This window comes from Orycteropus afer, unplaced genomic scaffold (assembly GCF_000298275.1).
Source record: "Orycteropus afer afer isolate SDZICR_OR568_19922 unplaced genomic scaffold, OryAfe1.0 scaffold00085, whole genome shotgun sequence".
NCBI lineage: Eukaryota > Metazoa > Chordata > Mammalia > Tubulidentata > Orycteropodidae > Orycteropus > Orycteropus afer.
This window is the reverse complement of record NW_006921672.1, coordinates 7,957,984-8,028,631: the sequence shown is the minus strand read 5'-3', so window position 1 is coordinate 8,028,631 and position 70,648 is coordinate 7,957,984. Positions and strand designations below refer to the sequence as shown.

Sequence of the window (70,648 nt, the reverse complement as noted above, 5' to 3'; positions counted from 1 at the left end):
CACAATCCCTGCTATACTTGAGCCCATCATCGCAGCCACCATATCAATCCATCTCCTTGAAGGCCTCCCCCTCTTTCGTCGACCCTCCACCCTACTAAGCATGACATCCTTCTCCAGGGAATGGTCCCTTCTTACAACAAGACCACACATTCCCTAGACAGGGACAAATTTGCAAGGGGACCAACCCCATTTTCCCCCTATGCTATCAATTAGGGTGTGGAAAAAATGTAAAGCATGTGGACTGGAATCTACTTCTCATTAGTAGACAATGTTCTTACTGCAGATTGTCTGACTCAGATCTATGACTCCATGACTCCATGTCTACACTACCTAGTGGTTCCTTTCTCCCTTCAAGATTCTGCTTCAAGCTTGGGGATGCTTTAGCATTCCCCTCTCTGGTCATCAGTAACTCCCAGATTCATGTGATTGGAAAAAGTTAGCATTGGAAGGGATTGTAGATACATGTTGGAGAGGTTCAAAGAGGGGAAAGGAATCTGCACCACAGCCCATGGGAACACACATACTATCAAGGCTTAGGTCACTGAGGAATACCACACACCACCTTCCTTCTGCCTGACCAAAGAACATCAAACAGCTCAAAATTAGAAAAGAATAAATAAATAAGGAAAGGAGTAGAGGCTTCTCAAGAAATTTTCCTGAAATCTGAGAGAATCTCACACTTCTGTCATTCAGATATCGCTTTTCCTCACAGATAAGACGTGTTTTCTTTGTCCCTTCCTTTTGGTTTTGTTTTTCAAAATAGCTGTACTGTAGTACAAAGGAGGCTGAGTTTATGTTTAAGGTGAGTTCCTTACATTCATTGCTTCTGAAGATCTTTTCCTACTAACCAACTCCCAGAGAGTCATTTTGGGGTAACTTTAAGGGCATCGGCCGTGGCTGTCACTTGCTTCCCAATGCACCAGAGCACTTGACTCTATAAATAATTATATTTATGCAATTTGCATGCCATTGAAAATTTCATCTTTGAGGTAAAAAATACAAAAGCTTCTTTGTTTTCTTTCTACTTATGTATTCCTCAAAATCTCACAGCCCTTCCTTCCTCCAGTCTTTCCTGAGGAAGCTCAGGCTCTCAAGAGTTGATTTTAAATTTGGGGCTCTACACTATGTATAGGAGCTCTGGTAGCATAGTGCCTAAGGCACCTGACTGCTAACCAGAAGGCGGTTCAAACCCACCAGCCACTCCTCGGAAGGAAGGTTGGGCAATCCTACTTCTGTAGTGATACTGCCTCGGAAACCCAAGGAGGGGTCGCTATGAGTCGGGGCCGACTCGACTGTACATAACAACATACTCATGTATAAGGAGCTCTGGCGGCACAGTGCCCTAAGGCATTTGACCGCTAACCAGAAGGTTGGCAGTTCAAACCCAACAGCCACTCCATGGAAGGAAGATGAGGCAATTTACTTCTGTAAAGGTTTACTGCCTCAGAAACCCAAAGGGGGTCTCTACGAGTCAGAATACTCTTGGACCTGATGGTCCAAGATTCTGGCCTCTTGGATTCGAGTTCTGGCTGACTGCCATTAACTTGCTATGAGACTGTGGACAAGGCACTTGCTTTCTTTAAGCCTCAGTTTCCTATCCTGTAAACTGAGAGGGTGGATTAAGTGATCTTTATGGTCCCTTTCTAGATCTGGCAATCTATGACACAAGAATCCTTCCATGGGGAAGCAAGGCATTCCTGCTCTCTACACCTTCTCTGGGTCCTGCAGAGAGAGGCTTTTCTCATGCTGGCTTAACTAAAGGGACAAACAAGGGAGTCCCAGTAGGCGGCCTTCTTTTAACTGCCAAACTCCTTCCATTAAGAGGAAGGATCTGTTAAAGGTGATCTAACCCTAACCCTGAAATTTGATAAAGCAGGTAAGAGAATGAAGGCAGGTATGGGAGCAGGAAGGAGGAATGGGAGAGCATGACCCCCCCCCCGACTTTACACTGTTTAAGAGTCTGAGCACCCACTTGGCTTTGCCCTTGGGAGCAGTGGCTGCTTATCCAGTACAAGTGTATGTGGATAGAAGAAAGCAAGGACACATGTAAACATATCCAGAGGATCGACACAAATGTTCAATCAATGCATATACACTCCTGTTCTTTGTAAGAAGCCATGGTGGGAGGGGCCACAATATCCCAGTGTTCCCCCTCCCCAAAGTCAGAAAGGAAGCGACAGTGAGACAGGAGCTACTTGGCTTCCTATAAATTGTTTCGTCCTTCCTCACAGCTGCAATCAGAAGCTAAGGGCTCCCGCAGGCCTTGTTCTGATCTGCTGCAGGCGATGGAGGGTTTTTGAAACGGAGAGGACTTGGCTGCGGCCCCGTTTCAGCTGCCGTTGGGGCTGGCTAATGGGCTCATTCGGGAAGACCCCCGCCTGCCGCACTAAAGAGTCCCCCGCCGACCCCCTCCCCAGTCCCAACCCAATTAATAAATGGGGGCTCCCACTTTATGGCTCTGGGAGCAGGAACCAGAGATACAAATGACCCCCAGGGAGGGACAGAAAAAGGCCTTCCAAGAATCAAGCCAGAGAATTGTGCATCCACAGGCACATGCTGCCACAGGCTAGTCAGAGCCCATTTTCAAAGCATTAAAGGGGAAGAAACTAGCTAGACTTTCTTTCCCAGATTCCAAGTGGGGTAGCGTTCTTTAAGTCTGCAGGCACACCCAGCAATAAACTCTCTCTCGCCTGGCTCTCCAACCAGAAAAGGGCAAGGTGCAGGTCATCTTCTGGACACAGCACAAGCTCCACTATTCTCCAGGGCCAGTGTCCCCTCCCAGACTCTGCAATAGTGAACACAGACAGACACAGCTCATCAACTGGTTAATAAACACTTCCTACTTCTTAAAAACAAAGCAGCTACCTCTTACCAAGCTCTCATCACCAACAATGGTACAAATATGTTCTGGGGTCATCATCTTGAGACTGTCTTTTATTATTCCTCTCACATCCAAACTATGACCACACCTCACACAGTTGCCATTGAGTCGATTTAAACTATGACCAGGCTTTGGTATTCCTATGGACATACCTCCTCCCGATTCCCCTTGTGTAGGCTCTCACCTACTGCATGTCTGGAAAAGAACAATAATATCCCAGCTAGCTTTTCTGCTTCCTTGACCCAGTACAGCTGCCAAGGTCCTCAACATCATTTTCTCTCACCATGTTCTCTCCCTTGTAAATCCAAAGTCCTCAGTCAGGCCAACAAGACTGCTCCTCCAATTTCATTTCCAAATATTCCTTTTCTGGTCTGTCCTAGTCCATTCACAGCCTTCTGCACACAGTACACATAAACTCTCTTCCATGAATGTTCTCTGTTCACCTTCCTTTCTTTTGTCCCATGTCATTTTTCTTCATTATCTTTGAAGAATCTTTTCTGATTAATTCTTTTTCTGATGATTTCTTTGCTTTGGCTCCCCCTATAGTAGGGTACTGTTGTGTTTTATAACCTGCATTAATGTGCTGACTTATACTGATTCTCCACTCCCTACCCAGGTACAAGACTCTCCTCTCACCAAATCCAAAAGCTTCCTAAAAGTAGGATCCTTTCCTGTACTCAGGCCAAGACTCTGCTATATAATATGGGGAACACCTAGTAATATTTCTCTTCCCCAGTGAAGCAGCCCTTATAGTATAACTACTAAGGTATCCAGCAAACAACTACAAGGAACACAATCTCATACTCACTGTCAATTTTCAGACTGCCACCTGGCCCTAAGAGCCCTGACCCTTGGCACTGAATCTTTACAAAATCGCGAAGTTAGTTTCATGATTTCAAAGTGTGTTACAAAAAAACAAAAACAAAGAAAAAGAAAAATCATGGCCATCAAAGGAATTTATCTCCTTGATAGACATTCATTCATAGTATACAAACACCATTTTCTCTGAAGACACCTTATGCTGAGAAGCCCTATTTTGTTACCTACTTCTAAGATCAATTCTGAATTTTCAGATCTTGGCCTACTTTACCCAAGAGCCAATAGCAATCTTGTTCCTTAACAGCCCTGCCTCTAGCCTACCTGTAAGATAAAAATGACCCCCAGGGAGGGAAAGAGTATTGTTGTAGGTCTCCAGGAACAGAGAAGTTATTCATGAGTACACTGTTTGGTGACTTCCTTAGATTAACCTCAGTCTCATATGCTGATTCTTCACTTCCTCTAGTTTGGCCTTGTGTGGTTAGAGAGAGACTAAGGGGTCCACCACTCCCCTTTATCTCCTACATAGTAATCAGGATAATGCAAGGAGTATGCCTAGAGGAATGAGCTTAGCACAGTGCCTACACACAGTAGGTCCCTAATAAATTTTAGTTCTCTGTTTCTTCTTTCTCCCTCCCACGTTTCTCAATCTTTGGGTCTCTTTTTTCACTGACTAAAGAGGACAATGAACTAGACAAACTCTAAGGTCTCTTTGTACTTCTAACATTCTGTAACTCTAATACATATATTCTTATTTGCTTGCTCTTCCATGCACTGCCCTCACTTGAATCTGAAATGAGGGGGAGAAGAATAGTCCCAGTTTTTAGGTTGACCTAGAAAATGTAAAATCACTTTTTGGAGAGTTTTAAAGCTAAAAAAAAAAATAAAATAAAAGTAACTTTTCAGCATGATGTATCCATGCTATTCTCTCTTTATTCTTGAATTATTCTCTTGAACTATGTAGACAGCAGGATTAAGTAAATGTCCTCATGAATTATTTACTTAATATAGTCTAGCTTCTCTAGGGAAAGTCTGTTTCATAGGAGACCTCAGCCTAAGGGTTCTAGGCCCATTCTCTAACTCTAAAAGTAACACTACTGAAAGCAGAGGGAACTCTCTCACAGTGGTGCTTTAATGGGGCCTCCCTGAAATGAATCACAAACCTCTAAAGAAATCATCCTCTGAATTTCACTAGACTAACCATTTGGATGCCTCTTCTTTATAAGCAATTATACCCTAAGTCCTTCTGCAGCCCAGCTACCAGGCTGCTCTGCTCTAGCTCTCCTTTCTTCACCTAATTTCTACCTCCTTCTTATGTTATTTCATTTTATATGAAATTTTTGTTCCCCTAACAAATTGCAAATACTAGCAAAGGGCCAAAGTCTGAAGTTCCTGAATTTCTAAAAGGAACAGGTGTCTAAATTTTCTGTCCTCTAACTTGGTTTCTTTTCTCCAGGGCCCAAAGCATTCAAAATTGCATTAGCCTTGGTGGGGAGGGTTGCCTACAAGCTGATAATCACCAACGGTATCCCTTTAGTATTAGACATTGATGTAGTTCTGAGACACAGGAGACAAATGCCCTCCTAGAGACAGCCCACTAGACAGGTACATGGAGTAGAAGACATCCTCTGAGAGCCAGGCTTTGTCCTTCAGTTAGCTCTGACTACTACACTGTGGTCTTTTTCAGGTCTCCATCCCACCTCCCTTACAGATGGCTTCTTTAGAGCTATCTTTAGTTTACAACCATGCCAGCGCAAGATACTCCAAATGCCATCTACTCCCAGGGCGTAGGGAACCAATGTCTGTATGCACTGACTTCATGGGTATTACCTCTTATTCCAGAGAAGTATGCTGCAGCTGAGGGCTGCATTGTAAAAAAGCTTCATTAATAACTACCTGTCTTTATCTACTACTGTCAATTCTGACTCAGAGTGACCCTACAGGACAGAGCAGAACTGCCACATAGGGTTTCCAAGGCTGTAAATCTTTATGGAAGCAGACTACATCATCTTTCTCCTGAGGAGTGGCTGGCGAGTTCAAACCACTGATTTTCTGGTTAGCAGTTGAGCATTTTAACCACTGTGCCACCAGGGCGCCTAACTACCCATCTAGAGAGTATTAAAGAATAATAACTCTACACCAGCCTCTTTCTTTCAGCCTTGGTTGGACTACTAATTTCAGAAAGAGACATAATGAGAACAAATCAGTGGTCAAAGCTAGATTTGGCTCCCCAGTGATTTGATCACCAGGAAATCAAAGCAGTCCTCATTTACTTTCTCATGGATAGCAGGGTCCCCTTCCCACCATGGTTTACTACTTCCTACAGACACCACCTGCCCCTGAACTTAGAAATGTCACGAGCAAAGGCAAGAGTCTCAGGATATGGGGGAGATGATGAGGTTGGAGGTTGAGAGGAAGACTGGAAGAGGACGCCCTATCTTTCCTAACCTAGAAGAACTTTTTTTTTTTTTTACCTTACACCACATAAATTAAAACCTCCTTCCACAGCTCTTAGTCAAAAGCAAGTATGGCTATTTTGCGTTCTCCACTTCACAAGACTTAAGTTGAGGATCTTAATAGACATTTGTCTCCTGAACTACCTGTCATTACCTTTCAAAACTATGAAGCATCAATAACTCTAAATACCCAGCAGGGTTAAGCAATCAATACCTTTGGTAGGCCTAAATCATAGGGGTTAGGTGGTGAGTGGGGAGAAGAGAAAAAAAGGAGATGAAGAGAAGTAAGTAGCTAGGAGATGGAGAGACAGCTGCATATGGTGAAGAGTGGCAGAGCATACTACTGGTAATTCCTGCAGGTGTCATAACTCTCACTGCCATCGAGTCGGATCCAACTCATAGCGACCCCTTTGGGTTTCTGAGGCAGTTATCACTACGGAAGTAAATTGCCCAATCTTCCTTCCGAGGAGTGGCTGGTGGGTTTGAACCACCAGCCTTCTGGTTAGCAGTCAAATGCCTTAGGCACTACATACTTCCCCCAAAGTCTCAATCCTGGCTTGGAGTAAACTGCCACTTATCCCGAGAGTATTCCCAAGACTTAGGAACACTTGCAGTCCTTATCAATGAGAAACACCACAACTGGACAGTAAAACTAACCAAAGTGTCCAAGAATGCTCACGTTCCCTCTCAGCCCAACATGAAGACTCAGCAGTTCTACCTGTCCCTGGGAATGGCTGAGTATTTCCTTACTTTAGGTACTTCCTTACTTAGGCACTCTGCCTAGCTCTTCAGAATGACAAAGATGTGAACAGAGAAGTCGGTTTACCCCTTTAAAAAAAAAATAAATAAAGCTATGGGTCAATTTTTGGTTAACAATGGAAATCTGATCAGCAACTAGAGTCTTAACTGTTAACATATTTGAGGCATTAACCTTATCATACAGTTAAGAGTGCCTTAAGAACTTGGTTCTTAACAGTAAGGTTTCTAGTCAGAAATGGCTTTGGGTATGATGGAGAAAAAAGTCCAGGTTAGTTAGGTCCTTAGCCTTTAGGCCTATAATTTAAAAGACAGCCATTGTTGTGAATGAAAACATTTGCTAGTAGGTTGAGAGGTTCATATCCTCAAAGCTATGAACTTGTAAGATACATGGGGGAGGGGAGGAGCTACCCCCAAAACACCAAACCTACCGCAGAGTTGATTCTGACTGTTAGCAACCCTACAAGACAAAGTTTAACTACTCCATAGGGTTTCCAAGGCTGTAAATTTTTATGGAAGCAGGCTATCTCATCTTTCTCCTGTGGAGCAGTTGGTGTGCTTGAACTGCTGAACTTTAGAAGCCAAGCACTTAACCACTTCACCACTTGGGCTTCTTGCAATATATAAAGACGACTTAAGAAGAATTCCTTTACTCCGGAGACTAACCAGGAATACATGATTCTGGGAAACAACAATTTTGAGCTCTCTATTCTTCCTGGTAGAGATGATTTAGCCCACAGTAAAGGGAACACCGTACTTAAACTTTGAGGATTCAAAGACAGGCCGGAAACCCTCATCAATCACCAGTTTTTTAATTCAACTTTTTCCTAATTTCTTGTTCGAGTGTACACCTTAACCTTATATGATTGCTTACCTCACTCAAACTCCTTTTTTCCTGTCTCCTGATGGGTTTTATCTGCCTTCTGCCTATTTGTCTTAACTAGCAGGATTGCAGCACAAGGGAAAAGTTAATTCTCAATGTTCTAAGTTATAAAACGGAAGGGAAAAATCTCTTCTCAGGTGGAGATGGAAAAGGTTTTGGATATACAGATTTTACCCTTTAAACAATTCTGACACACTTCCTGGGCTGCCAATGCATCAGAAATCCCCATGCTGACCTTACCCTATCAACACCAAAGGACCAACTGGCCCTTGGAAGGGGGAAAGTTTTGGTTTAAAAGAGTACCTTTTGGGTCCAATCAGCCTTTTACCAATTTCCCTTGATGGCAGTTGAGCTCAAACCCACTTACCTCTCCTCTGTCAGGAGGAGTCAGGGTACATGAAGCTCAACTCTTTTGATGGCCTGACACCATCATCTTTTGTGTTAACATTTTCAAGTAAAAAAAAAAAATCACTTCTTATGGTTTCCCAACCAACCCTTTTTTGTTCTCTAGTTCCTAGTCTAGTGTTTTCAAGCACCTCTTTAAACCCTGAGAACTTTTTTTTTTTTTAGCAGACAGAGAGCCTCTAAGATAAGGAAAAATGCCCTTTATACATGATCAGATCTGCTCAGAGGGTACAAATTAAGAAGTAAATGCAATGGAGCAAAAGTGGTATAATAACAGGAAATATTTAATTTTCCAATCTCCACTTTCCATTTTTATAAACTGAAAGAAAAAATTTAATATATTACAAAATATCTGTACATAGACAAGGTACACCCGATGGGGCAAAAACAAGAGAGAGAAAGAAATACAGTGTCAGGAACCTAAGTCAGGGTGAATGAAGTGGCAACTGACACTTTTCTGATGCAGCATTCTCTCTCAAAACCTGCTGGTAACCATTTTAGCACGGTAACTATATATGCATATTTCTCTCTCTCTCTCACACACACACACACACACACACACACACACAAAGTGGTTGGGTGATGTCTATGGCATAAGCTAACAAAGTCCTACTTACAAGTTTGTGCTAACTGCCTTTTAAACATAGATCTGCTCTCATTTTCAAATCCTTATTGTTTCTATGGGCAGTTGAGGGAAAAAAAACCTAAAGAAACTGGCTCAAGTAAATTTGTTTTCAAAACCACAAAAATGATCCTGGTCAAACTAGTTTTGTCTCCCATTCATGAACAGATCAGATTTCTCATCTGTTCAAAATAATGTATCTAATACACTTAATATAGCCCATGGTAAAATAATTAAACCAAAACCAAACCCACTTTTGAATGGAACTGAGTTTGTAATTTTTCTAATAGTAAAGATGAAATTCTGCCAAACCTTTACTTCCATCATGTTTATAGGTATTACACCTGAAAAATTAAAAATACTTTTTCTTCTCCATATATATGCCAGGATATTTAAGTGAATTTCTTTTTCCTCTTTTAAGAGAGTCAAATCACTAAGCTGTTTTTTTTTTAAGTTTAGACTCTTAAAATGGGGTAGGAGTGAAATGGGAAATCATACACACACACACACACACACACACATATACATGCACTCACCCCTTCCCTAGTGGAGATGGGGGAATGGAGGCTTAAGTATATTATTTAGGATATTTGGCATAATTAAAAATAAGGAGTGGGAGAGGAGAGGGAAAAACATTATTGATGACTGCTGAAAACCAAAATACAATGAAAATATATAGAGAATTTTATTCGTATTTGATGGGAAATCAATTTTTTCACTGAACAGATACTTTGGAAAGTATCCCAGGCTTAGGTTCTTTAATCAAAAAAAAAAAAAAAAAGGGAGAATGGGGCCAAAAGCCTCAAATTCAATTATTCTAAAATATAAAAGGTCCGTGTCTGAGGACCAAGACGTCAACAGACAGACGCTTCAGATGAACTTTAATGCAATTTACCAATAGCATCTCAGTGAGCCTAGCAAATCTGGACATACTAGTACAAAAACCCATCAATGCCAAAACTGTTAGAAGGTTCTCTTTCTAATCAATGTCTGGCCCTGAGGGAAAGGCCAGACCAAAAACCGAAGAATAATAAAGAAATACACACACCAGATATCTACCTATTTTGGTAACATGGGAAAATAGTCTTCAGTAAGTATCTCAAGTTGGTTCTTCTTTCATTTAACTTTTTTTTTTTTATTAGTGCACCTTTCTCTTATAAGTAGTTTTTATTTTTTATATATGAACTTGGCATCGAAACACAAAACTTCACTTGAATGCTGCAAACTATTCTGCAAGATGCTTTTTCCTTGTAAAAGGGGGCTAATCTACATTTCACAAAAGTCTAAGTCTGCAGATAATTTTTATGAGTGTGTATCTGTTTTTAAAACACTTTATATGCTGTTACTCAATATAAATGGAAGCCAGAATGAGAAGCCCCCAAGTTATCCCACCCTGACAGCCTTTCCCTTTTCCATGTCCTATTTATGACAGGGCAAAGTTCTTGCCAGGAAGCAATAATTTACCCTCTTTTACCAAAACCCACAATCTCTCTGAAGAAAAATCCTTTAGAAGACTGGCAGGATATACATGTTGGGATGTGTATATATCAATACTGTTCTTTCTCATGGTCCGCTCTTTAAAAATTATTTTTTAAAAAAGGTATCAGGTATTGATACATCTTCAGAAAAATACCCTAAGTTATATTTCCATGTACTTCAGGATGTATTTTTTTTCTCTTCGACAATATTACAATGACTGTTTGAAAGCTTTTCTTTTGTTTTTACGTAAAAATAGATGTGTAAACAATATACTAACTGCTCTTACTAGCCCTGTAGGTATGGAGGCATCATCTCTAATCTCAGCTCAGCAGCAATGTCCTAGGCTGTTTGCATTTACAAATCAATTTCCCCATCAGAACATGTTTTTTTTTTTTTTTAAACAAAACAAAACAAAAAAACAACTTTTGGAATTGAAGAGTTGCAGAGAACAATGTAGGAATTTGAATTTCCTTTCCTTTATTTCAAAAAAGGTAATGAATAATCCCAGGTTCTTGGGCATCTCACTAATTATTTTTTGCCAAACAAATGCCTCAAAAAATAGAAAGAAATTCTACAAAGATGAGGCAAAAAAGAGAGAGATGGGGTAAAACCTATCTACTTGCCCAAGAATACCCCTTTCTACAACCTGCTTTATGTGCAGGGAGAGGGAACATGCCTTTTGTCAAAGTGAGCAAACTTCAAGGATAATTTATATAGGCAAAAAAGTATGTTTAAGATGCTCAATGGGAGTAAAAAACCAGCAACAAAACAGAGTTTGCATAAAAGCAAAAATGTGTGATGGTAGAGAGGAAGGAAACATTTATTTAAATCAGCTAGGTCACTCTGCTTCCCTTAGAGCAAAAGCCTAAGAGCAGCTCAAACTGTGTGAACACTATTCTCTTTAAAGAAGAGACAAAAACTAAATTGAAATTCAAAAGAAATAAACCATCCAAAACAAAAATAAAAACAAAAACCCAACTTTAAAAACCTAAAGAGAGACTCTCTTGATCGTCACATCTCCAAACTGAAACTGTTCTCTTTCTCTTCTGCTCAAGAAATGCAGGCAATGAATAAACATTTACTTTTCAATTTAATGACCCTGTCCATATTCTCTACTTATATCTACTGGGTAGAGCTGAAGTAAATGTTCTGGCTATATCTCATCCTGGGGGAACTGGTGCCGACTTCATTATTCTGTAAGTCGCCTGCTAGTAGCAAGTGAGCAAGGAATACAATGGACAGCTTTGCGGTAGCCAAATGCAGATAATTACCTTGCTCTGGCAAATGATTTCATTAAAAGTTCAGAGGACAGAATGGAAGGATGGATAGGGAAGGAGTCTTTCAGGACACTGAAGTCTCTGGGTTAGTAAGGAACTCCTCTCCCTCTTCCCCCTCTTGGTGGGACTCTTGCAGGCCCCCGATAGGGTTTTCCATAGGCAGAAGCCTGGGCTGGGGCCCCCCAGTTAAGGCCTGCTCCTGAGCTGCTGGCCCCAGTGGTTCCTGGACCCAGCTCCCCATAGTTTTGCAATTTGGTCTCTGCATGCACCACAGAGTTGCTGCTTCCCTCAGCCTTCAGGAATGGTTGCCCGACCACTGAGTGTAATGCTATGGGGACCCTGGCAAAGCGAAGGTCCTGGTCCCCTGGGAACTGTACTGACCCTGTGCCCTGGTAACTGCTGGACTCCCCAATGTGGCTCACAGAGCCTGAGAAGGTCCTGTTCTTCACCAGGGTCTGGGCCAGGGATTCTGTCAACGTTGGACCAGAGTTGCGTTCATCAGTGTCAGTGGCACTGAACCCTGTTTCAGGCCCATCAGTGTTTCCATAAGTCCTGTTTGGATGGGGTCGGGTGGAGTACTCCATTGGTCTCAAGGCCTGGTGCTCATGTGGCAGTTGGCCAGGAGGCTCTGCTTCAGGCTGGGATAAGAGTTGCAGCAAGGCGGCTGTCACGGCTGGGTTCAACTCCTGGGGGGCGCTGGAAAGATCGCCTTCAACCAGAGGGGGTGGAGGTGGCGGCGGTGGAGGTCCAGGGGGCTCAGGGGGCCTCTTCTCTGGTGGAAGAATGTGAGGAGGACATGCTGTGGAAGGGTTACTTCTTTTAAACACCATCTTAAAAATCACATGTGATTATAAACACAAACACACACACACACTGCCCAACACAAACAAATATCAATACAAGTAACCAAATATAAAGAATAAAATCTTGGGACCAGGAAATCTGCAATTTATAAATTAAAATCAAGTGATTAAAAATCAGTCAGTTGCATTCTGGATCTAACAGCTCGTGTGAAAAGACCATTGTGCTTCAAATTATTGTTTTGATTTTTGTCTGAGATTTCCTCCAACCTTCTTTAAGAAACTGTTCTAATGTGTAGCAATCCCTCATCCCTTACCCCTTTTTGCTGTTGGATAAAAACATTAATAAAAATAAAGTAGAAAGAAGGAAGATGAGAAGGAACAATACATATGCTGTGGTCACATTTCTAGGACATAATTTTGCTATACAACAAGAGACCTTGCATAAATTTAGCTAACACATTTTACAGAAAGTTTAATGGTATAAAGTTAACCTGAAATAGAACTTAAATAATATACAAGAGAGATGAAATAAAGTAAAAACCTTCCATTACTATCATGGATAAATATACACTTGCTCCTTAAAACTTAAGTCCCCTTCCCCCAAAATTACATTCTGAAGAAAGGGATGTTAACCACCATATTGTCATTCAGATTCCTATGTTCCAGTAATAATGAAAACTAAAGTAATTTTCTATTTTGTTTTCCCACCTCCTGCATTTTTCCATGCTATGAAAAAAATCACTATAGCACTTAATGTCATGAAGAATGGACTTTTGATAAAAACCCGCTTATCTTGGAAAGAACAACAAGAACTGGGTAGTTAGAAACATATTGAACTAATACCACACTCTGTCTTTCCAAAGATCTCTGTCTTTCTTGAATCACTCCCTAGATTTTTGTTTTCCACTGCTGGTTAAAGTTGCCTAACACAGCAATTGATAATGAACTCCTACCAAGGCAGGAGAGGAGAGATGTAAAATGGCATGAGTTTGAGGACATACAAAACCATGGTGACTGAAGGACATACAAAAACAGTGCCTTTAGAGAACTGTGAGTTACCCCGCTGAAGAAAATATTCAGTGTTTTAGGAAATCTTCCAAATGACCAATTTTTCTGTTCCCTATGAAAGCATATTTTAAAAAATGTCCATATGTCAATTCTTCATTATCTGAAGTACTGGTGTAAACTTATTATCCAGACAAGCCAAAAACAGTTTCTAGTTATAATTAGATATTGATAGATTTACCTTAATTGTATTTTGCAAAGACAAAGTATGCATTCCCTCAGCATGCAGATGAAAGCACTCTGAAAACACTACAAAATTATAAGGCTGTACATTGTAAGAGTGAGGTCAGGTGCTATATGCAATATACAGGCAGGGTAAACAACCACCCCAGTCTGCCTAGGACTTGGGGGGTTCCCAGGTTGTGGATTTGACGTTTTAAATCTGGGAAATCCCAGAACCAGCTGATCACCCTATATACAATACTCATCTAAGTTACTTGTTGACTGACTGTATTGTTGCGTATGTGTCAGAAGACAAAAAAGGACAAAAACAATTTGCTGAAAGATGATTTATAACTTAGAAAGTAATCATCTTGAAAAAGAAGAGCTAACTGTGCTACAAAAACACCTATAGATTTCAAAACCTTTTGCTGTCAACACTATGTATCTAAGAACATCACAGTACTATTAAGAAAAATATTTTTAAAACGTAAGTTTTTTTCTAGTACCGAGGGCAAACAACTTAACAAATGCAAAACTACAAAAGTGGGAAAATCTAAACTTATATTCTTCCAGCTATACCACTTTTCATATTTAAATTTTGACTTTTATGTAAATAACTCTAATCATGTTTCAATAGAACCAAGTTTAGCTCAAATCACCTTTTCAAGTTCTTTCACATATATAAGATGAAACACTATTCCACAGTAGCAAAGCAGATGGATTGTAAAGAACATTAAAGGCTAACAAAACTTCTTAAAGAAATTAAAAATAAGGATCACATTTTTACAAATCATACTGTTATAAGATTTAAGGTGTTAACAACATTGAATCCTTAATAATGTGTACGAATGGAGGGAGGTTTCAATGAAATGTACAAATAACTTAAAAACTTCATTTGATTCACTGGATAGCAACCATCACCATGTACCTTTGACAAGTACAGAGTAGCTAGACAGTAGCCAAATTAACAGGATTTCACCTTTTCTGACTTATCCAGTCTGCCCTCTGGTGGAAGTGTTATGAACAGGGAAATGGCCCCTAAAGAGGCAGCAGGGAAGACACAGCAGAGACACCAACTGGATAATCCAGTGGTGACAACAATTAGAGTGCCATCTTTATACACTCCTTTGAAAAATAAATCTAACCATTTTAGGCCACAGGCCAGACCTTAATTTTAGTTCAATTTCACCATTTAGCTAATAGCTTGTTGGCGCAATTATTGGGTGAATTTCTTTCAATGACTATGATACTTCATTTGAACCACTTCTTCCAGATATTTTGATTAGGACTGATTTTTTTTTTTTTTTTTTGGGGGGGGGAGCAAGGTGTGGGAGAAACAGAATAACAGAGGAAACTACTCTACATTAGCTTTATCTGTTATTCCATGTTTTGGAATTTATTAAAAACAACTGGAATCAGCATGACAGAGTAGCAAAGTGAATTAAGAAACATGAGTACACAAGTTCTAGTTCTGCCTCTGCTAATAATCAGCAGTGGGATCATATTTAAACAGCCTGAACTGTAGTTTCCCTACCTGTAAAATAAAGGAGTTAATTTTATTTGCTTTCTTCTAATTTTAAAAAGCTGTGCATTGGAAAAACAGCTTATGTGTCTGACCCTTTACCAGTAGAAATAATGCATATTCTTTCTGCACCATCCCATATGAAATGTGAATGCAGGACCCTAAAGTTGAAGGTTAGCGTATCTTGTCAGCCCTTGTGTCTCTTCTCATTCCCCAATTCACGGGGTCTTCATGGACAGTGAAAATTTCCAAGGAGTTGAAAACACTTTCAGATAAGTAAACATTTGCAAATAGACTGTGGATCAGAATTGATTATTTAGACTTCTTTTCCTTCAAATAAACTGCATGCTGTGGTCATGTGAGATCAAAGCATAACATATTCCTTTTTTTCAGACTATTTTTTCTTTATATAATGTTAATTTCCTAATCTAGGATCCATTCAATTGTCTCTTTCAGGAACAAGATTTAAAGACATCATTTTTATATACTACTATTTTTTGGAAAGAAAATATATGATGTTAATTATCTATTTAGAAATATTCTCCAAGAAATTAAGAATGGTATTTTATTAGGGTTTCTTTGACTTCCAGGTAAAACTCTGGTATCCAGTATCCACTACACTAGATGTGAAGAAGTACAATCTGATAATGGTTTGTTTGGAAGCAGGTTTTCAAGTGCTAGTACTAGTTGGCCACCACATATACAGTGCTTCAAGATGCATCATTAATTATGGTTGTGGTTTCCTTGGCTAGAACACAAGGGTTTTATTTACCTACCTCCTAAGAAGTAGAAAAACAATCAGAATATATATAAGGTTCTTTGAGAAACTGTGATAATTAGTAAAAGAGGAAATACATCATTGGTGCTAGGTTCTCCCACAGACTAGGTTACAGGAAAACTGAAACTGAAGCCATTGATGTGAAAAAGAAAATGTTAAAGAGATTTTTAAGAGGATCAACAGCACCTGAGCTCAATGAGATTCATGACCGGTCTGTTTACCTGCTGCCTCCTCCTGTGGCATTGTGAGAGTTCTTCGGGGCCCCTGTAGCCCACTGTTCTTGTCACCGTTGTTTTCCTCCAGGCTGCCTGCTGGCTCCTGGGTTTTCATCAGCTGGCTCAAGAGAACTGCCAACATATTCTGTGTGTCAGCTGGTGTGCTTGAGACTTCAGGGGTAGTCTGTTCTCCTGAAGGCTGGACTACTGGGGCAGGAGGTGCCTCCTTCAAAGACTCCTCTGGGGCCACGGGCTCTGAGTCCTGCTGCTGGGAAGTGGCTTCTGTCAGGACACTGATGGATTGGTTCAGGGCCTCCAGCTGCTGCTGCATCTCTGGGTTAGAGTGGATGTTAAGCAGCTGTGCCATTTGAGGGATGCTAAGGTCAGTTTGGCTCTGTAGCAGATTCAGTAACACTGCCAATTCACTTTGATTCAACTGCTGTGTGATGTCACCAAGGCCTGTGAAGAGACAGTGAAGCTAACATAAGAGTATGAAGCAGGGCAAGGGCCTCTGCCTTCTCAACTGGCAAAAACAACTTTTAACAACCAAAGAATGAAGTTCATTTTGAATGTCTACTTTGTCATGCCTCAGTTTGTCATGACATAGGTTATTATTTCTTCATACTTTAGTTTAAAAACCAAGGAACTAAAACATCTCTGCACTGTATGTAAAGTAGTTTCATTTTATTTATATTCTTCAAATCAGTGATTTTCAACTCTTACTGTACATCAGAAATTCCAGGAGAGATTGAAAAATTCAGATGCCTGAGGTCCCACCCCTAAGGATGTGGCAATTGTTGGGAGGTGACTATTGATTTTTAAAGCTTCCTAGATGATTCTAATATACAGGATTGAAAACCACTATTGTAGGTAGGGTAGGGAAAGTGAGCCAAGAAAAAGAATTATCTATAGCTCAGAAAAACCATTCCACAGGAGAATTATTCTGTTACTTAATTCATTATCAAACACTATGAATGTATACAAATCAAAGAGAAGTCTATGAAACTAACTACATTTAGAAATTGTGACTTACTGTGATTAGATTCTGAGAAGGTTCTGTATCAAATCTAAGTGACATAAACAGGTTCCAAATTATGTGTGTGAGAGGGACATGGGTGAACTAACTGTAAGTTTGGCTTATCTAATTCACTGATTTATACCTCATAAGAAGCAGGACTGTATGCATGAAACTTAGTTTACCTCTCTTCTCCCCATAATGAGGACACTGACCTCTTTACTAATGATTCACTAGATAAAAACTAAAAACATACACATCATATTCTCTCTCTCTCCTTGCATTGACCTTTAAAACCTGCCAAAACGTGCTTAAAAAAGCACAACGGCCCATCCCAGCACTGACCTACTGCATCCCCAGCCCCAGGCTCCACCTTGCCAGGACCAGGCTGAGGTTGTGGTGCTGGGCTGCTGGTCTTCACAGGCTCAGCACTCGTCCCTGAGGTAGTTTCTTTTCGAGAGGCTTTGGATGGAGGTGGCTCTTCCACTATAACACCACTTTGTCGCTGCCGTCGCCTCTTCTTGCTCCACAACTCATGGCAATCCTGCCAGTGGGGGAGGCTGGAAAAAGACAAAGCAAAGGGGAAATGTATATGAGAATGTGGTTGAATGAATGGGGTGAGTGAATGGGGGAAAAAAGGGGATTCAACTGGGTAAGGCAAAGAACAGGGGGAAATGAAAAAAAAAAAAAGATTAAAAAAATCAGAGAAGTTAGTAAATAGACAGTAGCAATATAAAAGGAATCATGGCAGATGGCAATACGAGGAAATGAAAGTCCAAGATTACAGGGAAAAATGAAAATCTTGCTAATACTAGAGATACACTTGCTATAAAAAACTTCCACATTTCAGTCAAATATTTAAATCATACAACTGTCCTTGCTTGGTTTTACAAGAGTAACTGAGAACGGTATTGGTCAAGTTTCAATTGGGAATAAATAGGAGGAAAAAGATGACTGGCCTATTAATATCTACAAAAAGTCTAAGAATAATGGTAGTGATTTAAATCTTAGATCCACATAAGTATATCATGATTAAGCCACCTCTATATAAAATCAATTTGTATTATTTAGCCTGTGAGGACTAAAAACTGGTTCTTACTTCTTTCTACTCAATAATGCAAACAGTCCAAGTAGGTCAAATCATACTTCAATAGAACTGTCAAAATCTTTCTATATCAGGAGTTGCCAAACTTCAAAACAAAACTGATATATTTCAAGCCACAGGCAATGTATCAAAATTCTACTGCAATAAAATTAATCTGGACATTTCTCTGGAGCAGTTCATAGTTACTAACTACTGATGTACAAACATTTTATTGATTTCTTAAAGTCACAGAGTATTTCTAAAGATAAATGCCCTGAAAAATCTGACATAAAGCTGTAACACTGTCACTGATTAAAACGCAAAATCTTGCAGACTTTTTATATGCCAGAATGTGGAATAAAAGTATAGAATCTCTGGCAACCCTTAGAATTCAGGAAAGTCCTAAGATCTTGATGACAGACAGATTCAAATACCATATTGTCTACATCAAAATTTACGACACGTGATCTGACAATTATGAAAACTATTTAAAACTAAGACCGTCCTTACAAGTACGGGGTGTATTGGTCACAAAGACATAAGAGGAGTCAGGCAGGTTTCCCCCCTTTTTTTTGCTCTAGTTAAGGAAAAACTAGAAGGAATACTTTCAAAGAGGTTATACAGGCAATATACTGGGACTACAGGAACAGAAGGAGATAGCTTGAATCGAATTAGAATAAATGTCATAGCTAAATCTATTCCTTGCTAAACAAAAAGAACAAAACAATAAGCCAAATCTCCCTATCAACTATAATGCTCAATGACAACTTTTCATCTGAGATTGACTTGGCCATTTGTGGTTCCTTTAAAAAACCTATTATATTCAGTTTTTGTCTCCTGAGGTCTAGCGGAGTTTTAAGGTTACTTCATGGTCACCAGAACTTACTCTGGAGGAGCCATTTTGCTGAGCTCAACATCTTTAAGGAAGTCACTCTGTAGGGTCTGCTCAGCTGTGCAACGCTTGCTAGGATCTAGTGTCAGCATGTGGTCCAATAAATCAAGTGCTGCTGTAGGAATGCTGTGGAAAGGAACAGAGAAAGGACAAGTTCACAAATAACCTCATAGTCTTCAAACTTGTACCTTATGTCAATAGTTCTATGAATATCCAGTTTCATGTAAAACTGTGGAAAGGGAATTAAGAGTAGGCTAATGCAAGGAAGCAGATTGGCTCCAATATAGGATTTAGGAAATGATACAATACAGGTAGCAAAAATGAACCTAGCAGGTCCATTACCTTTTTGTCTTGAAAAGAGCAAAAAGACTGAGAAAACTCATACACTGTTCAAAACCAAATGATTTTCTATCATCTAAAACTTTCAGAAGAAAAAATTATAAGAAAAAGCTATAATGAAACTCATATCCTGTTAAAAAATATATTTTCCTACAGTGTGTTTCCGTAATAAATAGGGACAACACTAAATGATTCAGTCAGGAAAAAGTCAAGTTCTAACACCAGTTAGATACATAAACCAGATGGACTTTTTTTTTTTTGCCAAACTCACAAAGAAAATTCTTCTCGTAGTCGCCTTCTATATTGCTTCTTTGGTTTCATGGTGTTGAAATAGGGGAGCTTGATAACATCAGGCCACACAGCTGGACAAGGGCTACCACAGAGTCGACTGAAAACAAAGTAAAAAGCAAGAGCAAGGAAGTCAGTGAGTCAGCATAGTGAATTTTGGAGGTTCTAGAAGCAGAAATGATTACTTCTAAGGTCTGAGAATCTTGGCTTCTTATATGCAGAAAAGTAAAATATGACCTCACTGCTTAAGGACAGAAGGAACTGGTTACAGGATAGTGAAGAAAATATACTACCACAAAAATACAAAATGATCCACACATCTGATTTTATAAAACTATTTTCAATCCCGAGAATGCTTTCACTACTAATTTTGTTCTGTTCTGTTAGTGCTAATTTATATAAGAGCTATAAAGGCTGAGTTGGTCCTACAAAACCCCTACAGGGATAATAGGGAGAAGACAGCGGAAGACTGGAATCTTGATAGATAACTGAGTTTACTGCATGTTGTTGTTATGTGCCATCAAGTCAGACCTGACTCACAGCAAACCCTCCTTGGGTTTCTGAGGCAGTATCACTACAGAAGTAGATTGCTTCATCTTCCTTCTGAGGAGTGGCTGATGGGTATGAACCACCAGCCTTCTGGTTAGCAGTCAAGTGCCTTAGGCACTACGCTACCAGAGCTCCCAACTTTACTGCATAACAACCAGTAAGTTACATATCATCTTTAAAAAATGTCTACACTATCTGTTGTAAGGAGCTCTGGTGGCATAGTACCTAAGGCATTTATTTGACTGCTAACCAGAAGGTTGGCGGTTCAAACCCACCAGCCACTCCTCAGAAGGAAGACTGGGCAACCTACTTCCATAGAGATACCCTAGCTAAGAGTCAAATCAACTCGATAGCAGTGAGTTTTTTCTTTAATCCTGTTGTAGCCTTCCCTTTATTCTTAATAGAAGAATAAAAGAAACAAACAAAAAACCCAAACCCAACTTAAGTTTCATCCCAATCCTAGATCCTTTGCCCAAATCCTCTATTATAGGTTCTATTTTATAATTATCTGTTTACATGGTGTATCTCTTACTGAATTCTAAGCTTTTTGAAAGCAGGGACCTATCTTATTCATCTCTGAATCCTAAGTTTAACAGAAAAAGGAATCCTTTACATAGCAGGCTTAATACATGTTTGCTGAATAAACTTATCTTAATTTAACCTAAGATGGAACCACACTCCTGAAAATAGAATGCTTTCATATGAACTAATAAACATATGCAAAGTAAGACAGAAAAATTCTATGGAATATAATTCCTTTATATATATAGCCTGTTCAAAGTATATGGAAATCCTGAAAAGAAGAGAAACTTACTTGGACATATGGAGCATAAAATCTTTTAGCAGAATGAGTAAAAAAAAAAGTGTTAGAAATTAGAGGAAGAGATTACCTATCACACCTGGGCACCCAGAGCATAAGCACAGCTGTACCTGATCAGTTCTAGCTGAGCCAGTTCCAGATTGGCTTGAAAAATAGGCTTCTTTGTGAACAATTCCCCAAGGATGCATCTAGCAAAAATAAAATAGGAAAGTCAGGAGAGAAATCCCTTTAGTCTATTGAAAGGGTGTCTCGACAAACTTTTATAGTATACTGGGCTGCATCTGTACAATATATTATATACTATATGCATACTATATTATAAATTAGCCTCAAAATGCAATGTCTGAGTTTTATAAAAGAAAAGATTTACTGGAGTGAAAACAGATGGTATAACCCCTGAGAACATGGCCTTTAGACACCTGTCAGGCCTGGAATGAACTAATGCCCATGGCTCAACTTTCAGCCAAACATTAGACAGGCCTATAAGGTGAACAATAACACCAGGGAAGTATGCATGCCTTAGAACAATCAACCATATGAAATCAAAAGGGCAACATTTGCCCAGAGATAAAGCTCAGAAGGCAGGAAGGAATATTCCTATATCCCTAGGAGGATATAATCCTAAATCCTGTATCCTTAGAAGCAACAGAAATGGTAAACACAGGGAGGAAGTGGAAAGAGTGCTGTTACGTTGTGAGGACTACAAAGAATGTTACCAATCAAAAAGTGTACGTGAATTGTTGAATGAAAAACCAATTTGCTATGTAAACTTTTACCCAAATCACAATAAAAATAAAAACATTCAAAAATTAAAAAATAAAAAATGACTGTTATAAAAGGTTGAAATCTGCCAGAAGATCAATTTTTTGACTCTATAAGCAGATAAAGAGAGTTAAGAGTCTTTCTTCTCTATCAATTTCATTGCAAATCAAGGAAATAACGACTGAAAAGACCCACATTTCAAAGATGCTCTGTAGTTTCTATTAGTTTTTCACTCATCTGCTCTCTAGAATGTGTATGAGACCACAGCCCTTTGGACACTGTATTCGCAAAGAAAACAGTTTACTGTCGTCAGCTAGGATCAGTTTTAATAGGCTTTTCAAATAAATTATGCTTAAATGCTTTTGCCATTTGAAAAGTCCTGTCAAAAAACCTACATGGACCCTCCATGAAAAACTGCCTCCTTTGCCATGAGACCAGAAAAACTGGATGATGCCTGGCTACTATTACTAAACATTTTGATCAAAGATCCCATAGATAAATCCTGATCAAGAGAGGGAAAATATTTTGATCACTGCCCAGATTATTTCATTCATTTATGTTTGTTTTGTAATGGCCATATTCTAATAATATCATTCCTTCCTGGAATAACTTATCAAGATAACTTCTCACCTGTTTGGCTAGCCCTAGGTACAAATCACATAGAAAAAGTAGGATACCGATTTGATTCTTTAATTTTATGTACCAGTTTTCAAGATAATGAGGTTTCTTAGCACATTCCAAAGATGACCAATGAGAGGTTGTTTTGGCTTATTTTTGATTTTCTTCTTCAGCATTTCAAATCTAGATTTTCTGCAGCCATGGAGGGTGGATGAACTCCTGAAACTACTGCCTTAAGATAATTTTTAAACCTTAAACCAAATATATCCCCTGAAGTCTTCTTAAAACCAAACAGTAATAGTAATAAAGGTCTGCCTTGAGCAATGTGCTCTTTTAAGAACTATTTGTATAGGATCAAATCAATAGCCACTGGAAAGATTAGACAGGAACATTAGGGGGCAGTAAATTTATATGTTCCTCAGGGAAGAACAACTTAGAAAAGAGGGCAAGAATGAATGCACAATGTAATCAACGTCACTAGATTGTAAAAGCTGTTGAACTGGTGTATGCTCTCAACACAACAACGTAATTAAAGTTAAGAAAAAACAAAACAATGGACATGGACATATTTACACCGCCTCAAAGTATCTCCCCACAAATTACTTATTACAAAAGGAAATCAGTGATTATTTAGTAGGGAAAAATATGACAACACCTTAACCAAGTTACTAAATTAACATCATCAACAAAGAGCAAACAGACTCCTCCCCTCCATGTTAAGTACAGATGTGATACCCTAAAAAGAAGGTAACACCACTCATGTAAGTATTCCAGCCAAAAATATATAACTTGAATCTAATCATGAGGAAATGTCAGATAAACCCAAACTGAGTGACACTTCATGTAGTAACTGGTCTATATTCTCAAAAAAAAAAAGTCGAAAGATAAAACTGGAGGAACTATTGCAGATTAAAGAAGATTAAAAAGAATGACAAATAAATACAATTCATAATTCTGGATTGGATTCTGTGGCAGGGGATGTTTATAGGACATTATTAGGGTACTGATGAAACTAGAATGCGAAACATAAATTACTGTATTAGATCAAAATAGTATGTTGTTGTTGTTATGTGCCGTCGAGTCGGCCCTGACTCATAGCGACCCCTCCTTGGGTTTCCGAGGCATTATCACTACGGAAGTAGGATTGCCCAACCTTCCTTCCGAGGAGTGGCTGGTGGGTTTGAACCGCCAGCCGTCTGGTTAGCAGGCAAGTGTCTTAGCCACTACGTATACACATATTAAATCTCCTAAATTTCATAACTGTACTATAGTTATTATAAGGGAGTATCTTTGTTCTTTGGTAACTGACATTAAATATTAAGAAGTAAAAGGACATAGTATATGCAGCTACTTCCAAATAGTTTGACAAAAATATGTGATACGTCTTTGCATGCACACACACACACACACACACACGTGTATATAAATGAACAAACACATTTTGTTCTATGTATATTATTATCTATATCATTTTATGTATTTCATATATATCTATGCATGTAGAGAGAATAATAAAGCAAATGTGGTAAGATATTAAAAATTAGTGAATCTCACATGAATGAATTTCAAATTAATTATGCTGAGTGAAAGATGCCAGGAGAAACACATTGTACATACCATGATTCCATTTATAAAAAATTCTAGAAAATGGAAGTTACTCTATAGTGATAGAAAGCAGAATAGTAGTTTTCCTGGTAAGAGATCATGTGGGTGTAAAAGGAATGACAAAGGCTGTGTATGTCAAAACTTACCAAATTTTACATTTTATTATATGCAGTTTATTGTGTACCCCAATAAAAGGGCTAAAAAAAAAAAATTAGTGAGTTCAGATAAAGGCTATTCCAAAGTTCACTGTATTCTTCTTGAAACTTTTCTATAAGTTTAAAATTACTTTAACACAAAGAAAAAAAAAGAATATAAAAGAATACTATATTACATTTTTGTATGCCAAAAATTTTCATTTTTTAAAAAGAGAAAGAAAAGCACTCTGGTTTGGCCTATGCTTTGAAATGAGATTTATTTATAAGCACCCATAAAACCAAAGTATACCGTTTCACTTTGACATTCTTTAGCTTTACTAAATTTCAGAGGGAACCCCCGCCAACAACCTAGCTTTTTAAGTAATGAGCACCTTTCTGTTAATGTAGACTGCATTTATTAACCTCAAATGACAAAAGACAGATTCTTACTTCTAATATTCTCTCAAACCTGGTCTCTTATCCAGATATGGAAAAGTAAATTTATTTATTTCCTATTAAAAAAAAAAACAACAAAACCAAACTCACTGCCATCAAGTTGGATCTGACTCATAATGCAAAATGCAACCATTGCCGTGGAGTCAGATCTGACCCACGGTGACCCCTCCCCTCCTTGGGTTTCCCAGGCAGTACCACTATGGAAGCAGATTGCCCAACCTTCCTAGAGGACTGGCTGGTGGGTTTGAACGACCAGCAGTCAAATCCCTTAGGCACTATTCCACCAGAGCTCCTAACTGTGTCCTATACTAAACTGCCAAATCAACTTCTAAATACAGGATTGTCACAACTGGTAAGAGGCAGAAAAAAAAGCTGAGTTTTCAGACACCAGGTACAATTTTTTGTATTCATCTTTCTAGTTTCTCCTTTGATTTGAAAACTGTTCTTACAGTTTTCTGTAAAGAGTATCTTCATAGATCACCAAAGAAGTAAGCTAACATGAAGTCAAGCAAAATCTCAATTCAATGAATGAATGGGCATTAAAGAAAGCCTAATTTTCCTTAGTCTTCACTTCCAGTAATGTTTTGTGTTTTCTTTCATTTTGGTTTCCAGACCTTTGGTGGGGAAGGCATTTTCATTATGTAATCAACATTGTGCTAATGCTAAATGTTAATACTATCAAAGCAAATAATCCAGCACACAAACACACCCCACTTGAGTCTTTCAAATTTAACTAAAACTTCATTTGATTTGGGTTGGCTACCACAGAAATTATGTTCTTTCTGCCTTACCCTTTCAAATTTTGAAATAAAACCCAGCAGTGCTTCTTTTGATGACTGACATTAATAAAGGAAGGAAGAATGAAGAAAAGTGATATGCTACACTGAAAAGCACGTATGTTTGAATCATAAAGTACAGAGGTCAAGGACAGTGTGTATGCATAAACAATGAACCAATGTGGTCATTTAAAATGTCTGTATGGTCTCTTCTACTATTGTAAAAAATCAAGAAAAAGGTTTCACACAAACAGAAACATTCTCTGATGGTTATCGGGGGTGGAAGGGAAAGGGAGGGTAAACCAATAACTAGAGGGTAGACATATACTAACTTGAGTAAAGGAGAAGACAGCCCCCCCCCAAAAAACCCGGAAAGTCACATGTCCACTGCAGCTAGAAATAAAGTTTGAATTTACACACACACACACACACACACACACACAAATATACTGTAGTCTCTAAACACCATTTCCCACTAAAAGGAACCAAGGCTCCTTAGAGAAATGGCTGATTACAGATCTGGAGTAAGAAATAAATAGGATGAGTCTGGAATCTCATCAAACAAAAAAGGCTATCAAAAACTATTATGGTTATGCAAAAAGGACTCAAGAATTAATCTGAGTTAAGTTCCCACTGGCCAAAGATTAAATAATTTGAGCAAGAATAACAACCATGATGAATTATAACATATTAAATGTTTAAATCCATGATTTCACAATGAAACTGAAGAAAATCAAATCCAAAAAAAAGCCAAAACAACCTCTCACTGGTCATCTTTGGAGGATGCTAAGAAACCTCATTATCTTGAAAACTGGTACATAAAATTAAAGAATCAAATCTGTATCCTACTTTTTCTATGTGATTTATACCTGGGGCTAGCCAAACAGGTGAGAAGTTATCTTGATACAATTATTCCAGGAAGGAATGATATAATTACAATATGGCCATTACAAAACAAACATAAATCAATGAAATAATCTGGGCAATGATCAACAATAGCTGACAATGTCTCAAAAAAAGACAACTGCATATTATATACAGTGGTGTTTTTGTGTGTATATAAATTGCCCCACTGAGGATAAATGTTTTTTCATTGACATTACTTAAAACTACTTGCACATGGTGATAATAAAAAGCAGGCTAATTTGTAGTGGCTTATCATTATTGTTTTTAAATTCTCTATAGACAGAGCACTCATTTAATATCTGTATTCTGAGTAATGGCTCCCACTGACCCCTACCTGCAACGTTGATATAACATTGATTATATAAGTACTCAAAATCATTTGTAAAGTAACTCTGGGGTGGGTGAGGAGTTGGAAATTAAACTTGAATTCGCTTAAAATTTCGAGAAAATAAAAGGGAGTAGAGAAAAATGCTTTTAGAAAAAACATCATGGAAATACAATCAGCAAAATCCAGAATGTAGTAGGACAATGACCTTTACAAATTCTAAGGAAAAAGAAAACAAGAGTGATGAAGGGGCCTACAGATGAAATGACTTGAGACATTACTAATCAATAATAATCTCTGGACATTATTTCAATACCAATTCAAAGTGTTCCTCTTCACCCCCCCCAAAAAAAACAAATGGGGAAATGGTTTAAAAAAAATAAAAGAAAAAGCATGTCTCTGATATTAGGAAATATTCAAATTTTTCTGAAATCTGGCCAAAAGTTTATCCCCATGCTTTTGAATGTAAATAAGAACTGCAAAAAGGCAATGTGGAAAGAAAACAAAACGTATGTAAACAATAAGTGAGCTACTGATGAAAGAAAAAGTTGAGACCCTTACCCACAGCTCCAAACATCTATGGCTGGTGTATAACGCTCCTCTCCCAGCAGCAGTTCTGGAGGGCGGTACCACAGAGTAATGACTTTGTTTGTATAAGGACGACTGAAAGGTAAAAAGCAACCATGACATAAATATACAATGGCTCCTGATTAAAAATAATCTGTACAAAACTTACACACAACAATTTCTATTTCTGAAAACAGAAACAGAGACCATTTAAAGATGGGGTTGTTAAAAACAGCTCCATAGCAACCTAACTGTTCAAAATAAACTGGAAAGAAATAAGAGATGAAGAAAGAACTTCCATTCCAATTTGGGTTGACATGTTTCAAAACAGGGGTGATTCAATCATTTCAATAAAATTTACTATCTACAATCTAGATGGTAACACATTCAGATAATGAGGGAACTCTGACAGGTACTACAACTAGCTAGAGTAAGAATTTAAAAAATTAACTACCAATTTTCTACATATAATTTTGATGAATGTCTCACCTCTCTTCAGAATTATAGAGTCGAGCAAGTCCAAAATCTGCTAGTTTGATTTGCCCACTATAAAACAAAAGACAATTATTTTTATGAGTAACATCAGCAGTTTACAAACCATACCAGAAAACTCTAGTCTCAATTCAGGAATTAAAGGAATTACATCAGTGAATTAACTTCTATTCTCTCTGTTCAACTCTCAAGGGTCACTCCCCAGATTAAGTAAGGCTTTTTTCATTACATACTCTCATCTACAATGCCTCAGAAGTCTTTTTCTGAACTACTATCCTGCAGCTTTGGATTTGACTCCTTAACTATTTCTTGGTAAGCAACAGTGCCTAGAATCTGCTAGATTGAATATTTACTGTGGGGGAAAAAAGGATGGGCTATTCTGGATTAAGAGATTTAAGGGCTTAACAAATCAAATTCTTAATTGCTGATGTCAGATGGATGTTGGCTGAAAGCAAAGAATACCAGAAAGACATTTACATGTGTTTTACTGACTGTATGCAAAGGCATTTTTGACTGTGTGGATCATAACAAACTAGGGATAACACTGTGAAAAATGGGAATTCCAGAGCATTTAATTGTGCTCATGAGGAACCTGTTCACAGACCAAGAGGCCATCATTCAAACAGAACAAGGGGATACTGCATGGCTTACACTCAAGAAGTGTGCATCAGGATTGTGTCCTTTCACGTACTTATTTAATCTGTATGTTCAGCAAATAATCTGAGAAGCTGAACTATACAAAGAAAAGCGCTGCATTAGGATTGGAGGAAGACTAATTAATGATCTGCAATATGCAGATGGCACAACCTTGTTTGCTGAAAGTGAGGATGACTTGAAGCACTTACTGATAAAGATCAAAGACAATAGTCTTCAATATGGATTACATCTCAACATAAAGAAAACAAAAATCCTCACAATTGAACCAATAAGCAGCATTGTGATAAATGAAGATTAAAGTTGTAAAAGATTTAATTTTACTTGGATATACAATCAACATCCACAAAACCAGCAGTCAACAAATGAGGTGCCATACTGCACTGGACAAACGTGCTACCAGAGACCCCTTTAAAGTGTTAAAGAGCCATTTCAAAGACTTAAGTGTGCCTGACCCAACCATGGTATTTTCAATTGCCTCATATGCATGTGAAACCTGGACAATGAATAAGGAAGACTGAAGAACTGATGCCTTTGAATTATGGTGTTGGTGAAGAACACTGAAAATAATTCTTGATCAAGTGTCGGTTTTGATTTGAACAAACTATCTGAAAATACTGAAAATACCACAGAGTGCCAGAAAAACAAACAAATTTATCCTGGAAGAAGTGCAGCCGGAATGTTCCTTAGAAACAAGAATGGACAGATTTCATCTCACTTACTTTGGTCGTGTTGTCAGAAGGGACCAGTCACTGGAGAAGGATATCATGCTTGGCAAAGTAGAGGGTCAATGAAAAAGGGAAGACCCTCAACAAGATGGACTGACAAAGTAAGTGGTTGCAATGATGGGGTCAAGCATAGCAAGGATTGTGAGGATGGCACAGGACCTGGTAGCATTTTGTTCTATGGTACAGAGGGTTACCATGAGTTGGGGCTGACTCAATGGCACCTAACAACAAAATCAAATTCAATTCATGATCCTTGATCGAGTATTGGTTTTGATTTGAACAAACTACCTGCAAGTGCCATTTTTGAGATAACTTAAAAAAATAGAAAAAATAGAAACAATAGAAGCCTGAGTACTGGAAAATATTAGGGTATAATTAATTTTGTCAGAGTATTTAGGGTCAAATGTCATGATGTATGCAACTTAAAATACTCCAGAAAAAAAAAAAAGGCAAATATGGTAAAATGTTGTTGTTATATGCCGTCGAGTCAGACCCGACTCATAGCGACCTCTCCGTGGGTTTCTGAGGCAGTATCACTATGGAAGTAGATTGCCCCATCTTCCTTCCGAGGAGTGGCTGGTGGGTTTGAACCGCCAGCCTTCTGGTTAGCAGTCAAGTGCCTTAGCCACTATGCTACCAGAGCTCCCATTGTAAAACGTTAATAATTGTTAATTGCAGTAATGGGTATGTACTTTGATTAGTGTCTTGATACTTTTGAAATTTTGAGATTTTTCAAAATAAAAAGTAAGCTACGACACTTAGACTATAATAGATTCTGTCAAACAGGGAGTATACCTTTGATCTGAGCCAACAATTTTTATGATAAACAAGACCTTCTTTTACTAATACTATGATCACCTATGCCAAAAAGATATGCAACTATCACCTTAATGTAAAGTAAGAATCACCTGAAGAGCCTGTTAAAAAGTTTCCTGGGCTCCATTCCCAGAGATGCGAATTCAGTAGGTCATAGCCTATGAATCTCTGTTTCCACCACCTCCACAGATGCCAATGCTGCTGGTCAGAGGACCACAGTTCTGAGACTCACTCTCAGAGGGATCACACCTACATTCAACTTTGCTCAGTATTCTGTCTCTGACAGTAACATCAAGGAGATAAGGCAGGAAAGTAAAGAACAGAGGCTATGCTAGGATGTGTTCCCCAAAGTAAGAGCAGTGGGATAGAACATTAAAAGACAGTTAACTACTAGCAACAATATTGTAAATTATTTCAGTCTTTATCATTCCTAATAATAGGGCATCTATCTCTAACCTTTATAAGCAATTTAAGTTCAATTTATAAATTTATTTGTAAGTTCAAATTATAAGCAAATGCTGAGAAAAGGAAAAAGTAAAAGAACGGTTGGTTATCTTGAGCCCTACATTAGAACAGGGTTTCTCTAATTCCTTGGAATCATTACTGAGAACCTGAGATAATCCCAAACTCAAAGCACACAGCAAGAATCGCAGGAATGAACGTTAAAATGGCAACCAATATATAGTTATGGAAAAGGGGCTAGACCTAAATATTACCAGCACTTAGCATATTTCCTGTCTGGCACACGTTATTGTTAGCTGCCAGAGTCAGCTCCTGATTCATGGTGATCCCATGCAAAAAGAGATTAGATCACTGTGATCCACAGGGTTTTTTTCACTGGGTGATATTTTTTTGAAGTAGATTACCAGGCCTCTCGTCCTTGTCTGAAAGCTCCACTGAAACTAGTTCAGCATCATAGCAACACATAAGCCTCCACTGACAGATGAGGGTGATGGTTGTGCTTGAGGTATATTTGTCAGGATCAAATCTATGTCTCCTGCATGGAAGGTGAGAATTCTATCACTAAATCATCATTGCCACATCTGGCACATAAACTGAAAAAACCTAACAAGAAGTCATCAAGTTGATTCCAACACATGGCAACCTAATATGCTGCAGAGTAGATCTGCGCTCCACAGAGTTTTCAAGCCTGTGGCCTTTCTGAAGTAGATTGCAGAGCATTCTTCCAAGGTACCTCCGGTGGGTTTGAACAGCCAATTTTTTTGGTTAGTAAATGAGTGCTTACTATGCTTGCCTGCTTTTAATTTTTTTGCTGGAGTATTTTAAGTTACACACATCATGACATTTGACTCTAACTACTTTGACATAATTAATCACTGTACCACACAGAATACAAAATAAATGTAAGCTGAGTATAATCAGTATATGATGTATCATCCTGATAGCACTTTTAATGACTACTGCCTTTCTCTTCTAAATGGGTCATTAAGATGATACAGTACGAAGTGTAGAAGTACTGGTAGGCATTTTTAAAATTGTAATTTGGGTGAAAATTTACAAAGCAAATTCACTTTCCATACAGCAGTTCACATACGCTTTGTCTCATGACACTGACTACAATCTACCACAATGCAACAGTTTCCCTCACACTTCCTCCTGATAGTTACCTCTTCCCTGTGTCCCATCCCTCCATGTATTCCTGCCCCCTTAGCTGTCTCCCTGTGCATAAGCAGCCCTTCTTTGTCTCATGATTGTTCTCTCCAAGGAGTCTATCTACCTCAGGTAAATGTTCAACTTTGCCTATCTTGTTTGGCTGGAAGTCACAGGTGTGGGTTCAATTCCAGACCTGAAGGGCAGCCAGGGGCCATAGTCTCAGGGCTCTATCAGACCATCAAACCCAGTCCCCCCCCCCGTGCCTTTTTTTTCCCCCTCCAAATGATTTTGAGTTTTGTTTCACCTTGTTCTCCCTCTCTATCCAGGATCTCCTACATAGATCCCCCTCCAAGTGGTTGACAGTGGTAGCTGGGAACCACCTACTTCTTCTGGTCTCAGTCATATAGGCTGAGAATCGCATGGTGTACCAGTCCCTAGCACTAATTCTTTCCATGAATCTTTGGTTTTCTTATTCTTTTTTGCTCTGGACGAGGAGAGACCCATCGTTGCATCTAGATGGCTGCTTCCAAGCTTTTAAGATCCTAGTTGCTACCTCCAAAGTAGGAGGTGGAACAATGTTTTGTGTAGTACGACATGCCAGTCGAGCTTGATGTCCCCTGTGACTATGGTCCCAAGCCCACAGGTTCAACTACTTGGTCCCTCTGGGTAGCTAGCTGGGTAGTGACCAAGAAGTGACGATAACCTTGTCCCTTGTCAGCTCTACTCTATACCTGGGAATTCAGATCATACAAATACACTTACAAGACCACTGTCTGCCAACCCTATATATGGTCTTGGGTACACTCCCTGCTTCATAGACATACCTAATAGTTCACCCTGTCCACCCATCTATCCACCTGTATACCCATGTTTGCCTTCACTGACAATGCAGTACTGTATGTGCAAAAGGGTTCATCTTTGTTGTCTATACCTCCCATGTACCTCTCTATGTCTTCTTCCTCAATGCCAACTGGAAGGCATTTTGCGATACAAAATAGAACAGAAATGTCATTATATTGTTTATTAGGATACATCACAAGAATAAGCTGAATAAATGGATTTGCAGGGATTCCTTTCTGAGAAAATTGTTTTAACTGCTTTTTGAATGCAGATCTTCAAGTAACTGATGACTTCATTTCTTCCCAGTTTAACCAAACTATTCTCTTGATAGCTCCTTTTCACATATGATCTTTTAATATAGCTAATTCATAAGTCTCTAATTCTGAACCAATAGAGAATTTACCTAGAGAATTAAGCGCAAGCTGAAGAAAAAACATTACAGAATCATACAGGTTGGTGCCACGGCAAAACATGTGGTTTCCTATCTCAGGTCCTCAATGCTGTTTGTAAGTCCTTTTACTTGTTTTGGTAAATAAGCTCTCCTGCTTGGCTATCATTACAAACCTCTGGCATTCTCTTTAATGCCCTAAGCTAGCCTCTGCCCTCCCAAGGGTAAGGTTTTGTTCTTCTTCACTGAAAAAAGTAATAAGATAGAAACTCTCACCTTTTACCTATAAACTTAATTGAATCTATAATCTTTTCTTCCTCTTTCCCTTTAATTATAGAAAGCATGTGAATCCCTGTTCTTATTCAAGAATAATCCCTCTACATGTTGTCTTGATTGTAACTCCTCTAGAAACTTGTTCCTTTAAATTATTTTGAGTCTCTCCTGAACCTTCAACTTCTCTCTCTTGATTTTCTTTCCCTTTAACATTTAAATATGCCAAGTCTTTGCCACCCTTAAAATTAAAATGAAATAAAAGGACACATGTATTTCTAACTCCTGTTAACCACATTACCCATTCACTTATCCCACATTAATGTCATCACAGACCCTTTAATTTTCAGATTCTCTTCTTAGATCTTATACTCTGCCTGTATCATCTTTTTAAAACTTGCCTATGTTGTATTCATATTTTCCTTATTTTCTTCCTATCTCTCTAACCATTCCTTTGCGTTTCAACTTCTGACATTTTTTCAACATTTGAAAACTCCCAAATCTGTACTACTAGCTTGGATCTCCCACGTGACCATATATCTGCCTTAGATATGTAACAGACATATCCAAAAGAGACTCACTCTTCATCCCACTTAACCTGCTATTTCTTCTGTATTTTCTATATTTATTACTGTGACAACTATTTAGCTAGTTTCTCAAGTCAGAAATACAGGTATTAAGAGTACTTATTGCCATTCATTACCCAATAACCCACCAAAACTTATTGATGTACCAGGTCCATCCTGTCCATCACCATGAGTAATTTCATATGAAGTTCTTAATAGGTCTCCCTGTCTGCAATCTACATACCACACAGTCACCATTTAGTGACACAAAACTGTCTCTATCCTAGATTTAAAACAATTGGGTCTCATTTCTATTTGTGTAAGGACACAATTTAAATTAATGCACTATTTGTATACTTAAAAACCAACCAACCAACCAACCAATGAGACCAACACCCTTTAATAGCTCCCAATCACCTATAAAGTTTAAACTCTTTAGTGGGATATATAAAATCCTCAAATTAGCTCCTTGCATTTATCTGGCTTTATCTCTTGCCATGATGTGTGGCACCCTTCTTGCTCTAATACTGACCTGCTTCAAAAAAACCTATAGCCACTGAGTCGATTCTGACTCATAATGATCCTCTAGGACAGAGCAGTACTGCCCTATAGGGTTTCCAAGGCTGTAAATCATTATAGAAGCAGACTGCCTCAATCTTTCTCCCATGGAATGGCTGGTGGGTTCGAACTGCTGATCTTTTGGTTAGCAGCCCAATGCTTTAACCACAAGCCCATCGAGCTCCTCCAATCTGCTTAATAAATAAAAATAAATAAATGGGCTTAGTAAATGTTCAAGGAATTGAGCTAATTATTTAATTCACCTCCTAAACTCTGAGCTCCCAGGGTGACTAGCCACCTCACAGGGAACTTTCTGTACTAAAACCTGGAGAGTCCTGGATAAACCTGGAAGGCTGCCTTAAGGACAACCGTGTCATAAAGACAGGAAGTATGTTGTAATCATTCTATATTCTTATATAAATAATGTCTGTAAATAGAATTGAACAGAAATGTTTAAAACAATGAGTGAATCAGATAAAGATGAACATAAACAGTCCAATTACCTAAAGTACTGGCCTGCTCTTTATCCCTTAATAGTTAGGGCTATTACCAAAGAAATACTAGAACACATAATCCTTCAGGTATCACCAATGCAGTGGAGCAAATAACCAGAGAGGAAGAAAGCAGATGATAAAAGCTATAACGTTCACATCTGTTCATCGTCAAATTCCTGCCTATCTATATAATTAAAACCTAGGAATAAATGCTGGACTGAAAGGTCAATGGGCAACTACACCTGTGTTTACTCTGAAAGGTGGTAAGTGAGAAAGGCTCAAGAGTAGTTAAAGGAGCAGGTATTTTCTCCTCCACTAAACAAAGGGGAATGTCATAAAATACTCAGTATGTGTTTGAGTTTGCTTAGAGTCACAACAATATTATTTACTAACTATGGCAAAAGCTTTCTGAACACTGTTGCAGGATGACTGATTCCCAGAATACTTGAAATTAAAAAAACTTTATAATCCTACCTCTGTTAATTCCTTACCAGAACTGAGTCTGGAGGCTCTGCTGATCAGAGAACACTTATCATAAATTGTTCCTCAAGTACAAACATCATAATTGTAAATGCAAAAAAATTTGTACTACTGGGTCTATCTAAAATCTCAATTAACTAGCTGAAATTGAAGAGGTTAGAGGGAAGGAATAAAGTTCTTAACTTATTTCATTAACTATGTTACCTGTTGTTCAGCAAAATGTTAGAACACTTAATATCTCGATGCAGGAAATTCTTTTTGTGACAGTAATCCAATCCTTCCATTAGCTGTTTCATGAAAGACTTGATATGATCCTCAGAAAAATGCACCAAACCGGATTCTAGCAGTCCCATTAAGTCATGGTCCATGTACTCAAATACAAGGTAGAAGGCACCTATATAAGATGAAAAAAAATATTAGAAACAAGAAGAAAAAGATGCTAAAATGACAATGCATCAAATTTTAATACTATTTTGGAGTTGGCTGTAAGACATAAGAATCTCTCAAACAATCCTTGAATTTTAATAACTTGTCCCTTCTAGTAATAAATAACGTAACTAGGATTTGAATTAATCTTCTGTCTACTAGTCTAGTGAGTTCTAGATTACTTATGTCTTGAAGGGACAACTGCTCTGATTAGACTGTATTGATTTCTATGATCTAAACAAGGGGTTGGCAAATTACGAACTTACAGCCAAATCTGGCCTCACTGCCTGTTATTATAAACAAAGTTTGTTTTTTTTTTTATTAGGATTTGGGTGAAGATTTACAGAGTAAATTCACTTTTCATACAGCAGTTCACATATACTTTGTCTCATGTCATTGACCAAAATTTACAATGCAGCAGCTCCCCTCCCACTTCTTCCCCATAGTTACCTCCTCCCAGTGTCCATCCCTTCATACTCTTCTGCACCCTGAGCTATCTCCCTGTGCATAAGCAGCCCTTCCTTCTCCCATGATTGTTCTCTGTTAGTATAAACAAAGTTTTGTTTGTAGCACAGACATGCCCATTTGTTATGTATTGTCTATGACTACTTTTGTGAGGTCTTTACATTAGCTAATAGGACAGGGGCAGCATGGTATATTTGGTATAGACTATCAGTGAAATTCATAATATTTAAGAGCTGAAAAAAAGATGAATCATCTAATTCAACCCTTAAATTCAGAAGTAAATAAAAGGTGTGGGAAGTATTCCAAGAAAAAAAATTGTGAAAGATGTGAAATGCGTATGATGTTTTGACTTTTGGTAGAGTACGAGACAGAGACAAATTTCCTAATGTAAGAATACTAGACCTAGTTAGACAATGAACTATCCACTCCAAAATTCTGTATTACAGTAAAATAAAGTCAGGAATTAATAATCTAGGAGTGAGTTATAGTATAATAATCTATAACTCTCTGAAATAGTATGTACTATTTTAAACAAACTTTTTTTTTTGAAAAGCATGAATTCATAGGTTTCACAAAATGTTCCAAGAGACCTCATACAAATTTAGATTAAAAAAAAAAAGTCAACAAAGGACACAAAAAGAACTTGAAAATAGAAAGTCAATAAAACTCACAAACATATGGGGGACAAAAACTCAGAAATAATGTAAGCAATGCAATCCAAAATAATAGCATCATACTTCATCAATCAAGATGACATTTTAAAAAAAATGATACTCTAATGTTAGAGAGGGTACAATGAGATGGGCACTCACTGGTAGCACATGAATTGTTACTACTATCTTTCTCAGAAGCAATCTAACATTAAATATGAAATTCTATTTCTAAGAAGCTATACCCATGAAATAAATAAAAATGCCAAGATTTATGCACAAAATGACAAGATTTAGGTACGAAACGCTCAGCATAATGTTATAATATTAGATTATTATTAATATATTAATAATAATTAGTAGTAATATATTATCAATATATAATATTAGATATTATGATATTAGAAGAAAATTGGAAATTAAATGCTTAACAGGGGAATGGTAAAGTAACCCTGGGTTCATCTATCTTTATGTGAAATTATTAAAACATGTTAATAATATTGGAAATTGTTTATGACACATGAAATTATTGAAAACTAAATATACTTTGACTTCAGCTATGTTAAAATAATACATTTAAATACTGAAAGTAAATATGTCAAAATGTTAAATACTATAATGGTTTTTTATGGCTGATGCTATATTGAGATGGGGGAGAGAAATGATTATTTACTTTTTCCTTACTTTTCTTCCGCATTTTCAATTTTTCCAAAATGGGAATGCATTATTATTTAATTGTTCATTTATTATCTTACGACCTAAAAATACTTAAATAGTACATAATAAATTATTTAAACAGTACAAAATACCATGGCTTAAAAGCAAGCCCCTTTCTAGAAGCAACCAATTGTTATCTTGGGAATTCTTCTAGATGTTATATATACATTGTATTATTTTTATAATCAGAAAGAAAAGTTGAGATATACCCAGAAATAGATCCAATATTTTTAATTCTTTTCAGACAAAATTTGTGTAAGCACAATTTCTTTTGTTTGCTTTAAAACTACGTTTCTCAAAATCAAGGATGCTGTTCCCCTAGTGCCAATATCCTTGAGGCTCTATAAATAAGTCTCCAGTGTCACTTTATCCCTTACCTCCCTAATATGTACCATAATCATATTTTCTCTTAATATTCAAAACTATACTTCTAGATGCTATCACTTTACTTGACTCTAAAAGTTCTATCTTCAGTCGCCCAGCTCTAAATTCTATTCAGATTTGCTTTATAAAAGGTAGGCTGGATGATATTTTGTGTAGACTATTCCAAACATAAGCATGGAAACAAAAATTTTACCTTCCAAATATTAATTTCCAGTACTGTTATTAAAATATAATTTACTAAAAAAACCCCAAAACTTTGAAAAACAGGAAAAGTTGGTTGGAACATGGTCTTATGTAGTTTATCTGGTCTTATTAGGTGTTACAGCAGATCATACCTAATGCATACTTTCACAATTAACAATGATTTCTAGAAGTATAAAGAGTACAGTGATGAAGACTTATCACTTTATAAAATAAGTACTGTTTAACACAAGAGCAATCTACCAACATCTTAATTCTGGGAGGATTACAGAAAGAAGCTATACTTTGGCACTACTTATTAAAAAAATTCACCCCCCCAAAAGAACCAAACACTGTCGTCGAGTCGGATCCAACTCATAGTGACCCCTCCTTGGGTTTCTGAGGCTATCACTATGGAAGTACATTGCCCAATCTTCCTTCCGAGGAGTGGCTGGTGGGTTTGAACTGCCAGCCTTCTAGTTAGTAGTCAAATGCTTTAGGCACTACGCCACCAGAGCTCCCCCAAAAATCCCAACAGACAAAAAAAATTAAGAAAGGAAAATAAGACTATACCAAACTACCCTGTAGAAACAGTTTTCTTCTAGTACCTTTGTCCTTCTTGAAATCCAGTGCATCTTGCTTATCTGTGACAATTTCCTTCATGTTAACAACACTTCGGTGGATCAACTGACGAAGAATTTTGATTTCACGAATGGCTGTAATTGGGAAGCCCTCTTTCTCATTGTCTAGCCTCACCTTCTTCAAGGCCACTAGCTCCCCTGCCAAAACAAATTCAAATTATTATCATTATCAATTAGCATTATTTAGTCACCATCATGAACCAGCTAATACATGCTTCTACTTTGAAAGACAGGTAGTATCTCATATAATGCTTATGTTGCAGATACTTTTACAACTTAATGAAAAAACCTCTAGGTTCATCTTGTTTTTTTATGAGTTAGAGCAAATTTTTCTTTTGTTGTTGAGAATATACACAGAACATACACCAATTCAATAGTGTCTACATATACTATTTAGTGACACTGATTTCACTGTTTGAGCTGTGCAACCATTCTCACCCTCCCTTTCTGAACTGTTCCTCCTATATTAACATAAACTCATTGTCCCCTAAGGTTCCATTATAATCTTCCAAGCTACTATTGTCAATTTGATCCCACATATAGTTCTTAATACAATGCTCAAAACAAACTTTTTTTCAGTAGTTCAGCTAAACTATTTGGTTTTAACAAGAATTCAGGGGATTTTTTTGCCTTAAGGTTTAAAGATGACCTCAGGGCAATAGTTTCAAGGGTTCATCCAATCTTCATGGCTCTAGGGAGTTCATAAGAATTTGCGCATCTTCCCTGTCTTAATCAGGATTATTCCATATAATCTTCGATCAAAATGTTCAGTAATGGTAGCTAGGCACTGTCTAGTTCTTTTGATTTCATGGCAAAGGAGAGAGTTGCTCATGGAGGCAATCAGCCACATGTTCCATATCTTCCTCCTATTTCTGACTTGTCTTCTGTTGTTCCAGGTAGAATATAGACCAGTTGCTGTGCCCGTTGCTGGATGGCGGCTTCCAAGTTTTTAAGATCCCACGCAGTATCTTCAGGTCTGGAATTGAAGTCACTTCTGTGGCTTCCAGGCAAAAAGACAGGCATATGAGCTGAACAGGTAGATATACTCCTTGGAGAAATCAATCATGGGACAGAGAATAGAAGGGCTATGCATGCACAGGGAGACAGCTCAGGGGGAAGAAGTGCATGGGAGGGAAGGACACAGGAAAGAGATAACTATGGGGAGGAAGTGAGAAGAGAACTGTTGCACTGTGAAAACTGCAGTCAATGTCATTAGACAAAGAGTATGTGAACTACTATACACAAAATTTGCTCTGTAAACCTTCCTCAAATCAGAATAAAAATTAAAAAGAAAAGATCCTAGGCACTAAACAAAGAACTAAGAAGTGGAAGAGAAGGACTAAACATGCTATTAGGCCAATTAACTGGGATGTCTCATGAAACCATGACCCCAAACCTCCGTACCAAGAAACCAAATCCCATGAGGTTTTTGATTGTACGTAAGCAACCTTAGCAACTATTTTTTTTGTTGCTGTTGTAAATATATCTACCATACAACTTTTGCCAATTCAACTTTTTAGAAGTGTAACACTTATTGACAGCAATTACACTAAGACGTAGAATTAATCTTTAACAATACTTAGCTAAACAAAACAAAAACCCCAAATCCACTCCCGCTGAGTCAATTCTGCCTCACAGTGACCCTATAAGGACAGGGCAGAACCGCCCCAGAAGTTTTGCAAGGCTGTAAATCTTTATGGAAGCAGACTGCCTCATCTTTCTCCTGCAGAGTAGCTAGTGGGCTCAAACTGCCGACCTTTTTGGTTAGCCGCCAAATGCTTTAACCATTACACCACTAGAGGCCTAAAAAATTCAGAATATTAAAATATAACAATAATTCAGCTTCATTTTATGTTCAAGGACATCCCCCTTATCAAACAAGTAACAACACAGAAATTTTATTTTTTTTACCATCTCTTGAATTCCCAACAAAGTTGTAAAATGTTTAGAGTGGCCAAGAAGAAAGAGGAGGGTTTTAAAACAGTAATAATTACACCATTCTTTGGACAACTTTAGACTATTTGCCATATTTTTATTTTTTGCTCTACATTCTACTCATTTCCCAGTCTTCTGTAACTCTTATCTTCCTTTGTTCTTTTCTTTTTTTTCCCCATGCATTTTTTTTAAAACTCGTATTGTGGTTAAAACACACACGAGACATCCACCAACATAACAACTTCCATATTTATAGCTCAGGGACATTGATGACATTTTTCATGTTCTGCTACCATTATTGCTATTCTTTTCCAAAATATTCCACCACCATTAGCATAAACTCAATGCCTCCCCAAACAAAAGCTCCCATCCTCAGTAACGACTAATAATCTTTGATATATACATATATTTTTAAATCTATCCAGGAATCTTCTCTCCCCTCTCCTTTCACCCCTGGTAACCAAAAGTTTCCCTTCCATTTATAAACCTTTCCTTGGCTTTTTATAATAGTGGACCAATATTTGTCCTTCTGTGACTGACTTATTTTACTCAGAATAATGCCCTCCAAGTTCATCCACATTATGAGGTATTTTGTGGATTCTACTTTATTCTTTAGTGTTGCATAGTATTCCACTGTGTGTATGTACCAGAGTTTGGTTATCCATTCCTCTGCTGATGGGACACTTATGTTTGTTTCCACCTATTTGTTATCGTAACTAACGCTACGACGAACATGGGTGTGCATATATCTATTCATGTTGTGGCTCTCACTTCTTCAGAATATATCCCTAGTAATGGGATTGCCATACTATTTCCACAGTGACTGTATCATTTTACAGTCCCACCAGCAGTGTATTAAAGTCCCAATCTCTCTATATCCTTGTCAGCATTTATTATTTTCTGTCTTGTTGAACTTTGCTATTAGGGCTGGGGTGAGATGATATCTCATTTTGATTAAGCATCTTTCTATAGGACAGTGATCATGAGTATTTCTTCATGTGTTTGTTGGCTGCCTGAATATCTTTGGTGAAGTGTCTGTTCATGTCTTTTGCCCATCTTTTAATTGGATTATGTCTTTTTAATGTTGAGGTGTTAGAGTTTTCTATAAATTTTACAGGTAAGTCCTTTGTCAGATATGTCATTGTTGAGTATTTTTTCCCAATCTGTAGTTTCTATTTTATTCTTTTGGAGAAGTCTTTTGAATCACAAAAGAATTTAATTTTCAGAAGGTCCAATCATCTAGTTTGTCTTCTGCTGTTTGTGCATTTTCCGTTATTTTTGATAGTCTATTTATGCAATAAATTAGGGTCCCTAAGTTTGCCCCTATTTTTTCTTTGACGAACTATATAGTTCTGGGTTTCATCTTAAAATCTTTGATCCATGTGCAGTTATTTTTGTGTACAGTGTGAGTTATAAATCTTATTTAATTTTTCTGCAAATGGATATCCAGTTTTGCTAGCACCATTTGTTAAAGACACTATCTCATCCCCATTGAATGGATTTTGGGCCTTTGTCAAAAGATTAGTTGACGACAGGTGAATGGCTAGTCACCGTATTTTTACACAAATAACACACACATTATATTTTCTTTTGCAAGCTGTGCAACGCTCTTGCTTGTTAGTTTCCTATGCTTGACATACATGTTATGTAAGAAGGTGTGTTATTTGTGGAAAAAAATATGGTAGTAACTTTTGGACACTAAATTAGAACTCAAAATTTACTTTTCTAAATCCACCTAAGACATTACATGCTGCTACTGAGTTAATTCTGACTCAAAGTGACCCTAAAGGACAGAGTAGAACTGCCCCATAGGGTTTCCAAGGCTGTAATCTATAAACCTAGACTGCCACATCTTTCTCCTGCAGAGCTGCTGGTAGGTTTGAAATGCTACCCTTTTGGTTAGCAGCAGAGCACTTAACCATTGTATCACCAATGTTCCTTATTTAAAACGTTGTTGTTGTTGTTATGTGCCGTCGAGTCAGCCCCAACTCAGAGCGACCCCTCCTTGGTTTCCGAGGCAGTATCACTACAGAAGTAGGATTGTCTAATCTTCCTTCTGAGGAGTGGCTGATGGGTTTGAACCACCAGCCTTCTGGTTAGCAGTCAAGTGCCTTAGGCACTATGCTACCAGAGCGCCCACTTAAAACATTAGTACTGTTAAATTATTAACCTCTTGACATCTAGAATTTTGGGGCAATATTTTGTTATTATTGGCTGCTGTGGAGTCAGCCCGACTGATAGCAACCCTATGCACAATGGAACAAATTGCTGCCTGATCCTGTACCATCTTCATGATTGATGATGAATCAGACTGTTGTGACCCGTTGAGTTTTCATGGGTTGATTTTCAGAAGAAGATTGCCAGAATTTCCTAGTACATCTTAGTCTGTAAACTCTACTAAAATCTGTTCATTATCATAGCAATATACCAGCCCCCAATGACAGGTAAGTGGTGGGTGTGTATGAGGTGCACGGGCCAGGAATTGAACCCAGGTCTCATGCACAGAAGGCAAGAAGTTTACCACTGAATCACCACTGTCCCAGGGCAATATTCACCTGTGTCTTTGTCCTTGGCTTTATACACTTGGCCATAGGTTCCCTCTCCAATAATCCCAATAATGTCAAACTTGTCCACACAGCGTTTCCCCCAATCACTTTCTGTTTGTCGTCTTTCCCCATAACGAGGGCAACAGATTCTGAAAAAGACAAAACAAAACAAAACAAGTGACTTTAAAAAATTAAATCTACTAAAAAAAAGAAAACAATTTTTTATTATGATTTCATCCTGTATTTTCTGATTTTTTTTTTTTAGTAATAAAGGCAGGAGTCAAATGTTATGAAATAGTTTAAATAAATAGTCTCTCACAATGACTAAGACATACATTATTACCTACAGGAAGACCTAGGAGCTAATATACCCACTCCTCACTTATCAACATGGTTAGGATCCAAACACAAGGACATTATGAGAAAATAGAGGATGACCACATCATTACACAACTGCCAAAGCATTGAGAATCATAGTCCACCCAAGCTGACACATAATCTTAACCATCACAGCCAGCATTACTCGTCTTGCACCTCAATGTTTGTCATTGTCAAACATAAGTCCTTAACACGCAAAATGGTTGGCTAGATTTTTCACTGTTGTGGCAAATATGAAATGTTGGATAACAAAATAATTGCTAAGTGACGGGTAGGTGTAATAGATTTGCAACTAACTTTCTGACCTCTCTTGAGTATCAGCTTCCTCAACTGTAGAACAGAAAAACAATCCTACATCATAGGGTTACCATTAAAAGAAAAGTAACCTAAATCACAGTTACCATTAAAAAAAAAAAAAAAAAAAAAAAAAGCGACAGCCAGACATGTTCAATAAATGGTAATTACTTTTATCATTAAGAGAGGAATGTTTATAATCAGAGCAACAAACCTAGATTGTACTACCTTAATGGTACTGGCAATTTTAATGGTTTAAGAAAAAAATTATTAAAAAATCTCACATCTGTTAATTTTTCATTAATGTGTGCATGCTTGACACACCCTGAATAAAAGGTCTTTTTTCTTCTTTAATACATTCTTAGCATTATGAACTCAAAAGACATACTGAGATCAGTGTCTGCTATACTTTTGGATTTGGGAAGTTATTGCTCTTCTAAAATCATCTGTGGGTGCAGATAAACAGTTGTTTCCTAGAAAGACTTTTATCCATTAAAACAAAACATTGGACCAAATTTCTATGATCTTACTGGTGGGGGCTGTGGAAGAAAAGTGTGAAGTTTAGGTCCAAAAGTAAGGAAGAAAGTTGTGATTAGGGAAAGGCAGCTCCAGAAACTCACTTTGGTCTCTTTTTATATGGTTGCTGAGGTGGTGTGATTGCCTTTGGTTCTGGAGAGTCTGGGGGAGATGGATCCCCACCAGGGAGCTCTGGAGGGAGAGGGAGGTCCATGAGTGAGTGACGTGTCCTCTGTTCCTTCTCTTTCTTTACAGGTTTTGAAGGAAGAATTTCTTTTGGACTAAACAATGGAGAGAAGAGAAGAATATGATCACATTTATTTAAAGGAGAGACAAATAAAACAGTTCAAAGATTATAATGCCTGGCTATTAAAGGATTACAAATATTTTACTTTTAAGAAAAAAAAAATCTGTAATAAAACAAAGAAAGTAAGACTTTATCACAGGTAAAGCGAACTAGACTTTGCAAAAAGAAATCTATAGAATATTAAAGAAATAATGAAAAAAACTGAGATATTATTTGTAAATTCTTTATCAAATGCTTTTTTAACGTCCTTTCCTAAGACACTATTTGGATATTCACTGAGATGAAATAAAATGCAGGAAGTAATCATCCACAAGTCACAAAGTACACTGTAACTCATAAAAGTTCATCAAACCTATTTTCTATTTTAACCCCCAAAGATTTAAATAATGAATAACAACTCAATAATTTAACACTATATTACCAAAGACATGGAGAGAACTAGGAAAAAGGAAATGGTAGAGTGTTTTACAAGAAATAATAATTAAGCTGGAAATTGAAAATATATGACTTAGTCTACTGATTTGGAAGCGGAAAATTATCTCTGACCAGCAAAAATGGATAAATAACCCTCAAATGAAAAATTTAGGGGAAAGAGTCCCAAAACAACTACTTCAGAATCATTAAGGCAGCTGGTAGGAAGCCTTGCACTACAATCAGCAAATCATAATAGTGGGGGGGTGGGGGGGACAGCACGATAACTCTCCTGAAACAGATAGGAAAAGTCAGTTTTTGGATCCAATTTTTTAACCATCTAAATTTACTTATGAGTAAACAAATACTCATAATTCAGTGTCATGTGCATCCTCAGAAAAGATTCTAGTGCAGCATACTAATGCATACTGACAAAAATCATGCTAGATAGTTAAGTCTTTTCTATTTCTTCTTAGTATCAGATGGTTGGAACAGATCTGAGAATCTTAAGCACAGAAGGATCCTCCACTTTTCTGTATGTATGTGTATGTGTATATATATATTTATTTGTTGTTGTTGTTATTGCCGTCGAGTCGTTCCCGACTCATAGCGACCCCTCCTTGGGTTTCTGAGGCAGTATCACTATGGAAGTAGATTGCCCAACCTTCCTTCCAAGGAGTGGCTGGTGGGTTTGAACCACCAGCCTTCTGGTTAGCAGTCAAGTGCCTTAGGCACTATGCTACCAGAGGTCCTATATACATACACACACACACACTCTTTGGATGAATACTTTCACAGAACCATAAAGTATAGATTTAATCACTAGCAATGCTTCTTTTAAAAGTATGTTGCTGCCCTTTGTATACGAAATTCTAACTCCAGAAAAGAATGTCATTTTTTCAAAATACAAGAATACAATCTCAAGAACTGCTGTTGTTGTTATGTGCCATTGAGTCAAATCTGACTCACAGCGACCCCTCCTTGGGTTTCCAAGGCTGTATCACTATGGAAGTAGACTGCCCAACCTTCCTTCCGAGGAATGGCTGGTGTGTTTGAACCGCCAGCCTTCTGGTTAGCAGTCAAGTGCCTTAGGCACTACGCTACCAGAGCTCCTCAAGAACTGCTACTTCCTATCAATTTTCATCATTTTAACCCATTTTTCTTTATTTTAATCTCTTTTAAAATCAGACAGAATAAAAGAATCTACGTTAGCTTGTATCTACCACACATCAACCCAGAACTGGAATGCAAAATGAACATATGAAACTTTCTACTGAGTTAATGGCAGAGATTAACGCACAACATTATTATAATTTGTACCAAGATTTTTCTATCCGGGGAACATAGTCCATAACCAGAAACTCTTGAGTCAAGATGCAACAGAAATGAAACAAAAAAATTCAATTTTTAAGACCTTCAGGGAAGAAAAATTCGTAACTTCCCAACCAATGTCAGAATAAAGGAGCTCTGGTAGCACAGTGCCTAAGGCATCTGACTACTAACCAGAAGGTTGGTGGTTCAAACCCATCAGCCACTCCACAGAAACAAGACTGGGCAACCTACTTCCGTAAAGATTTACTGCCTCAGAAACCCAATGGGGGTTGCTATGAGTCAGCACTGACTTGATGGCAATGGGTTTTGTTTTATTTTGGAGTATCCGAACATTCTTTATAAATCTCAATTTCTCATGACTCAGAAATAAATTCTTTCTTAGTTCTGTTTCACTAGAAAAACAACAGAAATATATGAATTATATCTTGCCATCATTTCAAGGAATGCTGGTGGTGCAGTGGTTAAAACATTTGGCTGCTAACCAAAAGGTCAGTGGTTTGAACCCACCAGACACACCACAGGAGAAAGAGGAGGTAGTCTACTTCCATAAAGATTTAAAGCCTTAGAAACCCTATGGGGCAGTTTCACTCTGTCCTATAGGGTTGCTATGAGTCAGAATTGACTTGATAGCAGTGGGTTTGGTTTTTTCGGTTTATCATCATTTCAAGTGAGTTCAAATATTTTTACATTTAGGTTTTGTTTTCCTCCAAGGTTTACTTTAAGGGTTCAAATTAATGTTTGTTACTAAGAACATGTATATTGCATTTGGAAAATTACTTTTTTTTTTTGTATGTTCATTTTAATAAAGAATGGGTGTTTAATAGGAAATGTACCACCAGTTCAGAGCACACATTTTGAACAGAGGTCAAGTCTTATTTAAACTCACTATACCAAAAACCTCGAAAGAATGATGGTCTATAAATTGCAATGTCTAACAACATTATAGTCTCTGGTGGCGTAGTGCCTAAGGCACTTGACTGCTAACCAGAAAGCTGGTGGTTCAAATGACCCAGCCACTCCCCGGAAGGAAGATGAGGCAATCTACTTCCGTGGTGACCCTGCCTTGGAAACCCAAGGAGGAGTCACTATGAGTCAAGTCCGACTTGACGACACCTAACACCACCACCACCAAGAACATTATGGCCTTTATCCTTTAGTGTAAAACATTCAATAAAATACAGCTCTATAAAGTGCTAAGTGCTAAGGAATTAACTGCTCAACTACTAGCCAAAGGATGGTGACTAGAACCCATCCCAAGGTGCCTCAGAAGACAGATCTGCTTCTGAAAGGGTACAGTGTTGAAAACCCCATAGAACAGCTGTTCTCTGCACACACGAGGCTGTCATGAGTTGGAATTCATTTGACAGTAACCAACAACATAAAATGCTGAGAACATGTGGTAGATACAAAGAGGGTCTAACACACAGTAGCAGAAACTCTAATGTCAAAGCCCTTACTTGAAGATTCAGTACCAGAAGTGCTATCAGTATCTTGTTAATATCAGTACTTCCTTGTTCCCCACTTATGTCTAGGGACAAGTTCACATGTGGTAAGTGGATTGCATTGTGTACAGTAACTAAAAAAATACAAAAAGTACCAAGCTCTAGGACTGCCCAAATTTTAAAATCTATGTCTACCTGCAACTCAGGATAATGGGATTTATCTATAGATACAATATAAACACCTCTAAGTAGTCTTTGTTGTTAATAAAGAATACAGAATTTACATTTGAACCATTTAAAAAGAACTTTAATTTCTCAACAGATAATTTTTAAGTTTCAACAGCATAAACTACTGTAAATATAGCCATTTGTCTCCATTTCCTTAAAGCAGGTTGTTTAAAAAATTGTTTCTCTTCTATTTACAAACTTAGATTAAAATTTTGAGGTTCAGTACATAAAATACCAAATATTCTACAAGGAAAATCCTAAATCAAATTGGAATGCTCATACAGATCCTTACTTTCTTTTCTACACAAAGCTTAATACTTCTGGAGATACAGTTCTCTTTAAAATAATGTAGAGCACATAGGAGAACTCCAAATGAACCAGGCCTTCCAAAAAATAACGCAGAAGAAAACAAGATTAAAAATCTATGCAGTTAACTGAAATTCCTAAGAAAATTATACAGATGATCTTCCTAAAAGTAAAGAGATTCCCATGAATGGCTATGTTCATGAACAATGTACTCTATCAGCCTTTGGTTCTTAACACTAAGAATTACAGAGCAAGAATCAGAAAGGTTCTTGCAATGTTGTTATTGTCAGATGCAGCTGAGTTGATTTTCGGTTAGCAGCCAAGTACTTAACTGTTGTGCCACGAGCTAATCACTCTTCCATTTGATATTTGGATTAATACACTCTTTACCAAAATACATGTTTGAAAGGAAACTTTCATTCTTTTCCCAAAACGACTCTAAAAGAAGACAAATTCTCTAATATAATCTTTATATAATCCATGCATCAACTGATTTTCTTAACTACATGCACAGTGTAAAACACAAGCTCTGACACTGGCTTCTCCAGCAGTTTTACCTACTTATTTGAATAACCAATATTTACTGACTGTATTCTATGTTCTATGTTTAAGGTATGGTGGGTAATAAAAATATGTGTAAGTTACATTCTCAATATTTAAGCTGCTGTAGACTTAGGTAAGAAGATTAAAATAGAGAGAAACATTAAGCAAGCTCCTTATACAACTTTCAGATTTCTTTCTGGATAGTTTTCCTACATAAATTTTTCATGTGAAAGACAGGAGCAGAAGGTACATGGATAGAGCATCCAAATAATTAAAATAAAATAAATTCTAGAATTTGAAATGAAAAAATAAAACTAATCAAAGTCTTTATTTCCATTTTTCTACCTTTAGTATTTTCCTAACATTGTATATGGAAAAACAATAATTAATACAACTGATACTAAATAGTCATAATTTAAAATAATTACATTGGACTAGCAGATTATAGTTTACTTTCACAATCAGAATACGTATGTAGCAAAAATTGTTATTCACTTCATTCTCTTATATATATTGTTAAAAACAATCACATATCCCTAAACATTGAATGGCCCTACTTTACTCTTCATTCTCAAGCTGAAAAGGTAAAAATCTCCATGTGCCTTTTATCAAAACTATGCCATCTCTGGAAATCTGCATTCTACACCGACACATGAAAAATTCAACAGTCAGTTGTAGATTTGGTTAGCCAAGTAAACAAGAATTGAAAGTTAAGATTCTTAGCCACACTGATACTGTTCTAGTAACTGTGTAAACTAGTATTTAAATGAGGTTCCTGTGGGTAAATAGTGGGCAAGATCGTTTTGAATAATGCTGAACTAATTCCTTTTCCAACAAAAGCTATAAAAACATGTAGTTTTTACCTATGACAAATATACTGTGTACTTCAAACAAGTTTTTCTACATAAATTTCAGTCTGTTCTTCTCCTCTGTAGTTCTCAGGATGTGGCAGAAAAAAGTATGTGGAATTTTTCTTCAAAATCATTACCACTATGAATAGAAATCGGAGCTCTGGTAGCATAGTGGCTAAGACACTTGACTGCTAACCAGAAGGCTGGCGGTTCAAACCCACCAGCCACTCCTCGGAAGGAAGATGGGGCAATCTACTGCTGTGGTGATACTGCCTCGGAAACCCAAGGAGGGGTCGCTATGAGTCGGGCATAACACATAACAGCACATAACAATAATGAATAGAAATGAAATCATTCCTCTGAACAGTGTCCCGCTCTCTTTCACTTAATACTCACACCTTCCTAAAAGGCACAGAGAATGGTGTAGAAGAATACAGACCTAAAGGGCTACAATGTATCTGTATCCATAATTACTAATGTCATCTAGAAAGTAATGCAAGCTTGGGAAAATGGTCTAGGATTCAAGGTCAGTGGTGCTTATTCTTCCGCTTACAATTAAAGTTTGCTGCAATAAATGCAACTCATATCCTAGAGAAGAGAGAGCAGGATCTCAGTGGAAGGAATAGAGTAACACAAAGACTGTTGGGGTGTGTCAATGCTAATGTATGTTTGTTTGACAGTACTTGCCTGGCTAGCCCTGCCAATATATTAAATAAATACATTTCCTTTGCCTTCTTTAAAATCAGATTCATGCCTCATAATTATTTTTAATACTCAGAGGATTTATTAAAATTAGAGCCTTTCCCATCATCCCATTGTGAATTATATTCTAATTAGCAGAGATTCTACGTATTGTTCTTTGCTTCATGTATAATTAATTATTATTATTATTTTTTTTTTTTTAAAGCAGCCCTATTCACAATAAACATTGCTGGGACCCTGGATCACAAGTGAAAAAATATTCCAACTACAGAAGGCATTCTGGGGACTACTTGTTATATTTGTAGGAGCCCTGGTGGTGCAATAGTTAAGTGTTCAGCTTTTAAGGTTGGTGGTTTGAACCCACACAGTGTCTCTGTGGGAGGAAGACCTGGTGTTTTGCTCTCATAAAGATTATAGCCTAGAAAACTCTATGAGGCAGTTCTACTCTATCACATGGGGTCATTAGGAGTTAAAAATTGACTTGATGACAAATAACAACAGGAATATTTAATTAAATATTGTTATTATTGGTACTTCGATATAGATATGATTTTCTTATACAATAAAATCAACTTTGAATTTTTTTTAGGGTGATGACACTAATGCAATTACAAAAAAAAAAAAAATTCCTACTCTTAGGAGAGAGAGATGTTGAAGTATGTAGAAAGTTGTGCTATCTGCAATTAAACCAAAAGTGGCAAAAAGCTAACAATTGGTGAATATGTTGTTATGTGCCGTTGAGTCAGACCTGACTCATAGCGACCCCTCCTTGGGTTTCTGAGGCAGTATTACTATGGAAGTAGATTGCCCCATCTTCCTTCCGTGGAGTGGCTGGTGGGTTTGAACCGCCAGCCTTCTGGTTAGCAGTCAAGTGCCTTAGGCACTATGCTACCAGAGCTCCCAATAAATATGGCTGTTAACTGTGTTATTCTTTCAATTTTTCTCAAAGTATTGAAAATTTCAAAATAAAAATTTAAGTGGAAAAATCTTACTGATTTTTGATATATGAAGCTAAACCAACCTTACCAAACAGAAAAACCAGTCATTGCCATCGAGTCAATTCCAACTCATAGCAACCCCTGCTGGGTTTCTGAGGTGGTAAATCTTTACAGAAGCAGATAGCCCAGTCTTCCTTCTACGGGATGGACCACTAGCTTTCTGGTTAGCAGTCAGATGCCTTAGGCACTGTGCTACCAGATCTCCTTAAACTAACCTTAGCAATAAATAAAATTTTAAGGAAATGGAGTTACTAGGCCTCAAATTATGATTCTTTCCACTCAAGTAATAATGTCACAAATATGGACTTTTGTACTGAAAGCCAAACAGCAAAGGAATGTCCTATTCACAAAACCCATGCATTAGAGTAGTTTTGACAAAGTCTGAGCATAGAAAATACATTATATATGAATCATGACATTTTTTTTTTAATGCCAATTAGGAACTTACCTATCCATGTCATCATCTCCAGGTAATAAAGGTGGGAGGGGCAAAGGAGGCAATGTTGAAGTTTTCAGGTGTGGAATAGCAGCTGTCACTGATACTTGAGTCTTCACAGAAACCTGTACAGAGGGCTGAGAATTTGTCTGAGAGGACAGAGTAGATGTCCTTGGGTGAGTAGCAGGGAGCAAAGTCGAAGTAGTAGAAGCAAGAACCTGACTAAATGCTGGTTGGGGAGGAGGCAGAGGTGGCTGTTGTGGAATAGCTGGGAGTGGAGGCAAAGGTGGCAAAGGGGGTGTCTGAGGTGGAGGGGTAGTAGTTGGTAAAGGAGGTGGAGGAGAAGCAATTTTGGGGAGAGGTGGAAGGGTTTCTTTTTCTGATGTCTCTGTCTCCTTTGGAGTAACAATTTCCTCTTTCGATGCTATGGGTTTAGAGTCTTTTGTTCCCTGTGATTTCAAATCTTTAAGAGGAACAGGATGTTTCTCAGAGTTCTCATCCAACTTTACTTTCCCTGTATCTAAAGAATTTTTGACCTCTGTGTTTAGATGTGTTACATTCACCAGTTCATTATCTGGAGCAGATTTTTCCAATTTTACAACTCTGGGTAACTTTTTAGACTCCAAGCCTGAATCTTTAGCCTCCACTGAACTGTTCTCTTTTCTAGGCAAAAATACAGGTGAACCCTTGGATTCCTTTCCATCCACTTTTGCTGCTGCAGCAGCTGCTGCTCTTTCTTTCTTTTTCCTACTGAGTTCAGCTCCCAGGCTGGAGTTCAATGGAAGCCTAACAGGTGAGATACTGGAATGGCGACTACGTGACCCGGATCTCTTCTTTTTACTGTGAGAAGATGAATGTCTTGAATATGCAGGACTTCTACTTCTGGACTTCATGGATTTCCTATTGAAAAAAGAAAAAGGCAGTTTAAATGATTTCTGTAGTCTTACAAGAATGTATGGAGAAGAATAGTAAAATAAACTATGGAGAACCATAGTAGATGTTGTCAGAAACAAGCAAAGTCTGAGAAACTGCCACCGTCAAGAAGAACCTAGGGACCCAAGGATGACTAACCGTAATGTGGTATCCTGGATAGGCAGGAGCCCTGGGGGTTAAATGCTTATCTGCTAATTGAAAGGGTGGCGGTTCAAACCCACCAGCTGCTCCATGGGAGAAAAATGTGACAATCTTCTACTATAAAAATTACCACCTTGAAAACTCGATGATGCAGTTCTATGCTGACCTATAGGATCATCATGAGTCAGATTCATGGTACACAACAACAATCCTGGATAGGATTTGGGAACAGGAAAAGAATATTAGGTAAAAACTAAGGAAATATGAATAAAAAAATAAACATTTAGTTAATAAAAATGTATCAAAATTAGTCTGTTAATTGCAACAAATGTACCATACTAATTAAATATAATAGGGAAAACTGGGTGTGGGATATACAGGAACTCTGTATTATCTTTATAATTTTTCCATAAATTTAAAGTTGGTCTAAAAAACAAAGTTTATTTAAAAAAATGATTAGTTTAGAAGGAACTAAATCCTGCATGACAACATATTTGAATCACTTATCACTAAAAATTTTATTCAAATGAAGGAAGCTATATCAATATTTTTTCCACTTTGGAAAAGAAATAGCCATATTCACAATGATTTCTTTCATAATTTTGGTTTTACTATTCAATAAAGTAAAATATGACAGTGTTGTTGTTACGTGCTGTCGAGTCAGACATGACTCACAGTGACCCCTCCTTGGGTTTCCGAGGCAGTATCACTATAGAAGTAGATTGTCCAATCTTCCTTCTGAGGGTTTGAATTGCCAGCCTTCTGGTTAGCCGTCAAGTGCCTTAGGCACTACACTACCAGAGCTCCTATATGACAAAGTAGTCATACTTTATACCAAAGATAGGAAATTAATCAGGAAGTCTAAAGTAACTAGTATGCTTCACCAAAACCTAAATTTTTGAACTAGAGAAATACTGGTAGGTCCTAGGAAAATCTTTTGTTCCTTGCACCATCAGTTTGTAACAAAGTTGAGCCTAAACTGGTATTTTTAATATAAAATAATTCTAATCAACTTTTTAAGAACTCATAAAGGAAGGTATTACTATACTTTCAATTTATTTTCTTCATAAGGAAGAAATGGGCAATAAAATCTGAGAACCTATGAGGTTGTTGTTTTTGTTAGGTGCTGTCAAGTTGTTTCCAACTCAGATCATATAAATATAAACCCAACTTTCCTTAACTCTTTGAGCTTTTCACTAAAGCCCTGCACAGGCCCTGTGAGGGCAAAAAAAAATTAACACTAAAAATGTTACTGGACAAAACATAATTTGCCTAGTAATCTAGAACAAATTGTTCCCAATCCAGATCATCAGTATTTCCCTTTCTCTTTGACACAGGTAAAACTGATCTGAATGAAAATGTTTCCAAGCAAACAGCATATGTGTATAGGATAAACAACTCACATGATGAAGGCAGCCATGGTTTTCTGTTATCTATACTGCTTTTGGAAGTTAGCCCCCAAAATTTAGCTGCTGAATTACGAAGTCATTATTGGAATCAACAGTATTCAAATTAAAAAACAAAACATGTATTTGAGCATGAAGGTAGGAAATATGGAAAGTGGATTTACCAAATACAGATAATCCCTAAAAAATTACTATTTCTCTTGTAAAACTGAAATTAAACAAAAGGTTTTCTCTGCTTGAATTTTAGCTGGAGAAAAAACAAATAAGATATCTATCAAGGGAAAACTTCTAGAACCCCAAACATTAGAAATTCTAGACATTATGCATTATAGACCATTGCTTTTTTAGTCTTTTCAGCATGAGCAATCTTCCTAGAAACTCTGCTACAAACCCCTCAACTTATGAACAGCAGCCTACTGGATATTTGGATGCCAATATAATTATGGCATTTTCAGTGATACAAATGCTCTATTTTAATTCCAGATCCATTCCTTGAGGGGAAAAAAAGGGGGGACAACAACAAATAGGTAAACGCAGGAAACAATGCATAATTTGTCATCAAAACCAAATACACTTCCTCCCTTCAATTGTTAGTTTCCACCATGTGCAATGAAATTGCTATTAATCACTATTATTGGAATACAAAGACATTTCATTTCTGCTAAAGCATTTTCAGTCTTTTAAAAGGATGTTGCTTGCTTCGTTTTGATTGTGTTACCCCCCCACCCCCAGAAAATACCATAGGAGGGATCTGTATCTTTTTCTATTCTGACAAGTTTAACCCCGAATTTTCTATACATACTGTTAGGAATTCCAATGAATAAGGGAAAATATGCAATGCACATATATAGACCTATAATGCTCTCCTAAGTAAACTAAAACGTACCCACGACTCCAGGAACATTACATAGTGCTCATAATTGCATGCTATACTACTGTATTTTGTGTCCAGTTCTTTCTTGACTTACTTTTATTATTACTACACTGTTGTTGTTGTTATGTGCTGTCTCACAGCGACCCCTCCTTGGACTGCTGAGGCAGTATCACTACAGAAGTAGACTGCCCAACCTTCCTTCTGAGGAGTGGCTGGTGGGTTTGAACCGCCAACCTTCTGGTTAGCAGTCAAGTGCCTTAGGCACTATGCTACCAGAGCTCCCTATTACTACACTAGTTGCAACTAAATGAGGGAGAACTTAAGATGTGCTGTTTTCTCTTAAGAATCCAAGAGACTCACTGCAAAAGAGCACTTGTTATTGAAACTTGTTTTAACATTTTAGTCTCAATGTACTTCTGTATTCCCAAGCCCCACAACAGCAAAAATTCTTAGCCTTAATGAAACTACTCATTAAAGGAAACAAATATTCAGAAAATATTTCTTAAGTTTCCTTTAAAACCTAAGCAACTTTACAAATGGTGCACTTAAGATACTTATTTTATTGTATATAAATTTTACTCCTCTCCTCACCCCTTCAAAAGAAACTGACCTTTAGCAAATGGTATACATGCTAACGTGTTTAGACTTAAGTATACTGATCTCTACAACTTATTTTGAGAGAACTCAAAACAAAATAATGAATTTTTTCTTTTTTTAAGTTACACAGGGGGGAAAAAAAGACAAAGGGACTTCAGATATGACACTAGGAATTTTGTAGCTTAATGGATTGAAACCAGTTTATGAATAATTATGTCAGTGTAAATTACACTGACATACAAAAGTCATGAGTGGATTTTTCAATTTAGGCTAATTTCTCTAGTGTTCAACATTATTCTCATTCATGGACAGAACTGACTGACTGTACTATGTAAAGGCAGTATGCCATGCACTTTATATTAATGAATTCATTTAATCCTCACAACAAACCTAAGCGTAGGCAGTTATCATTTTAAACAAGAAGAAGAAACTCAGGCATGGAGAAATTAAATCATTTACCAAAAGTCACAAAGCAATATTAAGATTCTGCTAAGGTCTAACCCCAAAGCTCATGTTCTTCTTTTGTGGACAGAAGTGAGTCCACAAAGAAAGTCCACCACCTAGGAACCGAACAGTTTTCCATAGATAATTCACACAAACAATTAAATTTCAAACTGACATGTCTTTCACAAGACTAACATCACAAAGGCATAATTACCACTTTTTAAGAGAAAGATTTTGAAAATTGCCAATGGTCACAAGAAAAAAGGTGACGTAAAAAAACCAAACTGTGTGGAATATTACTCAGCCATAAGAAAAAACGAGAACCTTGAAAATGTTATGCCAGGCGAAATAAGTCAGTCAAAAAAGGACAAATATTGTATGATTCCACTTAAAAGAAATATCTAGAGTAGGCAAATGTACAGAGTGCAAAGATTACTATTGGTTACCAGGGGTGGGAGCAAAGGAGAAAAGGGGAGTCATTGCTTAGGAGGCACTGAGTTTCTGTTAATTGTGATGGAGTAGTTTGGAAACAGATAATGGTTGGTGATGGTTACATAATATGAGGAAGGTATAATAAATATTACTGAAATGTACATGCAAAAAATGTTGAAATAGCAAATGTCACACACACACACACACACACACACACAGTTAAAAAAAAAAATCATTCCTGGAGCCAACTTCTGCTAGGAAAAATTTCAAAAGGAAAAAGAACTAAATGGCTGAATTCCCACTAGAAAAATCGATTAAAAAAATGGGAGTCTTTAATAAAAAGTTATTAAAATAACATCAAATAGGAAATGAATAAACTTACAGGTTTATACAACAGCACATATGGAAGGCTGTCCTAGTCAAATAGTCTCCAGATAATACAAATAAGAATTTGTAATTGCTTAATTCCCCAATCAGGGTCAATAAAGTCTAAAGCACTAATACCCAGTAAAAAATTAAGATAAAGCAAAAGAAATAGCTGGACAAGCTTTGGGAATCATTAGCAATTCTATGTACTCGATAAAAAGAGGTCTATTTTTCTCACACAGGGCCTTGCAATCGAAGAGCCCACCACTGGAGAAGTACCTACCTTTAGCAGTTTTAGATATGTGAACTCTCTAATTATAGGTTTAAAGGGAGGCCAGATTCACCTATTTGCAAAACTAGCCAAAACAAAGCGTCCTAGGCAATGATGGCTAGCATACTTTAATAAAATGTTAGCATGACTAACTTCCAGTTCCTCTTACCCCACCTCTATTAGAAAAGGGAGACAAATAACTTACCTGGGAAGGGGACTCCGACTCAGAGATCGCTTGCTCATGAAAGGGCTGCTGGACCGCCTTCGACCATAGGGACTAGGTGACCTCCCACTGTAAGAGCCACTCCTTTCGTAGCTGGATGAGCGTCTCCGGCTATAGGGACTCACAGATCTCTGGTGTCTACTATAGGGACTGGGTGACCGGGTGCTGGACTGGTAGGCAGAAGGCTCCTTGTAAGGAGGGCTAATTGACTGCCTTCTTGAGGTACTTCCAGGACTCTTCTTGTAGGAATCATAATTGCTGGAGGTGTGAGATCTTGGGGGGCTAAGGTCATAATCTTGGCTATAAGAAGCTCCTGAGGGGCTATCATCTAGCTTGGGGCTGTCAGACCACTTCCTGTGGGGACTTCTGGATCTCCGTTTGGGGCTGTCCACTGTTTTGTAACTTTTGGGTGTTTCCCTTTTCCGATGACTTTTACTCCGATCTTTGTGTCCAGACTTCAACTCACGTTCTTTCCGGGTCTTCTCTTTATGGAGTTTGGATGATCTGGATTCCTTGTTGCTGCTGCTTTTGGACAGCTGTGTCTTCCCATAGTCATCATTCTCCTCATTTGTACGTTTTGAACTTCCCGAAATCCGGTCTTTCATCGATCCCGACTTGCTGGAGACTTCCTGGTTTTTCTCTTTTTCAGTCTGTTTAGTTTTTAGTAAATCCCGGGAACGTCTGTGCTGGTGGTGACGATGTTTGTGCAGGCGGTCACTCCGATCAGTTCCACGGCGTTCATCATTCTCTCTCCTTTCTAGTTTGAAGGCCATGTCATCGGAGAAGGTGTCTGAATCAGAACTGATGTCATCATACTCCACCAAAGGTTTGATAATTGTACCCAAAGGTGCTGCTTCGGGGGTCACCAACCCCATGTCTTTGGAGTGCTTGGACTTATGCCGTTTGTGCTTCGACACCAAGCGATGACGCTCTCTGCTGTTGGAGCTGCCACCTCCCGATGACGGCTGCAAAGTTCCAGAAGCTCCTCCACCCCCGTCCTTCTTGCCCCCATGTCTCTCTGAATTGGGCATTCCCTTTCTTCTGGCCTCAAGAAGGGGAAAAAGTTCCCCAGCACTCCAAAAAGTAAGCCCCACCCTCCCCCCCAGCCCCAAACCCACACCCACCAAAGTGCCCCTAGAAGGGGGTGGGGAGGGAAGGGGCGGTAGCCCAGGCTCCTCCTCCCTCCCGACTCCTCAGCACCCTCCTACATGAGGTGGGGGGTGAAGGAGCGAGGGGAGAAATGAGAGTTCCTTAGCAGTAGAGTTGCGAGACCAGGGGTAGCTGCTCAAGTCGGTTTCCCCTCCTCCCCACGCCGAGCCAATCTCGGGCCCCGGCGCCGGGGAGGTCGAGGAAGTAGTAAGCCGACGGCCCGGAGCTGTGGGGCCGACTCCGACTCCGGGGCCCTGTGAGGACTGCGCGGGCCCTTCCCCTACCCGGTAGCCCGGCTCGGAGCGGTTTCCTGTCGTTAGGATCCTGCGGCCTAGATGCCTCACGCCCCCTTTGTCCCTTACTCCTGTGAAAGCCCCCTTCCTTGCCTTCGCCTCACCTCAACACCCCACACACTCACTCGCTCCCTCAGACTCAGTCACACACTAGGTTAAACCGAAACAGGACTTGGAAAAGGGGGGAGGGGGCAACCCCAGAAAATACCGCGACAACCCCGTGGGCTCTCGCGATACTTTGTGTTTCCCTTTCACCTCTCGTCTATTACATCAAACAACGCGAGAGTAAGCCCCACGCAAGAAACGAGTTTCGACAGGATCCCGCGATAAGTTTTCTTTCACCCGCCCCTTCTCCATTTGGCGAAGCTTTATTGAAACGGAACTAGCAGAATTTTAATTTAATCGAAACGTTATCAATAACTCTTTGGACAAATAATCCCAGTCTCTGGCACTAACTAATTTTAACATTTTTTTTTTTTTTAAACGACTTAACTACCCGGATGGGAAGATTGTTAACAGAGCAAATGGTGAATGTGGGAACATGTCTACTTAAGTCTCGGTACTAACAATGCTTCCCACTCATATGGTGTATACTATATTTCATTTATTTTGTATACCATTATCTCTAAATTTCACAACTACCCAGGAAAACACGATATACTATTTTACACATACGTAAAGCGAGGTTCACAAGTTACATAACTTACTGAAGGTAGTAACAAATGAGATCAACAAGTGCCACAGCTGAGATTCAAAGTCGTGTCTGACACCAAAGCCCAAGGGCTTTCATCATGTTGCACTATGTCTCTCCACCCTCTGCTTCAAATCTAAACGTGAAAGCTCATCCTCTCTTGAGATTGTGCCACGACTCTTCTGGGGTCATTTAGCCTCTCATAAGATAATAATTAGGAATAGAAAAAACTATTTGTGAACAAGAAAAAAGAGTTACACTAGCCCCTCATTTTGTACTCTCCAATACGTTAGGAGCTCTGGTAGCATAGTGGCTAAGGCACTTGACTGCTAACCAGAAGGCTGGCGGTTCAAACCCACCAGCCACTCCTCGGAAGGAAGGTTGGGCAATCCTACTTCCGTAGTGATACTGCCTCGGAAACCCAAGGAGGGGTCCCTATGAGTCAGGGCTGACGGCACATAACAACAACAACAATACACACGTTAACTCATTCCATTTCCACGACATCTTAAGTAGGGTTTTATAAACGAGGAACCTAAGGCACAAAGAAGTGATTTGTCCTAGCTTCTTCATTCTTCAACAAATATTTGTGAGAATATAAGGCCCTCCTTTACAGATATGAGGCGCCCTAGTAACTGAAAAGGAGCTCTGGTAGCGTAGTGGCTAAGGCACTTGACTGCTCACCAGAAGGCTGGCGGTTCAAACCCACTAGCCACTCCTCGGAAGGAAGGTTGGGCAATCCTACTTCTGTAGTGATACTGCCTCGGAAACCCAAGGAGGGGTCGCTATGAGTCAGGGCTGACTTGACGGCACATAACAACAACAACAAAGTAACTGAAAAAAAGGAGCTCTGGTAGCACAGTGCCTAAGGCATATGACTGCTAACCAGAAGGTTGGTGGTTCAAACTCTCCAGCCCCTCCATGGAAGCAAGACTGGGCTTCCATAAAGATTTACCTCCTCTGAAACTCAATGGGGGTAACTATGAGTGGGAATCGACTTGATGGCATGAGTTTGGTTTTTGGTTTGGTTTAGTAACCAAAAGGAAAGATCAGCAGTTCAAACTCACCAGATGCTCCACAGAAAGTTGTGACAGTCTGCTTGGGTAAAGATTTACAGCTTTGGAAACCCTATGGGCATTTCTACTCTGTATATAGGGTCGCTCAGAACTGACTCCATAGCAATGGGTTTTGTGGATATACAAAGATATAAAGATATACTACAATACAGCGAAGCTGGCATGGGACCTGGTGGTGTTTTGTTCTGCTGTGCATAGGGTTGCTATGAGTTGGAGATGACTCAGCATCACCTAACAACAGCAACAAGATACAAAAGTGATAAATGCCCTAAGTATAATACAAAGCACTACTGAGGATCAGAGGAGGTTAGGAATGTTTAGAGGAAACTTTATGAAAGTAGGGTTACTTAAATTGGGCCAGGAAGAGTATATGAATTTGTATATCAAATCTTTTAAACATCTATATGGTATCAAATTGACAACAGCAACTCAAAAGGTTAAAGAAAAACCTTAGGGGGCAATGAATTCATGTTATCGGTGGAACTACTCATAAAAGGAGGAGCTCTGGTAGCATAGTGCCTAAGGCACTTGACTGCTAACCAGAAGGCCACCAGCCACCCACCAGCCACCCACCAGCCACCCACCAGCCACTCACCAGCCACTCACCAGCCACTCCTCGGAAGGAAGGTTGGGCAATCCAACTTCCATAGTGATACTATGCCTCCGAAACCAAGGAGGGGTCGCTATGAGTCGGGGCCGACTCGACAGCAAATAACAACAGCAACACTCATAAAAGGAGGGTGAGAAAGCCTGCACAACTTGAAGAATGTAATCAATGTTGCTGATTTTATATCCAGAAATGGTGAACTGGTGTATTTTTGTTGTGTACGTTTTCAGGAACAACAACAACAAAAGTAAAATAATTAAAAGATGAGAAATGAGCCAGTAATTTAAAGACCAGAAAATAGTGTGCATGAAGGAAGACAATCCATTCTCAAAATGACTTCCTGAAAATGGTCTTGTTACTTTTGGTCACAAAGGTACCAAAAAGAGTGTTTTTTTGTTTTTTTTTTACCTAAAAGTTTGAGTCCATAAATGTTGGCTATAAATTAAAGACTAAAAATAATTTTTAATTGTCCTTTAAAGTATATACAACAAAACAATTTCTACATTACAATTTAGTGACATTGATTACATCCTGCAAGTTGTGCAAACATTTTCACTCCTTTTTTGAATTGCTGTTTTCTCTTTATCATGATCTCACTGCTCCCTAAGCTTCCTATCTGCCTTTCCAGTTGTTGTTAAAAAAACCAAAGTTTTTCATGACTTTTTTTTAATTTTCTATGAAAGTAAAATTAATATTACACAGAAAAAAGAAAAAGAGGATAGAATCAAGGACTGGAATCTAGGTACGGTAATTTCTCATTTACTGCTTCAGGAGGGCCTAGATGTAAAAATCCCCACCACATATCTGACAGGATAGCAGATGGCATGAGGCTTAATTGGGTGATGAGATGAAGAGCCTGACCCACTTTGAGTTCACCAAAACTTATCCCAATTTTTAAAAAATCTTTTAAATGAGGCCAAGTTTTTGACCCAGGATGCACCATTAAAATGGAAAAGTCAAGATGGCTTCTAGGCATTATGGTCAATTAAAATTTGAAAGAATGAAATTCATCATCTAGATTAAAGAGCAGTAGAAATATTCCTAATTATCAGTTGCCTCTTGAAGCAGGCTAGAGACTACCTATGAATGAATGAAACTTTTAAACTAATTGTTGAATAATTATCTATAGCACTTTTCAATTCCCACACAAGTCTTTTAAACCTGTCAGTAAGTAACGAATAAGCAACCTGGTAATGTGGCCAGGATGGGTATTATATCCATCTATAAATGTCCAAATCGAAACTCAGAAGTCAACAATTTGACCACATTTACACTTAAGTATGGGAAGTGCCAGGGGCAGGAACAGACCTCTTCTTGATTCTACGCCAGTGCTTTCTCCTGCACCACACTTCCTGTTTTTGCTGGATAAAATTCTACTCTAAGAAATCTCAGGTTGTTTCCAAATTTTAAAATACAAAATCTACCCTAACTGCAGGGATTGGCCCAATTAACTGGTGAGAACAGAGCTTTTGTAGAATAAACTTTGAACTCAGAAATTCCAGGTCTGTGTGGTTTGCATAATCTCCCAGGGCAGTCAGGAAGACTCAGTGAACTCCAAAGTGCTCAATCAAGTGGTGGCAATACTTTCTCTGTAAATCCCCTGAATCAGGTCAGAAAGTTTCCCTTTAGGCTATCCACAAGAGGAAATACTTAACTAAAGTGACAATAACTCCCTTGCAACCCCAACAAACCAATTTATTAGTTTAGATTTGAGGGTCCTTTGGAGTCTTCCTCAAAGATTTTCTGAATAAAATTTGCCCATGATTCCCACTTTGCCATTTTTATGAAGACTGTTCCTATGTCTACCTAGCTTTTCTTGTTCGTTCAATGACTGTCCTATTATTTAAGAGTATACATATTTTAACACTATCCTTCCATCTACTCATTTTCAGCTGATAAAGTACTGTATATGACTTTTTATTCTATTCTGTGACCAAAATTTGATGTCTATTTATAAGCTTTTATAAACTTGTAGTTTAAATTTCCTAGCTACACTTGGTACAGACATTATTTTTTACTTGAGTCTTCCGGAGAAAGTATGGTTGTATACCTGCCATTAATATGTATTTAGGGCATAATTATTAACTAATAAAGATTTTTGAGTACCTGTTATAGTGGTAGAGCTCTGCTGGCGTAGCAGATAAGGCATTTGACTCCTAACTGGTAGGTCAGCGGTTCAAACCACCAGCCACTCCATGGAAGGAAGATGGGGTGATCTATTGCTGTATAGATTTAAAGCCTCGGAAACCCAATGGGGGTCACTATGAGTTTGAAATGACTTGATGGCAGTGAGTTATAGTGAAGTCCCTGAGTGACACAAATGATCTGTGCTCTATTAATCTAAAGGTCTGTGGTTTGAACCCACCCCATAGTGCCATGAAAGAAGTCCTGGCAATTTGGTTCTGTAAAGATAACAGCCAAGGAACCAATATGGAGCAGTTCTACTCTGTATGGTATGGGTATGATTATAGTGGCCAATCATATTTTCAGAACTCTAATTCAGGTGACTTGATTGCTAACCAGTAGACTGGCGGTTCAAATCCACCAGTCACTCCTTCGGAGGGAGGTTGGGGCATTCTACTTCCGTAGTGATACTGCCTCGGAAACCCAAGGAGGGGTCGCTATGAGTCGGGGCCGACTCGACGGCACACAACAACAGCATCACTAGCTCCTAGTATACACATCTTAGGACCCCATAGATGCTTGTTGAATGAAAAGCACTTTGACAACAGGAAAGGGCACAGTATTTTAAACATCATCTTCAAAAATTCTCTTTTGAATGAATGCTCTCGGTGCTTCATCAGTTTTAAGGTTGCTAGATTTATATAATATTCCTATTATATATCTGAAACATACTTCACTAAAAGATTTGTTTATATATGAAATCAAAATTTAAATGAACATCTTGCATGTATCTGGCAACCCTATCAATTTATTCTAGAAATATGTATTGCATCCTTGTAGTGTTAGAAGCTGTGCTAGGCACTAGAGAGATAGCAGTAACAGACCTAGTGCAGTCTTCTGGAGCTGACAGTCTGCCAAAGAAGATAGGCATTCAACAAACCATTACACAAGTTTGATGGTGAGAATGCTATTAAAAGAGAACTTTGAAATTATATAACAGAGGACTGGAGCAGGTCAGGGATCAGAAAAAGATTAAACTGAGATCTGAATATGACCTCAGTGAAGTGAAGGAGTATGGTGAGGAAGGCTTATTCCTTTAAGGGCTGTTTGAGGCTCCTGGGGGTGAAAGGAGTGCATGAATTTTCTGAAAATGAACGTGTGCTGGGAACTGGCAATGGGAGAAGAGCTGGGTCTAGTAAAAAACTTGCCTACTACAGTGTTAGGCAGTTGGGATTCAGAAATGGGGGGCAATTGCTGCCCTAAGAAACTCACTCTGTAGTGACTCAAAGGTATGAGGACAGAAGGAATAGACAAGAAATTTGAACTTCACTTTCAAGGAACATGGTTGTAGATATCTTTGTAGCAACAAACAAGTCCCCAGATGTTTCCAAAGATTTGTTCTAAATTTACACTGCTGTGCCTGCTAACCTGAACTGTAGTATCTGGTAGGATGGCGTGGCTTGGGAGGATGTCTACCAAGAACATCCAAAGAATAGCATTTTTGATACGTGAGATAAGTCTTGAGACGAGAGAGCTAGTAGTACTACATTGCTGAACATTCTTGCAGCAAACAAGGTAAAATCCAACTTTTCAGTGGTAATGCTATTTTCAAGGATGTGCGTTTGTGTGGAAAAAAATGCATTACCCACTCCCCCCCAAAAAACCCTTCCATCTTAACTACATTAAGAACTATCCCTTAATGCTAGAAGCGCTGTTGTATTTTAGCCTGATTCTTCAGTTCCGTTGGCCACGACCTTCTCAGCACTGTTGCAAATTTCTCTTTATGAAGACTTACTGTATACAAGAGGTTTGGCTGACTACATATTTGTGATTTAGTGTAAAGAACTAGCTGAGCTGCTTGTTTTCACTATGATTACAAAGAAAGGACAAAACAATTGTGAACCCATGTAAGACCTTAAATATAATTGAGTAGCAAGAGAATTTGCTGCAAATAAATTTACCTTAATCCAAAATTCCTCAGATCTTCAAAAATAATATAACTGCTCAAGAAATATTTCTGAAATTAAAATATACAAACTAGAAAATGGGAATTAAGTGTGTTGGGCTTGATTTGAACTCCGTGTTACAAAACGCCGCTATCTTTTTAATGACATAATTATTCCATCTGGCAACTCAGAGAAAAGGTATTATCTTTAATAAAATCTGATACCAATGTTTTCGAAGAACTAGTCTTTCAGTAAAGAGAGCTGGCGTTTTTAATCTGCGAACTGTTCAACTGCCTCAAAATAAAAATACCTGTTTCCTACCGCAGCCGAAAGCTATCCGCTTGCAAGCTCAAAACCCAGGCACGTGAGGTCTGTAAGCTTCGGGAGTGAAGGAAATGCTGGACTATGAAAATCTCGCGAGAAGATTGCATTAACCAATTTTCGCGAGAGATTTTCATACTCTGCTCTGTCTCTCGCAAAAAAATCCCGGTTAGTATCGCGATCGTTAGGAAGTTCCGTTGGGGAAGATGGCGGCGGTCGCGAGTACCCTTCCCTTCTTGCCGCCGGGGACTTCAGAGTGAGCCTTCCCGGGAAGAGTGGGGACTATTCGTGCCCTACGTCCCGGGAGCCCGAACCCTTTTGGTTCCCCCATCAGAGGTGGGGAAGGGCTTATCCTCTTGTGTGACAGACTTAGGCCTTCCCCACCGCCAGGATGAAGGCTCAGGGGGAAGCCGAGGGTGAGTGAGGGGGAGAGAAGAGGGCGGGACAGAACTGGGGGACACTCATCCTGTGAGAGGGGCTGGCGCCCCGTGAGCGCCACTCTCTGGAAGGCTCAGAGTCCAGGAGGCCAGAGGTGTGTGAGTTTTAGACTCTGACCGTGTTCCCTAGGTGATGGAGGAGTTCCAACTTTGGGGTGATGAAGGCTCCCTACTTAGGTGAACGTTTCCTCATCTACTACAGGCAATCACTTGGGCCTCAGTACACTTCAATCTAAAGTAGTGGGGAAGCCAGGCAAATGGTTCTAAAACTGTGTGTATCTTGTGCAAGAAGAGACGTCTAAATAGTGACATTAAAAAAAAAAAATCAGCTGTGTGTATAAAAGTACTGGAGGATATTTTGGCGTGACTGAAATGATTAGGGTCTTACGATATTAAAAGCCAGCAGTTTTCTATGGTGTTACTGTGTTCAGACTTTGTGCTATTGTATATTTTTAAAATGCTTTGAATTTCATTCTTCCACTGACTAGGCTAACTTAGAACTGCTGAGAAACAACTTTTCTGTGGAACCTTACTGAGCCCTTGTAAAGTTTCACGCTCCAGTGCTTGCTTAGCATTTTGGAAGGAGCTATGGTAGCGTAGTGCCTAAGGCACTTGGCTGCTAACCAGAAGGCTGGCGGTTCAAACCCACTAGCCACTCCTCGGAAGGAAGGTTGGGCAATCTACTCCCGTAGTGATACTGCCTCTGAAACCCTAGGAGGGGTCGCAGTGAGTCGGTCCGACTCCAGTGCACAAAACAACAACAACAGCATTTTGGACATAGTTCTCCTAGTACAGCTCCTTGTATTATTGTTTACTTAGCTTCTCCACTTCATTCTAAGCTTTGTAGATCAAGGACCCTGCCTTACTCATCTTTTTGTAGTCTCTGGCTTGTTTTTTTTTTTGGTTTTGAGCTTATAATAGCTGCTCAAAAATGTTTGTTGATTTGAACATCCAAGAAAGATATTTATCACGCTTTTTTTTTAAGGCATGGAAGGGGTGTGTTTTGAAGAAGGGGAAGACAGTATCCTTGCATTCAGTGGCATGAAAAGTAAAATGGCACTCCATGAGGTGGCTTTTGTGTAGTTTGCTCACTGTTGTATGCACAGCAGAAAAAATAGTCCTTGAATGAATGAAGGTTGAAAGTGGGAATCAGTAAAAACTGCTAGAACCAATTCTCCAGAAGATGAGAGCATTGAAATTTGATCTTGTTTGAAATCTTCTCACTATTGCCTCAGCTCTGATTGATGACATTCCATTCATCTTTCAATACCAATTATCAACTGTAAACTTTTCTGTAACATCCCTACAACTGATTATAAACTTGCCCTTTGAATGTCAGTAGTAATAGGCTTCTGTCTTACCGTATCTCACTTTTCTTTGTGTGATGATTATTTCCATGTTAACTTATCCAGATCTCCCACATGTCATCTCAGACACATTCTGTGTTTTTGCATCTCCACAGGTCTTTAGCACAGCTCCTTGCTTATATTAGGCAGCTTAAGAAATAGAGGAGGGTTGGAGGACAGAGGAGGTTCACATACTTATTCCAGAAGCCAGTCTTGTCTACCTTTGTCTTAGCTTTCTTTGCTGAATACTCATCCTCTAGTCAGAGATCTCTTCCTTGTGTGTATCATTTTAGTTTAAATTCAAATAAGAAATATCTGAATGGCTAATACAACCTGTTTTCTTTTTCTATAATTAATTTTATTGTGTTGTTATTGTTGAGAATATACACAGCAGAACACAAACCAATTCTAGTTTCTGCTTGTACAGTTAGTTCAGTGACATTATTTACTTCAAATTGTACAACCATTCTCACCCTCCTTTTTTGAGTTAATTCCTCCCATATTAGCTTAAACTCACTGCCCCCTAAGTTTCCTATCTAATCTTTTGAGTTGCTGTTGTCAATTTGATCCCATATAGATAAATCTTGAGAGTATACTGCTCAAGATAGGTTTTTTTTTTTTTTTTTTACAGTTCTTTTTTCTTTTTTAAATTGTGATTTGGGTGAAAATTTACAGAGCAAATACACTTTCCATACAGCAGTTCACATACACTTTGTCTTTGTGACATTGACCACAATTTAGCACAATGCAACATCTCCCCTCCCACTTCTTCTCGATAGTTACCTCTTCCCTGTGGAAGAGCACTCCTACCCTCTGAGCTGTCTCCCTGTGCCTGAGCAGCCCTTCTTTCTCTCATGCTTATTCTCTCCAAGGAGTGTATCTACCTCAGGTAAATGCTCAATGTGGATTCCTGGAAGCCACAGGTGTGCGTTCAATTCCAGACCTGAAGGGCAGCTAGGGGCCAGTCTCAGTGGTTCCACCAGGGTCCCTTGGGCCAGCAAACCTGTTACCTGCTTTTTTTTTTTCCTCCAAATGATTTTGAGTTTTGTTCCATATTGTTCTCCCTGTCTATCCAGGATCTCCTACAAAGATCCTCTTCCAAGTAGTTGACAGTAGTAGCCAAGCACCATCTATTTCTTCCGGTCTCATAGTCGTATAGGATGCTGTACCAGTCGCTAGGACTAATTGTTTCCATGAATTTTTGGTTTTCTTCATTCTTCTTGCCTCTGGACTAGGAGAGACCTATCGTTGCATCTAGATGGCAGCTTGCAAGCTTTTAAGATCTCGGTCGCTACTCGCCACAGTAGGAGGTGGAACAATGTTTTGTGTAGTATGGTATGCCAGTTGAGGTTGATGTCCTCTGTGACTGTAGTCCAGAGCCCACAGGTTCAACTACTTGGTCCCTCTGGGTAGCTAGCTGTGGCCAAGCAGTTACTACAACCTTGCCCCTTGTCAGCCCCATTATACACCTGGGAATTCAGATCATACACATAAAGTTATTGGACGACTTTCTGCCAACCCTATACATGTTCTTGGGTGCACTCTCCACTTCATACACATACCTAACATTTCAGCCTGTCCACCCATCTATCCACCCATATACCTGTGTTTGCCTTCACTGACCACACCGTACTATATGTGCAAAAGCGTTCATCTTTGTTGTCTGTACTTCCCACATACCTCTCTATGTACTCAAGACAGGTTGTTTTCTTGATAGCACCTACAAACTGATCTCTCAGAATTATGTCAAAATATTAAAGAAATCAGTATTTTTACATTGAGTACCAGTGAACCATAGTAAGGCCATGTTCAAATGTATATTCTGTGTGTATCATGCAAAGGATTCCATGCATATCATTACATGACTTTGTTATTAAATTGTAGGCTTAATCCTGAAACATGATTAGAGATGGTCCTTTTTGAGTTCCTATTAAAAGTTTAAATAGAAAGCAGTCATGCTCTATGGTATTCCTTAAGTCAGACCCATAATTTGTGTCTTCTGCTATTAGAGATACTTTTTCATACGTTTTAAAATAAATAAATAATTTTAACTAGGTTCTTAATAGGGTGGAATATGGAGTTTTCTTTTGCACGAAAAACCATGGAAGAGCTTGATAAAAGAGTTTCTAATTATGTTTTCTGATTTATATCATAGAGTCGGAAAAGCTGAATAAGATGAGTTCTCTCTTGGAACGGCTCCATGCAAAATTTAATCAAAATAGACCTTGGAGTGAAACCATCAAGCTTGTGCGTCAAGTCATGGTGAGGATTGTTGTAAAGTGGTGTCTTAGATAATTATTTAATAATCTAAGCTTTCTATGTGGACTTGTTTAAACTATAGTCATTGTAGTGTTTTCCATCTTATTTATCCCTTATACTAATGTTGTACTTTTGATGTATTTACTAGTAGAGATCGTGATTCATTCTTAATACAGGTGAACTTTGAATTTTCACTTGTCTATGCTATCAAATGCTTTGTCTGTGGTACTACTCTTTCTTCCCCTGATCATTCACCAGTATGAGGAGCCTTTAACCAGTGGAACATAGTAGACCACTCTCAAAGGTGGATGTTAAAAGTTCATCCATATTTTTCCAGTGGTAGTCAAAGCATAGAATGATACAGGAAAACTACTTTTCTTTTTTCACCTGGGCAGTTGTTGTGTAGTGTGGTCTCTTTGTGATAATCATAGATCTATTCAAGTTGTGTACTTTTCTGTATATTCTTCAGTGAAAGTAATCTAAACTCCATTTTGAGTCCAGAGTAAGTTGAATGTAATAGATTTATTAGTGTTTAAAATAAACATACTAGTGATACAGTGCTAGCAGAAGTGAATCTAACATCAAAAGACTGGTATTTTAGACTTAACTCTAACAGTTATTACCAGTGTACTTTGGAAAAGTTATTTGATCTCTCTCAGCCCAGTTTCCTCATCTGGAAAATGGAGGCATGCAATACCAGTTTGTTTTTCCACATAGTTTTGTTGCTAAGATCAAATGAGGTAAAGGATCTGAACATGTGTTGCTAACTGTAAACTCTGCAAAAGCATGTGTATCTTCTGACTCAGGTTTGTGTTCAGTGAAGATATTGTATAAAAATATGCCTAGAGTAAATGATTGGAAAATTTTC

General features: G+C 38.3%; 2 protein-coding genes across 2 annotated transcripts in view; one reads left to right on the top strand and one right to left on the bottom strand.

The window, feature by feature from the left end:
- Positions 1–11,661: 11,661 nt before the first annotated feature.
- On the bottom strand, positions 11,662–58,562 carry CDK12 (cyclin dependent kinase 12). The gene is made up of 14 exons (XM_007942027.2): positions 57,514–58,562; positions 51,857–52,744; positions 44,393–44,569; positions 43,110–43,249; positions 38,587–38,757; positions 35,361–35,550; positions 27,746–27,802; positions 27,251–27,352; positions 21,218–21,295; positions 19,722–19,838; positions 19,106–19,237; positions 17,481–17,695; positions 16,127–16,579; positions 11,662–12,347 (listed from the first exon to the last, which is right to left on the bottom strand). Exons 1-14 carry the CDS (start codon positions 58,560–58,562, stop codon positions 11,662–11,664), a joined length of 4,455 nt encoding a protein of 1,484 aa, XP_007940218.1.
- Positions 58,563–66,129: 7,567 nt separating this feature from the next.
- The window catches only part of MED1 (mediator complex subunit 1), a 37,228-nt gene continuing 32,709 nt past the window's right edge, over positions 66,130–70,648 (top strand). The window contains 2 exon segments of the mRNA XM_007942025.2: positions 66,130–66,154; positions 69,677–69,783. Of these exon segments, the coding sequence (XP_007940216.1) occupies positions 66,130–66,154; positions 69,677–69,783 (132 nt within the window).

Excerpts from the sequence above, each read along its gene's own strand:
- CDK12 (XM_007942027.2), bottom strand. The coding sequence starts at position 58,562 with ATGCCCAATTCAGAGAGACATGGGGGCAAGAAGGACGGGGGTGGAGGA. Across the intron at positions 38,758-43,109 it reads AGCCAAGGACAAAGACACAG|GGGAGCTAGTGGCCTTGAAG; the intron begins GTGAATATTGCC and ends TTGTTTTGGCAG. Across the intron at positions 21,296-27,250 it reads ATAGATGTTTGGAGCTGTGG|ATGCATCCTTGGGGAATTGT; the intron begins GTAAGGGTCTCA and ends TATTTTTGCTAG.